This window comes from Physella acuta, unplaced genomic scaffold, assembly GCF_028476545.2.
Source record: "Physella acuta isolate Inbredline_101_S28 unplaced genomic scaffold, ASM2847654v3 ptg000548l, whole genome shotgun sequence".
In the NCBI taxonomy this organism is placed as follows: domain Eukaryota; kingdom Metazoa; phylum Mollusca; class Gastropoda; family Physidae; genus Physella; species Physella acuta.
The window spans coordinates 464316-536404 of NW_026732067.1; the positions used below are offsets into that span (position 1 = coordinate 464316).

Below are 72089 nucleotides of genomic sequence, written 5' to 3' on the forward strand. Positions count from 1 at the left end.
TCCTAACTCTAACTAGAATTTTATACCTATATACTACTTTAATCCAAACCGTAAGAAAAAGACCAAAACCTAAGCATCCACCTTAGCCTAAAACTTCACACAAAACCAAAACCAAAGCTAGACACAACCCTAACCCTAAAACTAGCTCTAACCCTAACCCTAACCCTAACCCTAACCCTAACCTTAACCCTAACACTAGCCCTAACACTAGCCCTAGCCCTAGCCCTAGCCCTAGCCCTAGCCCTAGCCCTAGCCCTAGACCTAGCCCTAGCCCTAGCCCTAGCCCTAGCCCTAGCCCTAGCCCTAGCCCTAGCCCTAGCCCTAGCCCTAGCCCTAGCCCTAGCCCTAGCCCTAGCCCTAGCCCTAAACCTAACCCTAAACCTAGCCCTAACCCTAACCCTAACCCTAACCCTAACTCTAACCCTGTCCAGGGGGGGGGGGGGGTAATGTCCTACTGGGCGGGGGGTAATTGACAGGGGGGTAATTGACAGGGGGGGTAATTACTCTGGGGGGTAATGTCGGGGGGGGGGGAAATATCCGGGGGGTAATTGACAGGGGGGAAATGCCCTGTTCCCAATGAAAATATATTTTAATTATAATTAGAAACTTGTATTGTCTACCTTAGTGTTACAGTGTAGTTGTAAACAACATAACGAGATTTCAACCGCTATTTGGAAATTTTTTATTTTAACATAAGAACTATATAGAACAAGTATGTGATCTTATCGTTTTAATGCATTTAGTCATTAATGATGTAGTCAGTCGACTAACCTGCAAATACATTATTAAATTTGTGTTTAGTGGATCAAAAGTCATTTCAAAAGTGGACATTTCGCAATTTAAATGAATTTTATACAAATACTATCTTTAGTATATAACAATACAGATATTTCGTATGTGGAGATGAAAATAACATGCAGTGCCTAGAATGCTTTTAGAATTCCTACTTTTCATACGCTATCGGTAATATACTTCCTACAACACAATAAAGTATTAAGTCAACTTGTTATGTGCCATATATGCTGTTAAGCCCGATTTCACTTCCGCCTGTTTTGTTTTTTAATTTGCTTCCAAAGCATTTGCCCACCCAAGAACAAACTACAAGGTAGCAGTTATTTAATTTTGGAGTTTTCTCTCCAAGATGAGTTGCTGTCCACACATATCGAGCCTCGGGACTTTTCAGTTTAGCAACCATGAGCTTTACCAACCAGTGTTTCTTCCAGACTTTTTTCTCCGGGGGTGCACTTGAAATTTTCGGGGGCGGCGGACAATAATTTCCGGGGGGCGGATACTGTCAAAAGTATATATTTTCTATATAAATTCCATTTCGTTCGGGGGGGGGGGGGCGGTAGACTTTCTTCGGGGGGCGGTACCCCCCCCCCCCCCCCCCCACCCCCCGAAGAGATGCCTGGAAGAAACTCTGTTACCAACCCGACCACGCTAACCCTCATAAACAATATGAATATACTCTATTAAACAAATTTACAATTAGCTCCTTAAAACTGCATGTGCGTTACAATTTCCAAACAATAATTTTTACAAAATCATTTCTAAATTTGGGATTTAAAACGATGTAGATAAAAAAGTTGCTTGAACTACAGAGAAGAAGAAGTAAATTCTGGAACTCTTCAACCACGTGCGTCATTTCCGTTCCGCTCATGAGCTCTTCCGTGTACACGTAGGAGACGACAAAGTACGCGATGTTGGCGGCTGCAAAGGTCAGCGAGACCGTCATTAGGGTTCGAGTCACTCGAGACTGTCCGGCCGTCCTAGAAGTTGATATTTTTCGCCGTTTGTGCATGGTGATTTTGACTTTAACGCCGATGATGAAACTGCCGACGATGGTGAACGACACTGGTATTATGCAGCTGATGAAGTTTAAGACGAGTGTGTAAAAGAGGTAGATAATATCGATGTTATCGATGAAAAAATCAGATCGGATGTAGAATCCGAAATATTGATCCTCGCTCAAGATTGAATACTGAAATACCACGGTGGTATTGGCGATCAAACACCATGGTAACCAGACAACAAACATAACGACCACTACAATCACTGCCCTGTTGCATGTCATCACGTTTTTAAACTGCAGAGGAAAGACGACTGCGATGAAGCGGTCGACCATGATGGCTACGGGTATGGTGGTAGACACGTAGCTCCCCCACGACGAAATGACTAGGACGGTTCTGTCCAGCAGGAAGCAGACGTAAGAGACCTGCTCCTGGAACATCCAGCCGTAAGCCACGCCCCCAGATTTGGACGGCCCCAGCGCCATCAAGAGGTACAGGACACTGACGTTACCCAGCAGGTACATAGAGTCCGATAATGCCAGAGCCAGGAGAAATACGTTGGAAGATTTTCTCAGCCCGTTCTTGACCAGGATCAGGAGGCTGAAAACGTTGCCTAGCAACCCGACGCTGGCGACGGTAGGGTTGACGATACATGTCATGACCTGGAACAAGGTGACGACCTCTTGGTTGAAACAGGAGTCGAGGAAAGGGTTTTGTGCGCGGTCGTTTACTTGCGGTGACGTACGGTTTTCTTCTAGAGTTTGCGTCAGCCCTGCAGCTTTGTCCCCGCGAACCCATCGTGTCTCCGTGTCATTCGCCATTTCCTAGCGGTCAACCCTCACACGGTCACAAGGTGCCTCTCACCCTAGACGCTTACAGTGTTGTAAGGCTCCAAATGTTTGCAAAAACTAAATTTCCTGTGTCATCGTCTTTTTTAAAAAAAAATTTAATTATCCCACAACCGGACTCACGTCTTCGTTGTCTGAATTCACTGTTTATAATCAGCACGTTTCAGAACAATACTAAATTAGTCTAGATAATTAGCAGATGAATAATTGCACTGATTAGTATTAAAAATATTCAATGATAGAAGCCATCTGTACGTTTTAAGTTTTTATTCTAAAATAAAAATAAAATGTTTTCTACACGTCAGATACCAGTGGTTCAAATACAACAAAGATTTTTGTTTAGGATTGTTTTCACAATTTTTAACCTAATAAAGGTTTTGAGCTTTCCTGTTTCTAAATAGTCTATAGAATTAAAGTTTAGATCTACTGCTTTAAAGCTGACTATATTATATAGTCTTAATTTTTTGTTTAATGAAAATGTTCATATTACAATAATATCTAAATGTAGATTTGTATAAAGTTTAGCAGGACCTAAAATAATTATATACAAGGAAGAAACAAAAAAATCGATAATCAATAATCATGTTAACAATTTCACACGTACTAGCTATAATACACACGTTGTTTGAGATATGGTGAAATGAATAGTATAGTACGAATACTAGTTATTTCCCTTTACAAATAGTAATCTGGAACCCCCCCCCCCCCCTTAATCGAAATAGTTTCCCCTAAATGTAAGGCCAGTGTTTAGCGTATTAGAGCAGCACATTGTTTATTTGTAGGCAGTGTTTTTCTGGCTTTTTTTTCTTCCCTCCCACTGAAGAGATGCCTGAAAGAAACTCTGTTTGTAGGGTTACTGCTTTGACTAAAATCTTTGCGATGTATAAAATACAAAGATGTTATTCAGAGAAGAGACACAGAAACGCCATTGTTCATATCGATACAACCAAATCACATTCGTTGTATTCAAAATGATTATTCAAAACATATGACGGTGCTAATTTAATTGTAGAGTAAAATGTATCGAAATGTCCCACCCTGCAATCGAGTAAATAATATATATGGGGTGCAGTATGCACTTTTTTGTTCTCTTCGATAAAGAGCACACTAATCAATAAAATAAGTAAACAGAAGTGCGATTTTTTTCCCACTGAAGCTTGTAACATACCTTGCGGCAAGATTTACTGTAATGTTGGGTTGTTGTATATTTTTTAAACTTATAACGATTTAGGCCTACTTTATATACAATTTGTGATCATGTACGATAGGTCCCTTAGAGATTCTACTGAACACAGTCCAAACAAGAAAATTTAGCTGGTATGGGCATGTCACAAGATCAAACGGCCTATCCAAAATAATAATTAAAGCAAGGCTCTGTGCCTGGAGGGAGATGAAGGGGAGGCAAAGATGGCGCTGGATGGAGGACACCAAGGATAGGACGGCGCTGGATGGAGGACATCAAGGAGGACATCAAGGATAGGACGGGGCTGGATGGAGGACATCAAGGATAGGACGGGGCTGGATGGAGGACATCAAGGATAGGACGGGGCTGGATGGAGGACATCAAGGCAAAGACGTCGCTGGATGGAGGACATCAAGGATAGGACGGGGCTGGATGGAGGACATCAAGGATAGGACGGGGCTGGATGGAGGACATCAAGGATAGGACGGGGCTGGATGGAGGACATCAAGGCAAAGACGTCGCTGGATGGAGGACATCAAGGATAGGACGGGGCTGGATGGAGGACATCAAGGACGATATCAAGGATAGGACGGGGCTGGATGGAGGACATCAAGGAGGACATCAAGGATAGGACGGGGCTGGATGGAGGACATCAAGGATAGGACGGGGCTGGATGGAGGACATCAAGGATAGGACGGGGCTGGATGGAGGACATCAAGGATAGGACGGGGCTGGATGGAGGACATCAAGGATAGGACGGGGCTGGATGGAGGACATCAAGGATAGGACGGGGCTGGATGGAGGACATCAAGGATAAGACTGGGCTGGATGGAGGACATCAAGGATAGGACGGGGCTGGATGGAGGACATCAAGGATAGGACGGGGCTGGATGGAGGACATCAAGGATAGGACGGGGCTGGATGGAGGACATCAAGGATAGGACGGGGCTGGATGGAGGACATCAAGGATAAGACTGGGCTGGATGGAGGACATCAAGGATAGGACGGGGCTGCCCGTCTAAGAACTAATCAGAGCGGCATAGGTCAGAGATGGATGGCGGAGATTTATAAGGTCAACTGTGGCTTAAGGGTTGATAATGATGATGATGATCACAAGAGATGCAGCTGTTTATCATAGAACTCAGTGATGTCGTTATATGTGTGCTCCACAGTGACGTCGTTATATGTGTGCTCCAAAGTGACGTCGTTATATGTGTGCTCCAAGTTTGCAACTGGCTGTCTCGTCATATTTGAGCTAAACTAAGCTCAATCATGTTAAACTGTATGTAAACGGACTTTGATATAGTCACGTAATACTTAATTAATTGTGTTTGAGGAAACACTAGCCGACATTGCAATTAAGAACGAAGAAAAGGAAAATAAGCTCCGGTTTTAGTCAGTAAATCAAAGCTCTTATCCTAGTCCGTACTTCTTAATTCAGTGATATGCAGATGTTTTCTTTTCCAAATCATACAAACAGGAACACTCGCAATGCTTTTCTTGCAAACTGCTCTGGTCTCCTTTCCCCTAATGTCAGGGTGAAATGTTACAACAAGCAACTTGACATAGACAACACACCTTGACCCAAATTTTGACACCGTGACATTGACAACACACCTTGACCCAAATTTTGACACCTTAAAATTGACAACACACCTTGACCCAAACTTTGACACCCGGAAATTGACAACACACCTTGACCCAAATTTTGACACCCTGAAATTGACAACACACCTTGACCCAAATTTTGACACCGTGACATTGACAACACACCTTGACCCAAATTTTGACACCCTGACATTGACAACACACCCTGACCCAAATTTTGACACATTGACATTGACAACACACCCTGACCCAACTTTTACCAAGCACATAACAAGCAGATTTTAGTGAGTAAAATTTTATTTGTTCTAATATTAAAATATTAAAATGTCGCTCACCGTTTGTATTTACACTTTGGTATTTACATCAACAATTTAAAACAACTTTTCAACATTTTCTTTCAACATATAGCCTATTATATCAACATATTGTGAATCATTTCAACATTTCCTTTTAACATATACCCTATTATATCAGCATTCTGTGAATCATATCAACATTTTCTTAATTTTATGTCACTAACAATAAAATCAAACAGCAGACGTTTTCAAATTCAATATTTTCAAACGGTATATCAGATCCAATTTTTACATCATTTCAATATTTTCGTGCTATAAATCCATTTCCAAATTTTCAAACTGAATATCATGTCAATATTATCGAAATGAATATCATTTCAACCTTTTCAAATGGATATCCAAGTGATTGTCGTTTTACCAATTTCTTTCAAAATTATCTAACAAATTGAAGTTCATTTGAATGTTATATAACAGTCTGTATATCATCGGTCAACAAAGAAAGACATTTAGTCTAAACCTTAACACCTAGACTAGGCTTGGCTTAAAAAACGATGCGTTCATACTAAAATCATCGGGTAGTTTCATGAAAAAAGGACACGAAACTTTTCAATCGATGGAATAATATCTAGAAACGGACTTGTTAAAAGAGATTTTTTTTCTCCATCAAAACATCTGAAAATCTCTTGCAAACAACAAGAGCAGACGAGAGATCAGCCACCGGTCTGATTGTAAACTTTGAATTTGGGTTCGAGGCTAAACACCAACGTCACGAATGCCCATCCAATGCGGGTTGAGGCTCCTGTTTCCGCCATTTTCGACATGCAATGTAACGCACAATTTCCAGGACCAGATGAACTATTTCAAATAGACTAATGACAGACAGGCCGGTCCAGAGGCCTATAGACCCGCCGATGTCGGAAAGAAAATTTGAAAACTGAAAAAGAAAAACAAAAGATTATTTTTTTTCAAAGCCAATCTTTTTATTTATGAAACGTTGAATTAGTTGGATTTGTAACAATTTTTAATAATTAAAATAACGGTATGTGCATTGCTTTATTAAATCAATTTTTTAGCATTAGTGTAAGTTTTAAAAAAAATTATTTCAGTTTGACGAAAACTTAAAAGATAAGTAATAGTTGAGTCTACGTTACAATGGTGGAGTTTAAACTTGGGCATAGTTAGGTTTTCAAGGGCAGAGGTTTTTTTTCCAGTCTAACCCCCCCCCCCCCCCCCTCCCCGAGAACGAAATGTAATTTATATAGAAAACATACTTTTAACAGCCCCTTCCCCATCCACCACAGGAGAGAAAAAAAGTCTGGAAGAAACACTGCTCTGTGGGAGGGGGAGGGGTGGACGGCGAGAGCATAAACGAGCGCCAACTTTTCACTTTATTATCAAGGTAATGACCAACAAACTTTATTTTCAGTGTTAGCTGATAATGTGATCTAACTGAAAACATTTAGGTACAGGACACCGTTGCTCTCACTAGCCCCCTCCTCCCTCCCCATGCCTCTAGTTTGGACCCACCTCATAATTAGGCTGGTCTGTCAGCTCTTCATAATTCAGGTCCTCGAAGTAGACGCTAAGCTTGACCAACTCTTGTCTGAAATAAGGAGAGAAAGTCAACAATGAATCAACACAGTAAACGCTCTATTCAAATGGAACTCGATAGTGAGAGGAAAATATGTTTATAAAAGACATACCACGACTGTTGTTTTAATTAACAAAGTCTCTCTTGTAATTTATTTTTCATTTATCGGAACAAGTTGTGAAATACTTTGACGATAAAAAGTATTTTTTATTTAAAAAAAAAAAGAAGGATTAATTTATCTGCTGTTTTTATTTTTTTAAGGATTGGTGTATACACCTTCCCATAAAATCAGAAAAAAACATAAATAAAATAAATAAAATAAAACAGCCCAAACCCATTTTGGATGTCGGCCTTTTTTATGTCGGCTTTATAGTCTATCAGCTTTATGTTCGCTCTGCCTTTTATGTGTTGGCCTTTTGTCCTCGTCGGTCTTTTGTCCATGTCGGCCTTTTGGGTGTCGGCCTGTTTCCTAAATTCCCAACTAAACCTCTTATCTAAACCTACTAGTTAAACCTACCAATCAAACCTATCAACTAAAACTATTAACTAAACCAACTAACAAACCAAACCTACCAAACAAACCTACCAATTAGAAAGAATTAAACTTACCAACTAAACCTACCAATCAACAATCAAACCTACCGTATCTCAGCATTAGTGGCATTAGTATCATTACAAACAGCTGGTGGGTTTACCCTGCAGATCTCAGGTTTGATGTACTCCTGGGGATGACAGGCTACACAGGTAATGACAGGAAGGAAATGTAATGACAAGCATGAAGTGTATTGACAGGAAGGAAATGACAGGCATAAAATGTAATGACCGGCAACACGGGTTATGACAGGTAGGAAATATAATGTCCGGTAAGCAATGTAATGACAGGCAGAAAATGTAATTGCATGAATTACATATAATGGCAGGCATTACATGTAATGACAGACATTAACTTCAAATTAGGCAGCTTAATGCTAACAACCTAACCTTCATGTTCACTAATGCTAGTAAATGTTCAGTTAACTTAAGTTAGCTTTAGTTAGCTACTTTTCTACACTACACTACAGCATTGGGTAGGTAATGTAAAACACCCGGAAAAGACGTAACCAAGTCAGGCAAAACTTATCATTTGGGTTACTTTTGGAGCATCTTACAGGACATGTGAGTGAGTGGAATTATTCTAGCATTGCTTGCCCTAATAAATACTGTATGGCGGCGTGGTAGGGGTAGTAGAGCGCACGACCTCTCTGCTTCGATCTAACACTGAAGGTTACACACTTTTGGAAAAGTAGCTGACCAAAGAGCTGACCACACTATCCCTTTATGTGCCGCGGTTACAGAAACAGGTGAACTCTACTTCTTCTGAAATACTGATATCCAAGCTCGAACGAAAGATTATTGTACTTAATGGTGACGTCATTTTAATTGTACTTACAAGGAAAGTGTCCGTCGGCCACCGCAATGTGGAGATGGTTTGTTCGTAGCCGATTTCACTGAAAGGAAAAAAAATGTAACACTTGTAAAAAAAATATTTACAAAGTATGCCTCACATATTTTTTATATGCGTTAATTGTGTAGGCCTATTTTAATATAATTCTCTGGATAAGCATGGATGTACTAATCTTACAAGGACTGGTCTGGAAAATACAGTGTTTAATTAAGTCGCTTATCTGCATAATCAAGTTAAACTCAAAACCAACGATTTCCAGATGACGAAAATTGTAAAAAATAAAAAACGCCAAAAAAAAAAAAAAAAAAAAAAAGAATTTCGCAAGACAACTTTTATACAGGGCCTGGCTTCAACATACGTACCATTAAGGACTAACTAACACATGTTAATCTTAACTTACCGGCCATTTGTTGAATTCCCCGCAAGGACACTTTTATACATTCATGTCTTAACTTGCCAATATGCTGTATACTTACCTGTAACGTCTGTTGAAGAGCCTATGACAGTGCAAATAAGAAGGAGGAAGTGGCGCTGGGTGGGTCACACGCTACGAAAGGCTCACCCAAATGTTACACGCCAAGCGCTTGAGTGGAACCCCCAGGGAAAGCGGAAGAGGGGGCGCCCAAGACAGACCTGGAGGCGGAGTCTTCTTGAAGAACTGAAGCCAACAGGGATGTCTTGGGAGATGACAAAATTAATAGCCGGGGATAGGAAGAAATGGATGGAAATGGTGGAGGCCCTATGTTCCATAAGGAGCAAAGAGGACTAAGTCAAGTCAACGTCTGTTAAAAGTGCATGTCGATAACTAACCTGCAAATACTAGCTCACACCTGTATATCGTTCACTCACTTACAAGTACTCTTACATGTGCGTATGTGCGTGTCTTTCACTCACCTGCAAGTACTATTACATGTGCGCATGTGCCTGTCTTTCACTCACCTACAAGTACTCTTACATGTGCGCATGTGCCTGTCTTTCACTCACCTACAAGTACTCTTACATGTGCGCATGTGCGTGCCGTTTACTCACCTACAAGGACTTTTACAGTTACACGTTGTTTCGTCTGACTCCAGCCGACAGCGAACTTGATAAAGACAAATACGTTCTGAAAAACAATTGAAAAAAAACAACTTTTCAGATACATTCGTCTCCGATGACAAAGCAAGAATATCTAATTTTTAAATCTATTTAAATCTAATTAAGTATAGTATTAAATATCATAAACATTTTATTAGAAAATTACTAAATTCAAGACTAAGATGGGAGATAACAAGATTAAATTCTAGCCATTTGTAAACTAGAAGACATCAGCGAAGTATTGTTCAAGACTGCATGTTTCTTGCGTAAGGGTCGACCACGGACTAAGAAGAGTTAGATAATTGTCTTTTAGAGATCGCAAGTTACTGATCGGTGTTTAAAACAAATATTTTAGTTACCTTAATAATGCAGAGAGAAGAGACAGTGTCTGCGTTTTATTTTTTCGGAAGATGTAAGGAAATGAGGACGGTAGGTCGAGTGTTGTTTCGATAAAGTTTTCTTCACATGGACAGGACCTCATTTGGGAAACTAAGCTTGAAGAACTAAATGAAGGAAATGTGGTCTATGTTTTTGAAGACAGTACTGAACAAGAAAATAATCTTTAAAATAAGGTATAGGCGTTTGTATTGGCCTACGTAATATTAAAATTTATAAAACTTAAAAAAAAATAAAAAATGTAGTATAGCATAAACTGGCCCGACCATAGGTCACGCTGAGTAGGTCCATCTCATACTGATGGCTGCTGGTTCTATTACTCAGGAAGAGTTCTCGCGAGTAGTTGAAACTTTTGTCGATATATCAAACAAAATCGATGACAAATGGCACATGGAAAGCGGGATCAATAATACAGTTTTCATGCACAAGAAATGCAATGTAATTTCACCATCAGATGCTTCTGGGTCTAGCGAAATATCAAATCTCCACAAAAAAAAATGTTCCTTTAGAAAGACTGACTAAATGCTCAGCATCTGATCCTTGTGAACAAAACATGGAAACACTTGTTGAAATGGAAATTTCAGATGGGGTCGGCGTGGTCGAGTCGGTAAAGCTAATGGTTGCTTAACCGAAAAGTCTCGAGTTCGAACCCCCGGGCAGATGAGGCTCGTTAGCTGGGGACAGCCACTCTTCTAGGAGAGACAACTCCAAAATTAAACAACTGCTGCCTTGTAGTTTGTTCTTGGTTGGACAAAGGCTATGGAAGCAAATCCAAAAAGAAAAGCAGGCTGAAATCGGAGTCAATGGCCTCAATGGCGCATAATCAGTTGACACGTAACGCTTAATTGTGTTGGGGGCGTGGTCGAGTCGGCAAAAAGCTCATGGCTCATAAATTTGAACAAAGTCTCGATCCCCTTCAACACTAATAATTAAGAACGAAGAAGAAGAAGAAGAAATTTCAGATGAGTCAGATAGCAGCCGCATGCCATTGCACAGGGAATACGAGACTCACACATATGAGTATCATGTGCTGTACAGTGAGAGTTATCAAGTTCCTGTACTGTATTTTAATGTTTTCAAGAAAGATGGTAAATTGTTGTCACTAGAAGATGTATGGAAACTTTGTCCAGTCAGTTATCAGAAATATATGAATGAAAACAAATGGGCCACACTGTCACAACAAGAGCATCCACTCCTGGGACGACCATATTTCCAACTTCATCCCTGCCACACTTCTGACCTGATGGCACAAATAATGACCAACACAAAAACCTATAATATAAAAAACTATTTAGCTACATGGCTGAGCACAGTTGGGCCATTAGTTGGTCTCAGTATATCCCCGGCATATATTACTGATGTTTGATACGTTTTACATTAATTTTGTCCAATGACTATTATAACCATATACAAAAGCTTTAAAATAAAAGTTATAAAATAAAAAATTTTTTTAGATATTACATTAGAAATACCCACATACTGAAGTACACTATGTGGGTATGTCTAGTGTGTACATACAATAATTGTACGACGTACATATGTCACGTTCTATTAATGAAATGGTTGGCCGGTATACATATGATACTGATAGGGATATAAATAGCTGACCTGATTTGTTCTCGCACTGTCCCACGTGATCTTGGAGGTTTTCTTTCCTGGTCGTGTTGAAGTCCACCTCATACTCATAGCAGCGACAGGTGGTTCGGATGTGTTGGTCTTCACACATCTTCTGGCACAGCTGGGGGCAGAGGGCAGGGTTACAGGTAAACCAGGTGAACTAATGCAGGTGGTCTAATGCAGGTGGCTTATTACAGGTGGTCCAAGAAATATAATACAGTTGATCAAATACGAAACTCACATTTCGGGTATACTTGTAGCCATTGTTCCGTAAAAACTCCTCCCCAGGCTCACACGGGGCGTAGGGCGCCCCCATACGGTTGATCTTCACCTGAAAACACACAGACCGTTGTAAAGCACATACACAGACCGTTATAAACCACATACACCGACACATCATCATGTTTTAGAACACAGGGACCAGCGCCTCATATTGTTCATTTCTCCTAATTTTTAAAATCACATTTTACTGTTTCCGTTTATTTTCTCCACTTTAAATTTCCCTCCAGTCTGTTCCTACATCCTCTCAAACCTCGGTTACCGTGACCACCACCCCCCCCCCCCCCACCTCTCTCTCCCTGTTTTTATTACTTGTTTTCTCTGCGTTCTATCTGGTAAACAACAATAATCAATAAATCTTCCATTGAGATCAAAAGGGATGTAACCAACGTATGTTTTATAACGACAATCACAACATTAATTTATCTGATACTGACAATCACAGCATCCATTTTCTCTAGCACGAAAGTAAACAAACCACAATATCGTAAGGCTGAATTCATTTTGTTTCTTATTTTAACGAGTGATAGCAAAGTCTTGGAAGGATTTTTGTGCGACAAGAAACGTTTATGACAAATAATGTTTGGAATGATGAGACACCCCATTAAACATAACGAAAGATTTAGCGTTGAGACACGTGTTTTACCTGTCTTTGACATAACGCACGATTTAGCACCGAGACAGTGACACAGAACTGGATATAACGACTTAGCGTTGAGACCCGTGTCTTACCTGTCTGAGACCCGTGTCTTACCTGTCTGAGACCGATCATCGTGTGCATGCCTGGACTGATTGCTATGTCGTTCTCGTCCTGAAATGGTATCGTCTGCGGCTCGTGGATGATAACTCTGGCACCTCTACTGGACGTGGTCACAGGACTGTAGTCTTCTGTCTCTAGGGACAGGATCAGCTCCAGGCCTGGCATCGTGTGATACACAACATGGTTGTAAGCAGATTGTACGGAGTTTTTTGGGAAATATTGTTCGATACAACAACAACAGCAACAACAACAACAAACAGCCAGTTACCACTTAGAGACCTATACATTACCCGAGCATTGAACGTAAGTAAAACAAAATTCAGAAAATATAAACCATTTAATATACGATTAAAAGCTTTAGTCATATATATAAGTAATTATGTTAAGATTAAGTAATAGTAACTTCATGTTTTTGCTAAACAGTGGCGTCACTTTGTCGTATCGATGTGGTTGGTAACTTTGGGTGCCATCCCCCCACCCCCTCCTATAATATTGCCTTTTCGGTTTAATTCAACCCTTTCCCCTTAAAATTGTATTGATTTAACTGGAAAAAGATGTTTTGACAGTTAATTTTACGATTTTTTGTGTCATGGTGTCACCCCATAAATGGTGTTACCCGGTGCCATACGCAACCCCCGCCTGCACATTGTGACGCCACTGATGCTAATATTGTACCTACCGCTGGCTGCCCCACTTTTCCTGGAAATAAAATCTGGATTTTCTATGGTGTAGCAGTTCCCGTACTGCGGTGATACAATTTGCTTGAAGGCCCTGAAACACGGGAACAAGCGCTGGCTATGAATAATTATCATGGTGGAAGAATGGGCTATGGAGCTTGTATTGAAGGACGCAAACAGAACTAGTTTACCTCGTCATCTAGTATCATGGGTGGACAAGGTAGGGGCTCTATTTGGAAATAACATTTTGGGACTAATGCAGGGCAATAACAAATTTAACATTATTTTGCTTCTCTTTAATTGTGGACAGCCAAGAGAAAGGCAAAGGATCGAGATACATGACGAAGATTTATTGGCCTTGGATAGGGCGACTGGATTACTAAATACTTGTTTAGTTGGTCCTTTGTAATTTTTATATCTCATATATAATGTTCCGTTCTTAATGTTTCTGGATTTATATTTATCTGTACTTGAAACCGCTTAAAGGCACAGTGCTGACCACACTCTCTCTTCATATGCCGAGTTTATAGAAACAAGTGAACTCTACTTCACTTACCCTATAGACCGTTAGGTTTGAAAAGGTAACTACTTTTATTTATCTAGCTATGGACATGAAGGCTTAGCCCACAAACATAAATATTTGTTTCGTTATTCAAATAGTTCACATTAAAAACTAACGGTCGTTTAAAAAAGTCAAGGCTGGCACTAGATACGCCACTAGACCAGTGTTACGCTTGATTAACGCAGCGTTAAGTGACGTGAGCACTTACTTCAACATCTATATATATAATTCTCTTCTTCGAGCCGTTAGAAAACAAGCTGCAAACGCTTTCCCTACCTCCCCACCCCTACATGGTTTTAGTGAGCTGTGTTCACTCTAAATGTTTACAAGCAGAGCCAACGATTTTAAACGTAGGGGGGGGGGGGGGGGAGGGGGGGAGGGGGGGGGGGGGGAGGGGGGGGAGGGGGGGAGGGAAGGAAGGGGGGGGGGGGTTATGGTCCTTAACGAGCTACTTATAGTGTTTTAAAGAAATATTTTCAGTGTCAGCGTTGGTACTGTCGAATTCACAAATTATGAATTATTGAAAATTAGAAACAACTAAATAGCGGCGTATGTTATGCCGCGGGCCGGCTCGTTTATAATATAAGCTGGACTTTTTTTTCTGAACTGAATAATCGCGTATACACGATTCATCATCATCATCTTTTGCCCGTTCGTGCCCAAGAGCCACGTGGCAAATGAAGTAGAGTTCATCTGTTTCAGGGACCTCGTCGGCATATGAAGGGATAATGTGGTCAGGACTATGCTCACTATAATAGATTGAATTCGTAATATTGGAGGCGTGCCCCAAATACCACGCTTTTTACCAGTCAATTTGCCTTTTTTATTTTGGTGTCACACAATTGATATAGAAAACAAATAATGTTTAATTTAAAATTTAGTGAGACAGCTTTCTAATATATATATATATATATATATATATATATATATATATATATATATATATATATATATATATATATATATTAAGGGGGGGGGGGCGCGTTTTTTATACGTTTTGCCTAGGGCACTAAATAACCTAGCGCTGGCACTGTACCCGTGTTGTACTCACGTGTAGCCACACGATCTCCCTGCAAACGAGCACATCCTGAGGAGACCACTCAGTTGGTGACCCAGATCTCGTCTAACCTGTCTGAGGTGACACAATTAAACACATCATTAACACAAATCTCATTAAGGATCATATATTAAACTTAATGAAATTATTAATTCATATGTGGGTCGGATTGTATCAAATTAATCAATGTCTTTTTTTTTGGAATTGACGATCCGCAGACCACGAAAAATGCGTCTAAACCACGGAAAAAAGGCGTGGCTGTGTGGTCTTACTATGCTTAGTCACGTACCCAATATAGCGTAGTCGGACTCAGGAATGCTCTACAGACTCCAGTTAGAGATCTGAACTCAAAACTTTCGGGTAAGCATTCGAGCGCTCTAGCACTCGACTCTGCCGTCCAACATGGGATATTAAGGTGTGGTTGGGTAAAGCTTGGCTGTAATAGACTGGTGTCATGTATGGACCCCAGTAGCGTAGCGAGGGGGGGGGGGCGGGGGACGACGACATATGTCCCCGGGCGCCGACCTTAGGGGGCGCCAAAATGGGTTGGAAAAGTAAATTGAAAGTTGAGGGGGTGAAAAAATCGAAAGTATGAGAGGGGGGGGGGGGGTGCAAATCGAAAAGTTTGTCCCCGGGCGCCGGGAAGGGTCGCTACGCCTTTGATGGACCCCCCCCCCCCATCGTCCCAAATACTACCAAGCGAGGACTTCGCAGGAATGATGCAACTTAAAGTGGCTACAGTATGTTGTACACGTAGGTGAAGTAAAGCTACTTACAGGGGTTGTTTGTTGTACACGTAGGTGAAGTAGAGTTACTTACAGAGGTACAGAGGTCGCTTGTTGTACACGTAGGTGAAGTAGAGCTACTTACAGAGGTACAGAGGTCGCTTGTTATAGACGTAGGTGAAGTAGAGCTACTTACAGAGGTTGTTTGTTGTAGACGTAGGTGAAGTAGAGTTACTTACAGTGGTTGCTTATTGTAGACGTAGGTGAAGTAGAGCTACTTACAGTGGTTGCTTATTGTAGACGTAGGTGAAGTAGAGCTACTTACAGTGGTTGCTTATTGTAGACGTAGGTGAAGTAGAGTTACTTACAGAGGTTGCTTGTTGTACACGTAGGGGAAGTAGAGTTACTTACAATGGCTGCTTGTTGTAGACGTAGGTGAAGTAGAGTTACTTACAGAGGTTGTTTGTTGTACACGTAGGTGAAGTAGTCGTCAAACTCGTACAGGGAGGAGTTTTGACCCTCGCCCTGGTCCCAGCAATACTTGCAGTACTGGTGACACACGGAGAGGTGACACGTGAACAAGGTGACACACAGGTGACACACAGAGGTGACAAACACAGAGGTAACACGAAATAGTGACACATACAAAAGTAACAAGTAAAAAGATAACACGTCACGTAAAAAAGGTAACATGTGATAAAAGGTGACACACAGAGGTGAGACACACACAGTAACACGTGAAAAAGGTAACACACACCGAGGTCATAAGTGGAAAAAATTACACATGAATAAAGTCGCAGACGAAAAAGCCAGTTACATGAAAAAATGTCATGTAAATGTCAAGGTCGTTATGAAAAAGCCTCGTCAACATTTTTATTACATAATTACCGTGATATAAATACTTTGACAAAGTTTTTCGACATTGGTATTAGCAGTTGATCGAATGTTAGCTAATTGATAAGTACCAACAATTTTACTTTAAAAAAGGGCACAAGTTAGTAAAAAACGTATATAGGCTTATATTAAGACATTTCTTTAAAACCTAAATAGAAAACTTTAAATTAGAAAACAATGCAAAAATTATAACTTATTAAAAAAATAACTATGAGCATTCGTTTTTACCGTACAAAGGGCTTGTTCCCTCTCAGCCACCCACTTGAGAAGCCCTGAGTCTTTCAGATCTGGTTCGTCTGTTGTTGTTGCAGTATAATCGTTGTCTTGTGCGAACAAATTTTTGACGGCTTTCGACGCGTTGGCTATCTGTGAACACAAAACTGTCTTAAAACTAGGCATCTAGTGATGAACTGTCTATAAATAAAATATTATCTATTTTAATGTGTGATTATTATGTACTACTTGAGTTTTTAGTTAAAAATGACCCATATCTGATGTTAGTGTTCTATCCATTTTGACCCCTCTCCTTCAAACTGAAGATTTCACAATACTGCATTTTCATTCATGTCATAAAGCTCTCTTAGTTTTAAAGTCGACATTAATATTTTTGTTTAAAAGAAGATAGCTGCAGACAACCAGATTAATCATTCTTGTTATTTTAAATTAAACATATTACCAGAGGCGTAGAGAGGGGGGGGGGAGGCTGGGGGTACATATGTCCTCGAGCGCCGACCCTAGGGGGCGCCAAAATGGGTTGGAAAAACAAATTAAAATCTAATTTTAGCTGCAGTTTCGCATTATAAATATAAAAAATATATTGGGGGGGGGGGGTGCAAATTGAAAGTTTGAGGGGGTGGGGGTGCAAATTGAAAATTGAAAGGTTGTTCCCGAGGGGGGCGCCAAATTAAAAGTTTGTCCTCGGGGCGGGGGGAAAGGTCGCTACGCCTCTGCATATTACTAAATCTCTTTCATTAACAAATGTCTTAACAGATTGTAAAATTGAGGTGGCAGGACAAAGTGCCCATTATGGAGAAGGGCAAGGCAGTAGTCTGAAACAGTACAAATAAGAAGGAGAAAGTGGCGCTGGGTGGGACACGCTGCGATAGTAAACTCTAATGTGACAAGACAGGCGCGTGAGTGGAGCCCACAGGGAAGGTAAAGAGAGAGGGCGTCCAACACAGACCTAGTCTGGGTCTTCTTAAAGAACTGAAGACAACAGGGATGTCTTGGGAGGCTGCAAAGTTAACAGCCTGTGACCTGACAAAATGGCAGGTTATGGAGGAAAGAGGATTTAGTCAAGCGAGTCTAGATTGCTAAATTACGTCGAAAAATCTAATAAAATGAAAGCATGACCATGTTACCCGTTTAAGTTGCTAAATAGACCCTGTTATCTGATACCATTGTTACCCGCGACAAAACTTACCTTAGAGAACACGCAGTCACAGTAGGAAACTGAATTCAGTTGGAGATGTTACCTGAGAAAAATGTCAGCTTACCTTAGAGAACCTCATCATGTTGACGCCACAATTAGTCACGGCTAGAAACGTTACCTGTTGGTGTTACCTGAGAAAAATGTTGGCTTACCTTAGAGAACCTCATCATGTTGACGTTACACACAGTAACGGCTGGAAACTGCAGGCTGCTGAACTTTAAGTTGACCTTGGAATATTTCTGGAACTCGTAGAAGTTGGAGAACAAACTAGAAACAAAAGGAAATGTTCATAAAAACATTTGAAAATAATGACGGGAAATCTTATCTATACCATGATTAAAATAATATATGTGTGTCTTCCAATTCGTAAATACTACATTTTCCTGAATATACATGGAAACTAACTCTAAACGCGTCACCCTAATAGATTGAAAACGACATTTTAAAAATTCATATCTACATGACCTTTTTTCAATAAGCAATCAATCGTGTTTATTTTAAGATAAAGTATCAGTAGTACAGCAGGCATCTGTTGGTCAACATGGCGGTATCTACGTCCATGTATTGCCAGACGATGGAATGGCGGGTTTGAATGGTAGAGCACACAACTGCTAACCCGAAAGTCTCGAGTACTAATCCCGGACTCGAGTTAATTGAACGTCTCTGAGACTACTCAGGTCTGTTTGGTACCTGCTTCACGTTAGGGATAACTAATGCGGAAGTCTTCAGGGTACTGATTACAATATAACTGATGAAATCTGCCACTTACTAAACCGGTTTTCTAAAAAACACAACTGATGAAATCGGACACTTACTAGAAAAGGTTTTTCTAAACTTATGAAATAAATTGGCACTTACTAGAAAAGGTTTTCTAAATAACACAACTGATGAAATAAATTGGCACTTACTAGAAAAGATGGAAAATGGAGGCACCAGCCGCTGCTAAGACTAGAAGTGTCCATAAAGCTTTGACTATTGGATTCTGGGACTTCAAGATAAAAACCATTCCGTTAAAAGACGCCCTTTTAGCGTATTTGTAAAAGATTCTATAAAATTTGTTATGGCTTTTTGTCGGGTCCACTTTGGCGACAGTTCTTGCATCTCTGTTGGCAAATGTCACATCATCTATTTTGTCATCTTTGTTGTCATCTTTGTGAGTGATTCTCTTGACAGCTTTGACTTCTTCTTTTTCATCGTCGATGCGAACTTCTGTGAAGTCTTTCTCTGGTCTGGTTATGTGGTCAAGCATCACTTGGATGTTTTGCTAGATGAGTAGATGAGGGAAAGTGAAGGGTTAAGTGGTAATGGACAGTAGAAAAATGTAGAATTTGGTGGTAGTAGAGGTTTTATTAGTAGGAAGATGTAGAGGTAAATCAGGGACGTATGCCAGTTTTCGCGTTAGGAGTGGCGGTTCGACAAAAGCACCATAAAGGTATATATATATATATATATATATATATATATATATATATATATATATATATATATATATATATATATATATATATATATATATATATAATATGTTGTACGTCACTATTCAATGAGGAGTTATAAAAAATAAGTATTAAGTAGCCTACTCTTTTAAGGAAAAAAAATAGAGAAAGGACAGAAAAAACCACACAATACAAAACAACACATTAAACATAAAAATACAAAATAAAATAATCACAAAACACAACCAAAAACAAATGTCAACAAGAACAAAAAAAACACACACACACAGCCAGTTTTGTGATCTTTTAATAGACTTAATGTTACATTATTCATTATAGGATTTAAGACAATTCAGGGGAAGTTATCGCACTTTTAAATTTAAATCTGTATTTACTTCTAATTATGATTTTAAAACTTAACAAGATAAATAAATGTTTACTATTTAATTTTTACCTACGTATTTCAATTATTTTTTTACAAATATTTTGTCAACAGAATTGGAATTAAATAAATAATAATACATATTTTTATTATTGTAAGTTATGCTAAAATAACTAATAAAGAATGTTGATAAAAACGGAATTATATTGTACACGGGTATTCCATCTAGGCATCTCGTCCCGCTGTGCCCCCTTATATAAAGAAATTATATAGTTTTAACAACGTCCGACCCCCCCCCCCTCCATTTTATTTAATACACATAATCAGTAATTCATATACAAATCTTTCGTTCCATTTTTTTTTTGACGTGACAACAAGTAAGTTAATGTTAAAAAAACTAATTAATATATATTTACCGTTCTTCAATTGTTTATTGCATTAGAAACTGATACAAGCGATACGCTTTATACACAATCTAATTTTTATCATCTCCTAAAGATTTAAATAGCACCAAAAACAAATTCTTAAACAATTCCGAGGAACTCTCTACTTCCGTCCTGTGTGACTCCATTGATGACGGTCAATGATACGACTGTTAAAAATCTAGCATCCAAGTCCCATATATTTTAAACCAGGTGAACGCGATTAAGCCATTACCTCAGCACTTAACGAATGAGTGACCTGGCGAAACTGTGCAGCGAAATCACTGGAGCGTCACTGCAGTAGATTATCATTCACCTTTAGAAGGGCAAGAAATGGCGACATATTTGCCAGACATTGAGGTAAACTCGGTGTTCACGTGGACAGGTCTCAGAACCCGAGCAAATCTTGACAAACACACGTTGTGATGTACAGTTGTTGATTCCTACATGGGGGTGGAGATTTGATGACGTGCTGATTCCTACATGGGGGTGTGGTTTTGATGACCTAAAGATACATTTGTAGATTCCTACATGAGGTGTAGGTTTGATGACGTGTTGATTCCTACATGAGGTGTAGGTTTGATGACGTGTTGATTCCTACATGGGGTGTAGGTTTGATGACGTGCTGATTCCTACATGGGGTGTGGTTTTGATGGCGTGCTGATTCCTACATGGGGTGTGGTTTTGATGACCTAAAGGTACATTTGTTGATTCCTACATGGGGTGTAGGTTTGATGACGTGTTGATTCCTACATGGGGTGTAGGTTTGATGACGTGCTGATTCCTACATGGGGTGTGGTTTTGATGACGTGCTGATTCCTACATGGGGGTGTGGTTTTGATGACCTAAAGGTACATTTGTTGATTCCTACATGGGGTGTAGGTTTGATGACGTGTTGATTCCTACATGAGGTGTAGGTTTGATGACGTGTTGATTCCTACATGGGGTGTAGGTTTGATGACGTGTTGATTCCTACATGAGGTGTAGGTTTGATGACGTGCTGATTCCTACATGGGGTGTGGTTTTGATGACGTGCTGATTCCTACATGGGGTGTGGTTTTGATGGCGTGCTGATTCCTACATGGGGTGTGGTTTTGATGACCTAAAGGTACATTTGTTGATTCCTACATGGGGTGTAGGTTTGATGACGTGTTGATTCCTACATGGGGTGTAGGTTTGATGACGTGCTGATTCCTACATGGGGTGTGGTTTTGATGACGTGCTGATTCCTACATGGGGGTGTGGTTTTGATGGCGTGCTGATTCCTACATGGGGTGTAGGTTTGATGACGTGCTGATTCCTACATGGGGTGTAGGTTTGATGACGTGCTGATTCCTACATGGGGTGTGGTTTTGATGACGTGCTGATTCCTACATGGGGGTGTGGTTTTGATGACGTGCTGATTCCTACATGGGGGTGTGGTTTTGATGACCTAAAGGTACATTTGTAGATTCCTACATGGGGTGTAGGGTGGACGACGTCACGCCCGGCTGGACTCAGCCACTGGTCAGTGTACCACGTGACCCGATCTGGTGTCCCTTGTTTAGACAGGTGTGTGTGGGTAGGAAAGGGGGCGGGGCGGGTGATATATGGGCGTGTCCAGGTACATTGTAAATGTAATATTCCGTATAATCATCCTAAAAAAACAAATGTTCTTTTCGATTTAATGAACAACCGTTTCAACAACAAGCTTCAAGGCAAATTTATTTTTACATTCCCTGACTTATATCAGCTACTCGCGAAAATTAAGTACATCCAATACAAAAGTAAAGATTCCGCTTTAGACCTAGCGATGCACTGGGCAGATGAAGTAGAGTTCATGTTTCTTGACCTCGGCATATGAAGGGAAAGTGTGGTCAGCACTATGCCCAGCCGTCTTTACTTTCCCTAACGAGAGTTAGATACCCATTACAGCTGGGTGGACTCAGGGACGTTCCATTGACTTGAACCAGGATTCGAACTCGAGATTTTCCGGTTATCAGTCTAGCGCTAGACCATGCCGTTCCTTGAGTGTACCCAGTGCTTACTATACTTTTAATTCGAAGCAGAACAGTCCTCTACCACATAAGCCCCTACCGCTCTAGAATCTGTAGACCCAAACTTAAATGTATTTGTGCTCCAATTACGATCTCATTAACCGGCAGTTGTTCATAGTTTCGTTAGATGCCATCATTTCTTTAAATCATATAACTAAATACAAGTCGAAGGAAATATCGCAAGTCGGTTAACCAAGTTGAAATACACTTATAGCATGTGATTTATCAGAGTGTACAAAATAAACCAAATTAAAAAAAAAACCGCCCATTGAGTTTACATTACAAGACACAACAAGCAATAGACGAACGTCAGTGTTAAAATAGAGGGAAATATTTCTTAGAGGAAAATATTTCTTACACATCTCCATACAAATTTACATCGTGATGATTTTTTAATCGTGCGGTTTTGGGGCATTCTTCGCACACAAAAGTTTAAATATAGCTGTCCTTTTCAGATGAATCTGATCCGTGATTTTGGCACTACCCGCCATCTCAGTGATCTAACACTGGTGTCTGTGGGGCCTGGTGTAGGCACCGTTGTCTAACACTGGTGTCTCTATGTGGGGCTTGGTGTAGGCACCGCTGTCTAACACTGGTGTCTCTATGTGGGGCTTGGTGTAGGCACCGTTGTCTAACACTGGTGTCTCTATGTGGTGCCTGGTGTAGGCACCGTTGTGTAGCAGACAGTGGCAGTCTACAGTAGTATATTAGGTCCCTTTTGGAGCGAATTCTTGGCGGAGGAGCTGGTGGGGATGCGCAAAGACATATAGTAAAATACTCGGGAGCAGGATGCGCGGGTGGCGCAATGACATATAGTAAAATACTCCACCAGCTGCCGCAGGGTGGTGGAGCAGGATGCGCGGGTGGCGCAATGACATATAGTAAAATACTACGCCAACTGGGGTTGGCGGAGGTGGAGGTGTGACGTAATCTCCGTTGACATTGTGACGTAATCAGCGATATTATGACGTAATTATTGACCTTGTGACGTCATCATTGACCTAGTTACGTAATTTTTATACATTTTTTAATGAGTTTTAATGAGTTTTTTAAATTTTTAATTAATTTTTATTCAAGAGTTACGTAATTTGATTATTTGTTTACTTTTTAATTAATTTTTATTGACTAGTTACGTAATGTGATTTTAATTACTTTGTTTATATTGTGTAATTTTTTATTGACCTAGTTACGTAATTGGATTTTAATGAGTTTGAATTTAATGTTGTAATTTTAATTAATTTTTATTAACGAGTTACGTAATTTGATTATTTGTTTGATTTTAAATTGTTTACTTTGTTTGTTTACTTGTTGTTTAATTTGTTGGTTTGTTTGAACGTATGTATGTTTTAAATAAAAGACTAACACTATCATGTACTAGAACAGTCTTTGTATACCAGCCTTTAACCAGACATGTAACATCTGTTACGTATCGAGCCGCCCGTGAACTTTCCAGGCGCTGGGCGGTTTTTAATGGGTATTATATCGATCGCAGCCGCTGGCCCAGATGATTAATGGCTTTTTTCCCCGAGCGGTTGACGGGTCATGATGATTTATGTGGGTTCGCGAAGCGATCCCACCGGGGGGGTATGGTAATTAATGCGAAGCCAGCGTTAAGTGTGGGAACACCTGTTACCACTTTCATTGATTTTTCCCCGCTCGGTTACTAGAGTGGGAAGCCATCACGTAACAGCTGGTGCTGTAATTACGCTGAGTAAGGACATTGGTTGTAACTATTCGCTTATAGCGAGGGTCAGCGAAAACAAAATATATTTAAGGGTTGGAATTTTCTTTCAACCACCGTTAAATCAGGTTTGAGACGAAACAAAGTCTCGGTAGGTTCGTGTTTTTTAATTGGCGACAGGGCGACTTGGTGCGTTGGTACGTGAGGTATGCGGGGTAGACATGTTTTTTACAAGTCTGGAAAAGTAATTACGTTTTTGTATGACCGTTCCGATTTTCTTTTGATCTGACCACCATTTGACCACCCTGAGCCAGATAAATTTAACAAATGTTCAATACATAGTCGCTTATAGTAACATAGGTGAGGGGTGTAAGCAGGCGGGTGACGGTGTGAACAGGTGGGTGAAGGGGGAAATATTAACAAATGTTCAATACATACTCGCTTATAGTAACATGGGTGAGGGGTGTAAGCAGACGGGTGACGGTGTGAACAGGTGGGTGAAGGGTGAAAGGTGGGTGCAGGTGGAGAAGGTGGGTGAAGGGGGAACACGAGTAGGAGTAAAGGATATATAGTAAAAGACTCTACCACCTGAGTGAGGTGGGTGAGGAAGCGGATTTTAATTTTAATTTTTTTATTTTATTTTTTCATCATCTATTAACTTTAAGGTTCTATAACTCTATATATTTTAAATACATTTTTTTTGATTCAAACGAGTTTACTTTTCCTAATGTAAGTACAGGTAAAGAGGGATTTCCTATAGATCTGTAATGAAGTAGGCCTTGTTGACTATGACTAGTTGTCCAGGTGTTGACATGATACACTTTTTTGAGATACACGTACACACACACACACACACACACACACACACACACGCGCGCGCGCGCGAAATTCATACTAGGTCGGTAAAGGCGGAGAGAACTTATAGGTATACATTATCATGGCGACAACAAAAGCGACCCTTATTTTTATTTACATGAAAGCGTGTTTTCCAAAAAGTGTCACCAGGCCGTTGCCATTTTCACAGCGGGGTTTATTTTAAGTGCACCTTGTGCACGTTTGTTTACATTTTAAAAGACGTATCACGTGTCTTCCCCACATGTCTTCCCTAATAGAGAAACGAGAGGAAAGACAACTGTTCTAAAATTAGAACAGACTTGTTTACAGCCACGAGTATCGTCCCTTGTGAAAAAAAAAATTGCGCGTCAGAATCCTTAACTAAACAGTCAATTTCTTTAACAAGTTAAAAATAATTTACGAAGACAAGGGTTAACAACATTAGACGCCACCATTTTTGTTTCATGTGACGACAAGGCACAATACACTTTTGTAGTTTATGTCTCAAGTAGAGGGGTGGGATATTTTTTTCTTTGTAAGCGTGTTGTAAACAATAGGTAGAGGAAGCGATTACTAGGTAAGAGGGGAGAGAACGTGACGTACATCGCGATATTTGAAAACATGGCGATGTTTAACCTCAAGCAGATTACCTTCCCATGTTCGCTTTAGTATTACAGTTTTCATCAAACTTCTTTTTGACTTGAACTTCTTTAATTTTTAAGAAAGTTTACTTATACATAATACATTACGTCTAATGACAATTTTTTATTTTTACCACTCAATGTATTTTGTTTTTCTATATCTTACATTGTCATCTTAATTTTTGATCACCTTAGTAAAAATTTGCTTAAGATTATAAACTTCAAGTTTTAAAAAACAACAACGTTATAGTACGTCGTGTCAAATGACACGCCGTTTAAAATGTCTACATTTAAAGTTCACCAAAATAATGACGTAAAAACTAAATATGATATGACATTAGCATACATATCATTCAATCTAATCACTCTAAAGTACAAATCAATAATTTTTATTGATTAAGGGGCTGGGTGAGTTATTTTTATTCGGGTGCGCAGGGAAGGTTTGGAGTTGGTTGGGACAGATTTTATACACGAGTCGGTGACGTTTTCACCGAGTCAGGGTTCGAGGCTAGTCCATGTATGTTTTAGAATTGTTAGTGGTCCAGTCTATAGTAGGGTCGGGGGAGTTTTGTTAACACAGAGTGATGTTGATACATGCATGTTTTAGAATTGTTGGTAGCCGAGTTCATACTAGTGTCGGTGAAGGTTGGGTTTTGAACTCGCACCATTCATGTTTAGGAGTTGGATGCGGTATAGTTTACACTAGGGACAGATGTGTTTTGGTTACACCGAGGGTGGTTTCAAAGTTCGTACATGCATCATTAGAATTGTTAGGGGCCGTGTTCATACTAGGGTCGGTGAAGTTTTCACCGAGGTAGGTTACAAAGTTGGTACATGTATGTTTAGGAATTGTTGTTAGCCGAGTTCATACTAGTGTCGGTGAAGGTTGGTTTTGAACTCGGAACATGCATGTTTTGGAATCGGTAGGTGTAGAGTCCATACTAGGGTCAGGGGAGTTTTTTGTTAACACCGAGGCAGGTTACAAAGTTGGTACATGCATGTTTAGGAATTGTTGTTAGCCGAGTTCATACTAGTGTCGGTGAAGGTTGGTTTTGAACTCGGAACATGCATGTTTTGGAATCGGTAGGTTTAGAGTCCATACTAGGGTCAGGGGAGTTTTTGTTAACACCGAGGCAGGTTGCGAAGTTGGTACATGCATGTTTAGGAATTGTTGGTAGCCGAGTTCATACTAGTGTCGGCGAAGGTTGGTTTTGAACTCGGAACATGCCTGTGGACAGGGGTTGTGTTCATACGACGATCGGTGAAATTTTCACCGAGGTATGTTTTGAAGATGGTACATGCATGTTTTGGGATTGATAGAGGCCGCCTCTATACTAGGGTCGGTGAAATTTTCACCGAGGGTGGTTGCAAAGTTAGTACATGCATGTTTTGGAAGTGTTAGGGGCCGAGTCTATACTACTGTGGTATGGTTTTTGTTTTCACCGAGGCAGGTTTCAAAGTTGTTACAGAGATGTTTTGGAATTGATGGGGAAGAGTTTAAACTAACGTCGGGGGAGTTTGGGTTTCACCGAGGCGTGTTTTAAAGTTGGTACAGGGATGTTTTTGAAGTGATGAGGGAAGAGTTTAAACTAGCGTCGGGGTAGTTTGGGTTTCACCGAGGCGTGTTTCAAAGTTGGTACAGGTATGTTTTGGAAGTGTTAGGGGTCGAGTCTATACTAGAGTAGGAAGGATTTTGTTTTCACCGAGGCAGGTTTCAAACGGGGACCATCCCTGTTTCGGAGTTGGTCGGGGTAGAGCTTACACTAGAGTGGAACGGTCTTTGTTTTCAACAAGACAGGTTTCAAAATTGGTACATGGATGTTTGGTCTAGGGCTGTTTTGGAATCGGTGAGGCAAAGTTAAACTAGGGTCAGGGGAGTTTTCAACGAGGTTGGTTTCGAAATTGGGCCATGGATGTTTCGGAGTTGGATGGAAACGTTGTCACTTGTGACAGTAAACGAAGGCGAATAAAGGTTTGTCTGTTACTTTGTCCTTTGTCTGTCCAAGTAATAGTGTGGGTAGAGGTACGGGGTGTTTATCTATCGGTTGTTTAGGGATGGGGCGATTTGAATTTAATGTTGTAATTTTAATTAATTTTTATTAACGAGTTACGTAATTTGATTATTTGTTTGATTTTAAATTGTTTACTTTGTTTGTTTACTTGTTGTTTAATTTAATTACTTTGTTTATATTGTGTAATTTTTTATTAATGAGTTACGTAATTTGATTATTTGTTTACTTTTTAATTATTTTTATTGACGAGTTACGTAATTGGATTTTATTTATTTTTTATTTTGTTTATTTTTAATTTTATTTTATAATTAGTTTGAATTTAATTTTATTTCTTTGATTTTACATTTTTTAAATTTGTTTATTTCTTTTCTTTGTTGTTTAATTTGTTGGTTTGTTTATTTACTTGTATGTATGTTTAATAGTAAACGGATAGGGGTGTTGGTGGATGAGAGGGGGAGTAATGATGGGGTTTGAGGGTAGGGGTGCGTTAGCGTGTACTTTGTGAATAACATACATTAACAACACCTGTTACTCGCTAATGGCACCCGGCACGTATCGATTCACCAGCAAAGTTTTTCTTTTTGTGAGGGACCGTACACTGTCCGAGTTAATATTGGTAACACCCACTGGACCATCATCAACTTGATAGCCCGCCTAATTAAATTTTGACACCCGTCATTGATTAATGGCGTGTTCACTAAGTACCTCTCCGCGAAGCACTTAGGTCATTATACAACAGCTGTGTAATATTAATCGCACCCATGTATAGGGACCATTCAGCAACACAACGAACGGTTACCGAAAATAGAACATCCATTTAACCACACCTGTTACGTATCGACCGCCCGTGAACCTCCCCGCGCTGCGCGTTTTTAAATGGGTATTATATCGATCGCAGCTCCAGGCCCATCACACCTAATTAAAGTTGGTCACGCCTCGTGGGTTTATGCGTTGTTCGCCGACCCGATCACAGCAGGGTTCCGCGTTTAATCGAAAGAGCTAAGTGGTTAACCACAAAGCCCGCGTTAAGTGTGGGAACATCTGTTACCATGACACGCGCCTCGTAGTGATTAATGGGTTTTATATTGATCCCACCAACGGGCCATCACAGCATGATGTCCCACCTAATTAAATTTTTGTCATGCATCGTGGGTTTTTCCCCGCTCGGTTTGATAGGTCATGATAATTAACGCAAAGCCAGCGTTAAGTGTGGCGACAGATGTTACCAAGCGGGTGGTGGTAAGGTGGTGGTAAGGTGGTGGTAAGGTGGTGGTAAGGTGGTGGTAAGGTGGTGGTAAGGTGGTGGTAAGGTGGTGGTAAGGTGGTGGTAAGGTGGTGGTAAGGTGGTGGTAAGGTAGTAGTGGTAAGGTGGTGGTAAGGTGGTGGTAAATTTGCTTAAGATTATAAACTTCAAGTTTTAAAAATCAACATTTTAATTTTTTAAATTTTTAAATTTTTTAAATTATTATTTTTAAATTTTATTTTTAATTGTTGTTTACTTGTTGTTTAATTTAATTACTTTGTATAATTTATTTGTTTGAAATTCATTTTAATTAGTTTGCTTTTTAATTTCTTTGTTGTACGCCGTTTAAAATAAAAGACTAACACTAGCGTGTACTAGAAAGTGTCATTGTGTATAACATCCATTTAACCACAGCTGTTACTTATTAGTGACAGCTTGTACTTATCGATCCGCCCGTGATCCTCCCCGGCGCTCCCCGTGGTTGCTTAATAGCGGGCTCACTGAAGCGATCACAACAGGTAATTAATCGAAGCCATTAAGTCCCTCTCCGCGTTAAGTGTGGCGACAGCTGGTGCTGTAATTAGTCACGGCTCTCGGCTTTTTTCATTAGACTACAGCTGTACATGAACTATGTTCACATATCGTACGCCAGGTCATTCTTTGATCAAATTAAAAAATTTTGTTTCCACATGTCCTGCGAACCGTCCCTTGGTATGTATGAAAGATTAATGGTTGTAACTATTCGCTTATAGCGAGGGTCAGCGAAAACAAAAATATATTTAAGGGTCGGAATTTTCTTTCAACCACCGTTAAGTCAGGTTTTGAGACGAAACGAAGTCTCGGTAGGTTCGTGTTTTTTAATGGGCGACAGGGCGACTTGGTGCGTTGGTACGTAGGTATGCGTGGGTAGACATGTTTTTTACAAGTCTGGAAAAGTAATTAAGTTTTTTATGACCGTTCCGATTTTCTTTTGATCTGACCACCATTTGACCACACTGAGCCAGATAAATTTAACAATTGTCGCAGCGGGGTTTATTTTAAGTGCACCCCGTGCACGCTTGTTTACATTTTAAAAGACGTGTCGCGTGTCTTCCCCTTACGGCTTCCCTAATAGAGAAACGAGAGGAAAGACAACTGTTCTAAAATTAGAACAGCCTTGTCTACAGACACGAGTATCGTCCCTTGTGAAAAAATTCGCGTCAGAATCCTTAACTAAACAGTCAATTTCTTTAAAAAGTTAAAAAATAATTTAGGAAGACAAGGGTTAACAAAATATATATCTTAGTCTTGCAGCAGATTACCTTCCCATGTTCGCTTTAGTATTACAGTTTTCATCAATCTTCTTTTTGACTTGAACTTCTTTAATTTTTAAGAAAGTTTACTTATACATAATACATTACGTCTAATGACAATTTTTTATTTTTACCACTCAATGTATTTTCTTTTTCTATATCTTACATTGTCATCTTAATTTTTTGATCACCTTAGGTGGTGGTAAGGTGGTAAGGTGGTGGTAAGGTGGTGGTAAGGTGGTGGTAAATTTGCTTAAGATTATAAACTTCAAGTTTTAAAAATCAACACATTACGTCTAAGGACAATTTTTTATTTTTACCACTCAATGTATTTTCTTTTTCTATATCTTACATTGTCATCTTAATTTTTGATCACCTTAGTAAATTTTGCTTAAGATTATAAACTTCGCAGCCTGCCGCAGCCTGGTACAACGACATATAGTAAAATACTCACCCATCTGGGTGAAGTTGGGTGAGCAGGTGGCGCAGCCTGGTACAATGGGATATAGTAAAATACTCACCCACCCTCACCCACCCTCACCCACTAGGTCAATAAAAAATTACACAATATAAACAAAGTAATTAAAATCACATTACGTAACTAGTCAATAAAAATTAATTAAAAAGTAAACAAATAATCAAATTACGTAACTCTTGAATAAAAAATTAATTAAAAATTTAAAAAACTCATTAAAACTCATTAAAAAATGTATAAAAATTACGTAACTAGGTCAATGATGACGTCACAAGGTCAATAATTACGTCATAATATCGCTGATTACGTCACAATGTCAACGGAGATTACGTCACACCTCCACCTCCGCCAACCCCAGTTGGCGTAGTATTTTACTATATGTCATTGCGCCACCCGCGCATCCTGCTCCACCACCCTGCGGCAGCTGGTGGAGTATTTTACTATATGTCATTGCGCCACCCGCGCATCCTGCTCCCGAGTATTTTACTATATGTCTTTGCGCATCCCCACCAGCTCCTCCGCCAAGAATTCGCTCCAAAAGGGACCTAATATACTACTGTCTACACCCCAAGTCTAGCTGCAGCTAGTCCGAGCTTCGGCAGACGACAGCTAATGAAAACAAAACCGTCTCCCGGATTAGCCAATTGTTCATTTTTATCCTTCGTGCTGAAGGACGTACTTGGGCTGTCTTAGAATTGCGTTACATTTTCTAATTTATTTACTGGCACATTTAAATAAAATCAAACTAACTTTTGCTGTTGGTGTGCAAAAAACACAAAGAATAGTATGTATATAATTGATCGTAAAGCACATTGATTTGCTTGCAGTATAAAACAAAAAATGTCGAAGCAAGGACCATATTTAAAAAAAAGAATCGTTTCTGTTATTAGATTGTTATTCGATATTTTTTTTATTGGATGTTATTGTTTTTGGTTTTGTTTTCTAATTTCTCTAAAATGTCCACTGATCTTCGTTTTCGTACAAGACAATGGTGATTTAATTGTGGTGGTTAGGACGTAGTGTATTTTGATCACAGCCGATGATTAATATGTAGATGTGGGTAGTATTTTAGTATTTTATTATACAGTCAAATATGGTAGTATTTTAGTAGGGCTATACAGTCAAATATGGTAGTATTTTAGTAGGGCTATACAGTCGAATATGGTAGTGTTTTAGTTGGGCTATACAGTTGATGGTTTGGGGATGTGTTGACATATGGGACAATACTCTTTATGCTAAAGTATGTGCTGTTATGTCTTGTTTGTTCTCAGGTAGTTGTTGTGTCTAGTTTGACTAGGAAGTACGGCAGGCCTACACACTACACACTCGTGTCGTCAACACTACGGTTCTTGTGTTCACCAAAAACCAACTGGTTGTTTTTTTCCCCACTCCAGTGACCATTTATATTGTCAGTGGTGTCACCCTGCCTGTATCCAATCAGTATTGTTATCGTAGGTTTGATACATGCCTATGTAAGGTGGTTGACTAGAGTTTGTGTTGACGCGATCAAGAGATTATAGGATACTTTACAATTAGCATTCTATCAAGTATCTTTATATAAAATCTCATAGTCAGGTGGTCGATTAGGCCGACGTAACAAAATATCACTAGTTAAACTACGTCCCATGCCCTACTCAGAATCAACTTCTTAAAGGCCCGTGTGATTCACTGTCCGTGTTTCTTTTAACTAACTTTTATTCTCGAGTCCCCAACAAACGGACCTTCGCCTTGCCCTCCCCCACACCCCCATACCCACGCCCCTGGTCTTTTGTCCGCGCGGGTTTTGTTCAGTGTCGAAATGACACGGCTGGCTACACATGACCTTAGGCCAGACCAACACGGACACACCAAATAACCAACACACCGTGTCCATCTCACCACAACATTGTCTCAACTCGGTCATCTCAGTACACTTGTACAGTACACCTTCTTTAATTACATAACTACCCTAATTTAATTAACCAAGCATGTCGGTATTTAATTAAAATGCAGTAGCATATCAAAACCAATTAGCCCAACTTCAAACAAATTTTACTTACCTCATAACTAATTAGCTCCACGATATGCGGCGAGTCCCCATTCGATAAAATTTTCTCAGTCGTGATGTCTACGCTGCGTTTCATAATCATGATCATACTGGGGAACTGGAACGTACGGAAGTTTTACATACGCGTGAAGACGACTTTACATTCTGTGATCTATGCGAGGCTGCCATGGCTGGGCTAGTCCACGTTTCGTCAGAGTTATCCCTCGGTAAATTGGAGTTACTGGACTTGGCCCGTAGGACAATATGTTTGTAACTAGTAAAAAAATAGCAATAATATATAATTTACACTTTGTGTTAAATTTGATTTACAAAAGCTATGTATTCCACACATACTGCATCATTTTGTATTGTGTATCAACACACGGAGTAGGCCAATAATGTAACCATAGACGTGTCTGTCTATTTTAAGGGCACCAGTCATGACCGGTTCCTAAGTTTTGTAGCGTGTGACAATGTTACGGGTTGCTGAGAATAGGTTCACACACCACAGACACAATAGAAATATACTTTACCTGCGGTTAAAAATAGCTGCCTAGTATTTACACCAATCTTCTGCTCAAATTTCAATTAATGAATATCCGTGCGACGTGTGTTTGGGGAGGTATTTTTTTTTTAAATGTTAATTTAAGAAGCCGTATTTGTTTTTCATCACCCCCCCCCCCCCCCAACTAATACATCCACCTCAATGGTAGCTAAGTCTATCTCACAAGAAGCAAAATTTTTTTTATATTGCCTAATGGTCGCAGCCAATATAGTGTAGGCCAACTATAAGTAGTTACCATTTTTTTGGTCTGTTTCTTGACCCCAGCAAATGACGGAACAGTGTAGTCAGCACAAAGCCCAGCAGCCTTTGCTTTTCTTTGCTTGCCGTCAAAAGCAAAATTCGTTCACAAGTGGTTTTAAGATATTAAAAACTAAAAAAAGTACTTTTACTGTTTATTCTGGTAATTTAGCCGGTAAAAAATTGCCTTCTAAGTAAAGTTTTGCAAGTTTTAACTTTTGTTTTTTAAGTTAATATTGGGTGGGGAAGATAGAAAAAATTGTTTGAAGAAATATTTTAAATTTACTTTTAAATTATTTAATTTAATTATACAGCGGCACAAATCCAACTATGCTCCACCGGCTCTGGTTTAGTCTATCTTTTTATAAAAATCTGGCATATGAGTATGCCACTGGTAACTGGATTGTTTATAACGAAAATAGATATCACGTAGTGACAATTTTTCGATTCTGAAAAATTATAAGAAAGACAACTCTCATGATTTGATTTTCAATAATAAAGCTGATTGTTTCCCCTTAAAACAATAGAAAAACTGCTGTATGATAAGTCTGTCTATGCAATGAAAGATTTTAAAAAATTTTTTTTTAGCTATAATAAGATGTGTGTGATGTGATACGTTAAATCTTTTGTTTACTGTGATATATTAAAATATGTTAAGTGTGTACACGAAATGTGTTGCGTTACACAGGTGTTGTGTTACACAGTACAATGTATTAATTCGGTTTTACACAACGAGACAAAAACTCGATATCGATTGAAAACATAATGACGGTCAATATGTAAGCCACAAGCCTGATTCTTGTTGGGGCGGCAATATTTTAGTACACGTAAAACGTCTTGATCAGCTCTCTACATCAGCTGTTGTCACAGGACAGAACAAAAAACAACCGGTATTAAGTTGGTCTTGTTCTAGGTAGCCAGACCTGTGCTAGGTAGCCAGTCGTGTCTTGTGCTAGGTAGCCAGTCGTGTCTTGTGCTAGGTAGCCAGTCGTGTCTTGTGCTAGGTAGCCAGTCCTGTCTTGTGCTAGGTAGCCAGTCGTGTCTTGTGCTAGGTAGCCAGTCGTGTCTTGTGCTAGGTAGCCAGTCGTGTCTTGTGCTAGGTAGCCAGTCGTGTCTTGTGCTAGGTAGCCAGTCCTGTCTTGTGCTAGGTAGCCAGTCGTGTCTTGTGCTAGGTAGCCAGTCCTGTCTTGTGCTAGGTAGCCAGTCCTGTCTTGTGCTAGGTAGCCAGTCCTGTCTTGTGCTAGGTAGCCAGTCGTGTCTTGTGCTAGGTAGCCAGTCCTGTCTTGTGCTAGGTAGCCAGTCCTGTCTTGTGCTAGGTAGCCAGTCCTGTCTTGTGCTAGGTAGCCAGTCCTGTCTTGTGCTAGGTAGCCAGATATGTCTTATGCTAGGTAGCCAGTCATGTATTGTACCTATTCACACCACACAACCACCCCAGTGGTTCACCCCACCCTCCCCCCCCCCCCCCCCCGCCAGTCGTAGACACCCTGACATTGACAACACACCTTGACCAAACTTTTACCAAGCCCATAACGAGCACAATGTGATGATCAAATTTTATTTGTTCTAATATTAAAATATTGAAATGTCGCCCAATGTTTATATTTAAACTTGGGTAATTTTACATCAACAGTGTAAAACAATTTTTCAACATTTTCTATCAACCTATAGTCTATTTTATCAACATTATCAAGATGTGAATAATTTCAACATTGTCTTCATTTCATATCAATATAACGGAGCAAGATACTTTCAATTTCAACATTTTGAAACGGTATATAAAAAATTATCATTTTGTATACCAATTCAAAATTTTCGATCTGTAAATAATTTTTTTAGATTTCCAAACTTAATATTAAGTCAATTTTATCGAAATGAACATATTTCAACATTTTCAAACGACTATCGAAGTGATAATAATATTATTTGGAAATTCTTTATCATTCTGAATATTATTTCAATGTTATTTAATATTCTGTATATCATCTTGTATTTAAGAAAGACATGATAAGGTTTAAACCATAACACCAAGTCTAGGCGTGGCTTAAAAATGAAATGTTCACATTCAAGTCATCGGGTAGTTCCATGAAGAATAGACACGAAACTTTTTATCAGATGGAACAGTACCTAGAAACAAACTTTTATGAACTTGTTAATACAGATTTTTCTCCATCAAAGCTTCTTAAAATCTGCAAACAACAAGAGCAGACGAGAGCTCCGCCACCGGTCTGATTGTAAACTTTGAATTTGGGTTCGAGGCTAAACACCAACGTCACGAATGCCCATCCAATGCGGGTTGAGGCTCCTGTTTCCGCCATTTCCGACATGCAATGTAACGCACAATTTCCAGGACCAGGTGAACGATTTCAAATAGACTAATGACAGACAGTCCAGTCCAGAGGCCTATAGACCCGCCTATGTCGGAAAGAAAATTGGAAAACTGAAAAAAAAAAGATTTTTTTAAAAAAGTTAACGTCTTTTGAAAACTGAAAAAGAAAGAAAAAAAAATGAATTTCGAGGTCATCTTGTGATTTTTTAAACACATTTTTTTTATTTTGTTAAATTTCTGTTGTTCATAAAATACACTTTTCATTTTTATATCTGGTCTATTGATATTGCATTGTGTTCCTTTGTAAAAATCAATTGAATTCAAATATATATATATATATATATATATATATATATATATATACTAGCCGTCCCGGCCAGGCCCTGCTCTGGCTTCTGTGAAAAACCTTTCTGTTAAAGACCATTACCTGTGTGTTTAGTAATCATCATAAACCCGGCATTGCCCACCCAAACCACAACCAACCAAAACCAAAACAACAAAACGCAAACATAACGCTAAAACAATTACAAATACAAACGAAAACAAAAACCTAACAACAAACCCAACCACAACCACAAACACCAATACAAACACAAAGAAAAAACAAACAAAAAAGCAAACGAAAACAAAAACCTAACAACAAACCCAACCACAACCACAAACACCAATACAAACACAAAGAAAAAACAAACGAAAAAGCAAACGAAAACAAACCAAATCCAAACGCAAAACCAACCAAAAACACAAATACAAACCCAAACAAAAAAACACAAACAAAAACGAAAAAAGAAAGAACAAAAACGAACCAAATCAAAACGCAACCACTAACGCAAACCCACCTAAACACAAAGAAAACACTAACGCGAACATAAACGCCCGGGGCGGAATCACCTGTTTTAGCTTAATGAACGACTATAGTACCCCAACTTATTCATAGTCTTTTGCACTCACTTAAACGAACGCGCCTGTTTCAATTTGATGAACAATTATAATACTCCAAGCTTACCCGTAAAATAACTACAACATTTGCACTTGATCAATCCCCGCTAATTATGTAATTATTTTTTTTTCCAACACCAAAACAAAGTAATTAAAAAGTAAATTATTTTCACGGAATGCAATGGTTTTATAAAGTTATAAAGGGAAGTAATTGTGTTTTTCCTAATTTATCAAAGGGAAGTAAGTGCTATAGGACTAAATAAAGACATAATTAGAATTTTTGTAAAAGATGATATTTTTTTTAAAACTTGGGTTTAATGAACATGCCGACAATTATTACTATAATTTGAAAAATGAAAATTATTTCCCAACACTTTCAATAGTAATTTTTTAGCTCATAAATTTAGACAAATGCGCACGATAATTTTCTAACTTTTAAATTCGTACACTTCCAACGACATACAGATTACACACAGAACTGAGCTTTATATATTAGATATATATATATACTAGCCGTCCCGGCCAGGCCCTGCTCTGGCTTCTGTGAAAAACCTTTCCGTTAAAGACCATTACCTGTGTGTTTAGAAATCATCATAAACCCGGCATTGCCCACCCAAACCACAACCAACCAAAACCAAAACAACAAAACGCAAACATAACGCTAACACAATTACAAATACAAACGAAAACAAAAACTTAACAACAAACACAACCACACCCACAAACACCAATACATACACAAATAAAAAACAAACAAAAAAGCAAACGAAAACAAAAACCTAACAACAAACCCAACCACAAACACCAATACCAACAAAAAAAAAATCAACGAAAAAAGCAAACGAAAACAAACCAAATCCAAACGCAAAACCAACCAAAAACACAAATACAAACCCAAACAAAAAAAAACACAAACAAAAACGAAAAAAGAAAGAACAAAAACGAACCAAATTAAAACGCAACCACTAACGCAAACCCACCTAAACACAAAGAAAACACTAACGCGAACATAAACGCCCGGGGCGGAATCACCTGTTTTAGCTTAATGAACGACTATAGTACCCCAACTTATTCACAGTCTTTTGCACTCACTTAAACGAACGCGCCTGTTTCAATTTAATAAACAATTTTAATACTCCAAGCTTATCCGTAAAATACCTACATTTGCACTTGATTAATCCCCGCTAATTATGTAATTATTTTTTTTCCCAACACCAAAACAAAGTAATTAAAAAGTAAATTATTTTCACGGAATGCAATGGTTTTATAAAGTTATAAAGGGAAGTAATTGTGTTTTTCCTAATTTATCAAAGGGAAGTAAGTGCTATAGGACTAAATAAAGACATAATTAGAATTTTTGTAAAAGATGATATTTTTTTTAAAACTTGTGTTTAATGAACATGCCGACAATTATTACTTTAATTTGAAAAATGAAAATTATTTCCCAACACTTTCAATAGTAATTTTTTAGCTCATAAATTTAGACAAATGCGCACGATAATTTTCTAACTTTTAAATTCGTACACTTCCAACGACATACAGATTACATACAGAACTGAGCTTTATATATTAGATATATATATATATATATATATATATATATATATCTATAATATAAGCGGGCTGAGCGTGTGTCAGTCCTTCCTTCCTTCCTTCTGTCATCGCTATAGCTTTTGAAACCATAAAAGTAAACATTCGCACCATGCTGTGCTTTTCAGTGCATCGCAGTGTCTTATTATAAGTATTAGAGTAGGGTTTGTTTATATAGCGGCATAGAGCTATTTTATAATTTCCACTGTTTGTACAATTTTGCATAACGTAAAGAGAATATTAAATATACGCACATTGCTAAAACATATTAAAAGGATCAATGTCAAATATAGTTTTCGTTAATATTCCTAGAAAAAGTGGATACATTTTAATAACATAATAACTGTAGGTTAGAAAAATCTAATTAAACTGTTTAGTAATTTTGCCAAGGGAGGTATTTTAAAAATAAATTGAACTCACGCTAAAAATGTGAATGCAAAATCTGCAAGACGGAATAATTGTTGGAATAATATAATTAGCAAAATGTGAATGCAAATTATGCAGACGTGTAAGAGTACATTATTGTTGGAATATTATAATTAGCATTGATTGATAAAAGGCTATCTTTTATTTATTTTATTCACTGAATGTAATGTTTACTACTTATACTTTTTTATCAACTATTCTCCATTATTATATTAAGTCATCACGTTCATTAGGTGCGCAATGGTTTTAGTCGTAAAAATTTATTGTAAATTTTAAAAAGTACTGAAAAAAATGCATGCATTTATAAAGTGCAATATGGTCGGTAAAACACGGATATTCTAAATACTGCCTTTAATTTATTTTATACACTGAACGTATTGTTTACTAATTATTATTCTATCTTTCGGTTTGCGGACAAGTTAGGGGTTTTATAGCAGAGGCGTAGCAAGGGGTGGGGGGCATATGTCCCCGGGCGCCGACCATAGGGGGCGCCAATGTGGGTTGGAAAAAATTTGCGGGGGGGGGGGGGGGGGGGATGGGGGAAGGGTGGAAATCGAAAGTCGGAGGGTGCAAATCGAAAGTTTGAGGGGGGGGGGGGTGTAAATCAAAAGTTTGAGATGGGGGAATTTTAAATCAAAAGTGGTGCAAATTGAAAGTCTAAGGGGAGGTGCAAATCGAAAGTTTGAGGGGGTAAGGTGGAAATGGAAATTTTGAGGGGAGAGGGTGCAAATCGTAAGTTTAAGGAGGGGGGGGGGGGGGGTCAAATCGAAAGTTTGTCCCCGGGCGCCGGAAAGGGTAGCTACGCCTCTGTTTTATAGTCATTCACTGTGTCAGACGCGTCCGCCGGCGCTCGGAAAGGGCGCGATTTGGCGCTACGGGATAGACTGTGAGCAATATGCCTTTATGATTACATTTAAATTGAGTTTATGTTATGAGTGTTGTGTTTGTTTTTTCGTTTGTGTTTTTTTTTTTGTGTTCGTTTGTGTTGTGTTTAGTTTTGTTCTGTTCCCAACTTGGTACATTTAAAAAAGATTGACCGTGGCGGAGCACGGGATGCAGCTAGTATATATATATTCCTCCTTGAGAGATAAGTTAATTTCTGTTTTGGACACGAAGGCCAACGTGGCAGGTGAATTAGGTGAATTAGAGTTCACCTATGACCTCGGCAAATGGAGTAAAAATGTGGCTAGCACAACGTCCAGACGACTTTGATATTCCTATCGTAGTTCAGGTACCCATTAAGGCTGGGTAGGCTCTCACGCGGAGAGATGTCTGAAAGAAACTCTGGAACCCACCTCATAATTAGGTTGGTCCGTCAGCTCTTCATAATTCAGGTCCGTGAAGTAGACGCTAAGCTTGACCAGCTCTTGTCTGCAATAAGGAGAGAAGTTAAACACAGAGCTCAGTTTACAAGGTACACCTCATGTTTCAAAGCTAACTAAATACCCAAATCATAATCATTACAAAAACACATCATAACCGTGGGACTAAATATTTAATAAAAAAGAGCTTTTACATTTTATTTTTAGTCATCTTAGCTAATTACCAATCAACTCGTATAAAGCACGTACTTTGAAAACACAAATTCAATTTATAATTGTTTTCTAGTAGGAGTGGTTGGTCTAAATGCCATCACCACGGTCAACCCTATCCCTTAAAATCAGCAAAGTAAACACATAAATAAAGCCAGTCATATTAAATACTCTTAAAATACACTACTCAAACTTGAAGTAAATACCCTACGTATCTACTATAACAATCAATTAAACTTCCCTATTACACGGCACACTCTTTACTATAAAACAATAACATTTTAACCAAAAGAAAATCAAAACTGATACCCTTAGATGTTAGTACGCTGTACTCTCCAGAAGTTTCAACATATTATTATTAAATCTACAAGCCACTTTCCAACCAAACCTACCAAACAAACATACCAAGTAAATCTACCTGTTAAACTTACTAAATAAACCTACCGTTTAAACCTACTAACTGAACCTAACAATTAAACCTACCAATCAAACTTACAATTTGAACCTACCAATCAAACCTACCGTATCTCTGCATTGGTAGCGTTTGTATTGTTGCAAACAGCTGGTGGGTTTACGCTGCAGATCTCAGGTTTGATGTACTCCTGGGGATGACAGGCTACACAGGTAATGACAGCTAAGACAGGTGATGACAGGCTACACAGGTAATGACAGCTAAGACAGGTGATGACAGGCTACACAGGTAATGACAGCTAAGACAGGTGATGACAGGCTACACAGGTAATGACAGCTAAGACAGGTGATGACAGGCTACACAGGTAATGACAGCTAAGACAGGTGATGACAGGCTACACAGGTAATGACAGCTAAGACAGGTGATGACAGGCTACACAGGTAATGACAGCTAAGACAGGTGATGACAGGCTACACAGGTAAAGACAGGTAAAGACAGTACCACAAGTAATGACAGGTAACAAGGTAAAGGCATACATTACAGGTAAGGACAGGTAACGCAGGTAATGACAGACATTATAGGTGATGACAGGCATCAAAGATTATGACATGTGTCATAAATTAATAAAATTAATGAAGCATTATGAAGTGTAATTATTGCCCTATGTCATGCAGTAAATTAATTAGGCGTTATGACATTAACTAGGGGTGGATTGGGCCTGTCATCACCTGTCTTAGCTGTCATCACCTGTCTTAGCTGTCATCACCGGGAAATTCCTACTGAAAGATCTCGTAATAGGCCTACTAGTAACTTAATTAAAAAAATGATTCACTATATTTTCTATCCAAGTTGCTTGTATGAAATCATTATCTACCCAGAGATACCAAAAATTCCTGGCGAAGCTCCTAGTCTTCTACACTCAATAGGAAACGATGACGCCTATTTTATTGAACAAAGGAACGACTCAATTTGACTGTAATGGTAACTTTATTTACAGAAAGTAAAAACAGCTAGGCATAGACTGACCACACTATCTCTTTATAAGTTGCGGTCACATAATTAGGGGAAATCTACTTCACCTGCCTATCCCTCCCCTCCCCCGGGTTCGCATGATAAAATTTTATTTACGACGACGCCGTAAGACCATGTATACTCTACCTACAACGAAAGTGTCGGTTGGCCAGCACAATGTAGAGATGGTTTGTTCGTAGCCGATTTCACTGGGAGGATAAGAAAAATTCATTGTTAAACATTTTTCAATTACTACAATAAAGTTTACGCTAGATATGTATAATAAAATGATCATATATTAGCTTAACTGATCTTACAATGATTGGTATTTTTAAAAAGGCAGTATAAATAACATGTGTATTAAAAAGCTTTTCAATGTGCTAAAAAATAAGAAAATAAAACAAATTATGCTCAGTCTTCTTTACTTTCCCTAACGTAAGTCAGGTACCCATCAGAGCTGGGTGGACTCAAGGACGTCCTACAGTACCAGGTCCGGTCCAATATCAGAACTCAAGACGCCACACGCTCTACCACTAGAGATAGCCGCCCCTACCTTTCATACAAGCTGAATTTTTTTTATTGATAAACAACGACATTTTAAAATGTCCAGACTTCAATACATCGTTCAATAAGAACACTCTCTCATTTGTATACGGTTAATTCACCTACAAGGTCTATTACACCTGTATATCTTTAACTCACAATGTCTCTATTACACCTGTCTATCTTTAACTCACAATGTCTCTATTACACCTGTCTATCTTTAACTCACCCTCAAGGTCTAATACACCTGTCTATCTTTAACTCACAAGGTGTCTATTACACCTGTCTATCTTTAACTCACAAGGTGTCTATTACACCTGTCTATCTTTAACTCACAAGGTCTCTATTACACCTGTCTATCTTTAACTCACAAGGTCTCTATTACACCTGTCTATCTTTAACTCACAAGGTCTCTATTACACCTGTCTATCTTTAACTCACAATGTCTCTATTACACCTGTCTATCTTTAACTCACAATGTCTCTATTACACCTGTCTATCTTTAACTCACCCTCAAGGTCTAATACACCTGTCTATCTTTAACTCACAAGGTGTCTATTACACCTGTCTATCTTTAACTCACAAGGTGTCTATTACACCTGTCTATCTTTAACTCACAAGGTCTCTATTACACCTGTCTATCTTTAACTCACAAGGTCTCTATTACACCTGTCTATCTTTAACTCACAAGGTCTCTATTACACCTGTCTATCTTTAACTCACAAGGTCTCTATTACACCTGTCTATCTTTAACTCACAAGGTCTCTATTACACCTGTCTATCTTTAACTCACAAGGTCTCTATTACACCTGTCTATCTTTAACTCACAAGGTCTCTATTACACCTGTCTATCTTTAACTCACAAGGTCTCTATTACACCTGTCTATCTTTAACTCACCTATAAGGTCTATTACACCTGTATATCTTTAACTCACCTACAATGTCTCTATTACACCTGTAGGTCTATATCTTTAACTCACCTACAAGGTATATTACACCTGTATATCTTCCACTCACCTACAAGGACTTTTACAGTTACATGTTGTTTCGTCGGTCTCCAATTGACAACGAACTTGATACAGACAAATTTGTTCTGAAAAATAAATGTTTTTTTTCTCTCAATTATTATATATCCTAGAACGGCTTACTTAGTCCTCTTCACTTCATGTGGACTTCAACCGTTATCTTTCGCTGGATCTCAGCATGAATTATTATACTTCGTGCATAAACTTTCATACAGCCGGATAAAATACAGATTTAGTAGCTATGCCATCTTTTTCCAACCTTCCACACAGAGGCGTAGCGACCCTTCCCGGCGCCGGGGACAAACTTTCGATTTGCACCCCCCCATCGAACTTTTTATTTTCACCCCCCCCCCCCCCACTCAAACTTTCGATTTGCACCCCTCGAACTTTTCATTTGCACCCCCCCCCCTCAAACTTTCAATTTGTTTTTTTCCAACCCATTTTGGCGCCCCCCCCCCTTAGGTCGGCGTCCGGGGACATATCTCCCCCCTCGCTACGCCTCTGCCTCCACAAACACTAATTGTTTATGTTAGTGTATAGCTAGTGTGCTGCAGTGTAGACCTAGTATGCTATAAGGTAGTGTAGAGTTAGTGTGAGGTAGTGTAGAGTTAGTGTGAGGTAGTGTAGAGTTAGTGTAAGGTAGCTAGTGTGTTGTATCGTATAGCTAATGTACTTAAGTCTATAGATAGTGTTTTATAGTGTAGAAATACTGGGGTTTTAGTGATTTTTAAAAGGCGTTATTAAGTAACCAATTAAACTAATAATAAAATAAAAAATTAAAACGTTAGGTCGGTACTTTAAAGAGATGATAGGGATATAAATAGCTGACCTGATTTGTTCTCGCACTGTCCCACGTGATCTTGGAGGTTTTCTTTCCTGGTCGTGTTGAAGTCCACCTCATACTCATAGCAGCGACAGGTGGTTCGGATGTGTTGGTCTTCACACATCTTCTGGCACAGCTGGGGACAGAGGGTAGGGTTACAGGTAAAACAGGTGAATTAGTACAGGTGGTTTAATACAGGTGGTTCGGATGTGTTGGTCTTCACACATCTTCTGGCACAGCTGGGGACAGAGGGTAGGGTTACAGGTAAAACAGATGAATTAGTACAGGTGGTTTAATGCAGGTGGTTTAATACAGGTGGTCTAATATAGGTGGTCTACAGGTGGTCTAATACAGGTGGTCTAATACAGGTGGTCTAATACAAGTGGTCTAATATAGGTGGTCTAATATAGGTGGTCTAATACAGGTGGTCTAATACAGGTGGTATACAGGTGGTCTAATACAGGTGGTCTAATACATGTGGTTCGGATGTGTTGGTCTTCACACATCTTCTGGCACAGCTGGGGGCAGAGGGCTTGGTTAAAGGTAAACCAGGTGAGCTAATACAGGTGGTCTAGTACAGGTGGTCTAATATAGGTGGTCTAATACAGGTGAACTAATACAGGTGGTCTAATATAGGTGGTCTAATACAGGTGAACTAATACAGGTGGTCTAATATAGGTGGTCTAATACAGGTGAACTAATACAGGTGGTCTAATATAGGTGGTCTAATACAGGTGAACTAATACAGGTGGTCTAATATAGGTGGTCTAATACAGATTTTCCAAGAAATATAACACAGATGGTCTAATATTAAACTCACATTTCGGGTATACTTGTAGCCGTTGTTGCGTAAAAACTCCTCCCCGGGCTCACACGGGGCATAAGGCGCCCCCATACGGTTGATCTTCACCTACAATAAAACAGGCCATTAGAAAATACATGCACTGACGCCTCAGTCATGTCCTCCATTTGAGACTCAAAAACGACATAGTGATACGCTTATATGTAACACACCATTAAGAATGATCGCGCACCTTTTTTAACGTAAAAAAATAATCAGTAGTAAGACACCTGTCTTACCTGTCTGAGACACGTGTCTTACCTGTCTGAGACCAGTGACATAAAATTTGATATAATGACTTAGCGTTGAGACACGTGTCTTAACTGTCTGAGACCCGTGTCTTACCTTTCTGAGACCCGTGTCTTACCTGTCTGAGACCCGTGTCTTACCTGTCTGAGACCCGTGTCTTACCTTTCTGAGACCCGTGTCTTACCTGTCTGAGACACCTGTCTTACCTGTCTGAGACCCGTGTCTTACCTGTCTGAGACCCGTGTCTTACCTTTCTGAGACCCGTGTCTTACCTGTCTGAGACCCGTGTCTTACCTGTCTGAGACCCGTGTCTTACCTGTCTGAGACACCTGTCTTACCTGTATGACACCCGTCTCTTACCTGTCTGAGACCCGTGTCTTACCTGTCTGAGACCCGTGTCTTACCTGTCTGAGACCCGTGTCTTACCTGTCTGAGACCCGTGTCTTACCTGTCTGAGACACCTGTCTTACCTGTCTGAGACCCGTGTCTTACCTGTCTGAGACCCGTGTCTTACCTGTCTGAGACCCGTGTCTTACCTGTCTGAGACCCGTGTCTTACCTGTCTGAGACCCGTGTCTTACCTGTCTGAGACACCTGTCTTACCTGTCTGAGACACCTGCCTTACCTGTCTCAGACCCGTGTCTTACCTGTCTGAGACCCGTGTCTTACCTGTCTGAGACATCTGTCTTACCTGTCTGAGACACGTGTCTTACCTGTCTGAGACCCGTGTCTTACCTTTCTGAGACCCGTGTCTTACCTGTCTGAGACCCGTGTCTTACCTTTCTGAGACCCGTGTCTTACCTGTCTGAGACACCTGTCTTACCTGTCTGAGACCCGTGTCTTACCTGTCTGAGACCCGTGTCTTACCTGTCTGAGACCCGTGTCTTACCTGTCTGAGACCCGTGTCTTACCTGTCTGAGACCCGTGTCTTACCTGTCTGAGACACCTGTCTTACCTGTCTGAGACCCGTGTCTTACCTGTCTGAGACACCTGTCTTACCTGTCTGAGACCCGTGTCTTACCTGTCTGAGACACGTGTCTTACCTGTCTGAGACCCGTGTCTTACCTGTCTGAGACCCGTGTCTTACCTGTATGACACCCGTCTCTTACCTGTCTGAGACCCGTGTCTTACCTGTCTGAGACCCGTGTCTTACCTGTCTGAGACCCGTGTCTTACCTGTCTGAGACACCTGTCTTACCTGTCTGAGACCCTTGTCTTACCTGTCTGAGACACCTGTCTTACCTGTCTGAGACCAATCATCGTGTGCATGCCTGGGCTAATGGCTATGTCGTTCTCGTCCTGAAATGGTATCGTCTGCGGCTCGTGGATGATAACTCTGGCACCTTTACTGGACGTGGTCACAGGACTGTAGTCTTCTGTCTCTAGGGACAGGATCAGCTCTAGGCCTGACGTGATGCAGACAATTGAACTTTTATGAACAGGCGTACGTAGGTTTTTGGTTGTAAAAATAAAAAAAAATCAACCCTTTTGTTCATTACCCATAGTTTACTCTTAATTAAGAAAAAATAGGAAAATATAAACAATTAAATACGTGTTAAAAACTATTTATTTTTTACTTTCTCGTATATACGAAGTATAGAGAAAGTCTTGTAATCGTGCAAAAAAAAAATCGAGATTTTTGCAAATCGCGACGTTTTACATCTCACTGATACGGAAAAACATAATTTTGCAATCTTGTCCGTATGTCTGTGTGTGTGTGTGTGTGTGTGTGTGTGTGTCCGTGTGTAAACACGATAACTTGAGTACCGTTACAGCTAGGTTGATGAAATTTCATATATGAGTATTTTATCAAAATCGTAGATCCGTATCAACTTTTGAGCGATTTCCGATAACCGGAAGTGGTACTTTTTCTACTTTGAATTTTTCAAAAGCCTATAACTTGAGTACTATTTCAGATAGATAAATGTAATTTGATATGTAAGTAAAAGATCTAATTCTCTACCTTCTGTCAAATTTTGAGTAATTTCCGTTGACCGGAAGTACTTATTTACGCTATTTCCGATTTCTCAAAAAACGCATGTAAATTTATAAAGTACTAATAATATTGCGCACTATTATACACATCTTTATTTAGCGTTCACTTGGTGTGCATTTCTTTTTTCTACGAGATTATATTCTATTTTTAAAAATTTGAGTATTTAAAATGGATTAAAAAAAATTCATAAAAAACGTTTTAATAACAAGCTTTTATGTAATGATGCACTAAAAAGTAGAAAATAAATTATAGACTACTATTTAAATAACTATAAAGAAAAGCGTGGGTCACTTTAGTATCTATTGGATACCTTTACTAATGTTAAGGAAGACACCCACGCTTTTCTTTATAGTTATTTAAATAGTAGTCTATAATTTATTTTCTACTTTTTAGTGCATCATTACATAAAAGCTTGTTATTAAAACGTTTTTTATGAATTTTTTTTTCAGTACTTTACATGTTTTCTTTACAATAGAGTTACATGACTAAAAACCATTGCGCGCCTACTGAACATCACGTTCAGTAGGCGCGCAATGGTTTTTGAACGCAGCCATTACGTGATGGCGCAGCTATTGAAGGTGATCACGCGTGTGGTGTGGTTGGCAAGACATGCCTACTAATTCGGTCCAAATCTTAATTAATTAATAAAAAATTAATTAGGCATCCAATTAAGTCAAATTTAGTTTCAGATTGCATTGTCTTCATGTCTTGACCCACGTGCCAACTGTGAATCGTATCGGTCAAGTAGAACTGTCCGAATTTTCACTCCTGCGTTTCCGTCTAGACAGACTGACGACAGACTGACGACAGACTGACGAGGAAGTGAGTTAAATAAAAGCTTGTAAAAACCATTGCGCGCCTACTGAACATCACGTTCAGTAGGCGCGCAATGGTTTTTGAACGCAGCCATTACGTGATGGCGCAGCTATTGAAGGTGATGACGCGTGTGGTGTGGTTGGCTAGACATGCCTACTAATTCGGTCCAAATTTTAATTAATTAATAAAAAATTAATTAGGCATCCAATTAAGTCAAATTTAGTTTCAGATTGCATTGTCTTCATGTCTTGACCCACGTGCCAACTGTGAATCGTATCGGTCAAGTAGAACTGTCCGAATTTTCACTCCTGCGTTTCCGTCTAGACTGACGACTGACGACAGACTGACGAGGAAGTGAGTTAAATAAAAGCTTGTAATAAAAATTCATAAAAAACGTTAAAATAACAAGCTTCTATGTAATAATGCACTAAAAAGTAGAAAATAAAGTATAGACTACTATTTAAATAACTATAAAGAAAAGCGTGGGTCACTTTAGTATCTATTGGATACCTTTACTAATGTTAAGGAAGACACCCACGCTTTTCTTTATAGTTATTTAAATAGTAGTCTATACTTTATTTTCTACTTTTTAGTGCATTATTACATAAAAGCTTGTTATTAAAACGTTTTTTATGAATTTTTTTTTCAGTACTTTACATGTTTTATTTACAATAGAGTTACATGACTAAAAACCATTGCGCGCCTACTGAACATCACGTTCAGTAGGCGCGCAATGGTTTTTGAACGCAGCCATTGAAGCTATTGAAGGTGATGACGCGTGTGGTGTGGTTGGCTAGACATGCCTACTAATTCGGTCCAAATTTTAATTAATTCATAAAAAATTAATTAGGCATCCAATTAAGTCAAATTTAGTTTCAGATTGCATTGTCTTCATGTCTTGACCCATGTGCTAACTTTGAATCCTATCGGTCAAGTAGAACTGTCCGAATTTTCACTCCTGCGTTTCCGTCTAGACTGACGACAGACTGACGAGGAAGTGAGTTAAATAAAAGCTTGTAAAAATCATGTCTAGAAGTCTATATCCCGAGTTGCCATCCCCCGTAGTGTTATATTAGAATATTCGAGAAAGTTTAGGGGAGATCACTCCCGGTTTATTTGGTTTAGGTTACAACTTTTTTTCATTACCCATAGTCTACTCTAGGTTAAGAAAAAATAGGAAAATATTAACAAATAAAAACAATTAAATATGCGTTAAAAGGTAATTTTTGTTTTCAAATTTAGATTGTTTAGGTTTAGCTATTAATTGAATGTTTATGTTAACAGTTCTACACACCGCTGGCAGCCCCACTTTTCCTGGAAATAAAATCTGGATTTTCTATGGTGTAGCAGTTCCCATACTGTGGGGAAACAATTTGCTTGAAGGATCTGAAACACAAGAACAAGTGCTGGCTTTGATACTCACGGTGGAAGATTGGTTTTATACAAATGTAAATTATAAAGTAAAGGAAAACCGTAATTCAAATAGCTCACAGTGAAAACAGAAGATCTAGGCCTCCGAGTTACTCTAGACACGAGAAATGCTACAGATTTAAACAGTCTCTTAAAGATTTCAAATCTAGGCTTGCCTTCTGTTTTTCTGAACGGAATTTACAAATAAATAACGTGTCTATTTAAGTTTGAGTACAAACTAAAGGAGGCGCGCCCCAACTACCACGTGACACCCGTGTTGTACTCACGTGTAGCCACAAGATCTCCCAGCAAACGAGCACATCTTGAGGAGACCACTCAGCTGGTGACCCAGGTCTCGTCTCACCTGTCTAAAGCGACACAAATAAACAATCTTAATATCATGGATTTAAAAAAAAAACGCTTGCATTATTAAATCCATTTATTAAAGAGGCTTTTCAAACATCAGTATCATCGAAAATTATTGCAATCCAAAATGTTATTATTCAGCAAATACCTCGAAAGTTTAACCGATCTTAGGGTTTAGGATTTGTGACAAATTGAAAAGGCGAAAGAAGGCAGGGTTGTAACTGGTAGGTTTGGTATAATTCGTGCAGTAATGGTGTCAGAGATTTTGTATAGTGTTCTGACTTAGTAGCTGTGTGCTATAGGGCGGAGCGGATGTTTTAATTTTTTTTACTGTGTAGCTTTGTGTTTTATGAGGAAAAAAAGGGAGGGGAGGGGGTGTTGTGATTGTGTAGCTTAGTTTTATTGACAGCTAAATACAGTAAGGTAGCATACAAATATGTACCTTAAAACATAAAGCAATAGCATACATATTATGTATCTTATAACATAAAGAAACATCTTAATTTTGTTACAATAAATATTATTTCAACGTGGTTTGACTGGGTGTAAAGCTTAAGCATATTGAACCCCCCCCCCCCCCATACGATTTTATAAACTCGACTAACAGACTTAGATGTGTCTTGAACTGTTTACAGAGGTTGTTTTTTGTAGACATAGGTGAAGTAGAGTTACTTACAGAATTTGATTGTTGTACATGTAAGTGAAGTACAGCTAGTTACAGATGTTGCTTGTTGTAGACATAGGTGAAGTAGAGCTAGTTACAGAGGTTGTTTATTGTACACTTAGGTGAAGTAGAGTTACTTACAGAGGTTGTTTATTGTACACTTAGGTGAAGTAGAGTTACTTACAATGGTTGCTTGTTGTAAACGCAGGTGAAGTAGAGCTAGTTACAGAGGTTGTTTATTGTACACTTAGGTGAAGTAGAGTTACTTACAGAGGTTGTTTGTTGTAGACGTAGGTGAAGTAGAGCTACTTACAATGGCTGCTTGTTGTAAACGTAGGTGAAGTAGAGTTACTTACAGAGGTTGTTTGTTGTAGACGTAGGTGAAGTAGAGTTACTTACAGAGGTTGTTTGTTGTAGACGTAGGTGAAGTAGAGTTACTTACAGAGGTTGTTTGTTGTAGACGTAGGTGAAGTAGAGTTACTTACAGAGGTTGTTTGTTGTAGACGTAGGTGAAGTAGAGTTACTTACAGAGGTTGTTTGTTGTAGACGTAGGTGAAGTAGTCGTCAAACTCGTACAAGGAGGAGTTTTGGCCCTCGCCCTGGTCCCAGCAATACTTGCAGTACTGGTGACACACGGAGAGGTGAGACACGGGGGAGGTGAGACGTGAAAAGGTGACACACAGAGAGGTGAAACATGAAAAGGTGACACACGGAGAGGTGAGACATGAAAAGGTGACACTCGGAGAGGTGAGACATGAAAAGGTGACACACGGAGAGGTGAGACATGAAAAGGTGACACTCGGAGAGGTGAGACATGAAAAGGTGACACACGGAGAGGTGAGACATGAAAAGGTGACACACGGGGAGGTGAGACATGAAAAGGTGACATACGTATAGGTGAGACATGTAAATGTGACACACCGAGAGGTGAGGCACGGATAGGTGAGACATGAAAAGGTGAAACGAGGAGAGTTGAGACATGAAAAGGTGACACAGAGAGGTGAGACATGAAAAGGTGACACAGAGAGTTGAGACATGAAAAGGTGACACAGAGAGTTGAGACATAAAAAGGTGACACAGAGAGTTGAGACATGAAAAGGTGACACAGAGAGTTGAGACATGAAAAGGTGACACAGAGAGTTGAGACATGAAAATGTGACACAGAGAGTTGAGACATGAAAAGGTGACACAGAGAGTTGAGACATGAAAAGGTGACACAGAGAGTTGAGACATGAAAAGGTGACACAGAGAATTGAGACATGAAAAGGTGACACAGAGAGGTGAGACATGATAAGGTGACACACCCAGAGTTAACACGTGTAACAGATTTTAAAAAGTGCAAGAAACCATTTACATAAAAAAATTAAAATCGAAAAAAAAGTCTTGTGATTGTTGAGAGTAATTGAACAGCTTCTTCTACGTGTACGATTACATAATGACATATTGACACTTTAACCTGTGTCGTTGTTGAATGTTGGGATGATAGGTAATTGATAAGTGGAAAAATTGTATTTTCCGTAGGATACTTTATTCGCAGCAAAAATTAATAAATGTCCATATTGCTTTGGTTTATTCTTAAATACTTTTAAAGAATAATGATAGGTAATTGATAAGTGGAAAAATTGTATTTTCCGATAGGATACTTTATTCACAGCAAAGTTAATAAATGTCCACATTGTTTTGGTTTATTCTTAAACACTTCAAAACAATTAAAAAGGGCTGAAAATTATTGTAATTTAAAACTACTGTGTTTTACCGTACAAAACGCTTGTTCCCTCTCCGCCACCCACTTGAGAAGCCCTGAGTCTCTGAGATCTGGTTCGTCTGTCGCTGTAGCATTGTAATCATTGTCTTCGTCGAACAGATTTCTTACTGCTTCCGAGGCGTTCGCTCTCTGGGAAGCAAAATATTTCTTACAACTCAACATTTATATTTAGAGTAAACATTAGCTAAGTTTAAATGTGAGCAGTTTTCACCTAGTCATAAAACACATCTCCCCTCCTCTTCCAACTGAAGATTTTACAAAACCGTATTTTAATTATTGAGGGAACGCTCTAGATAGTCTTAAAGTTTATAACAATATAAGACAGAAGCTGAAGGTATTTAAATGTTACTTGTTTAAAATGTGTCCGTTGGAAACGTTCCTGTTGGCGATGTTACCTGAGAAAAATGTTGGCTTACCTTAGAGAACCTCATCATGTTGACGTCACAATTAGTCACGGCTAGAAACGTTACCTGTTGGAGATGTTACCTGAGAAAAATGTTGGCTTACCTTAGAGAACCTCATCATGTTGACGTTACAATTAGTCACGACTAGAAACGTTACCTGTTGATGTTACCTGAGAAAAATGTCAGCTTACCTTAGAGAACCTCATCATGTTGACGTCACAATTAGTCACGGCTAGAAACGTTACCTGTTGATGTTACCTGAGAAAAATGTCAGCTTACCTTAGAGAACCTCATCATGTTGACGTTACAATTAGTCACGGCTAGAAACGTTACCTGTTGGAGAAGTTAGCTGAGAAAATCTCAGCTTACCTTAGAGAACCTCATCATGTTGACGTCACAATTAGTCACGGCTAGAAACGTTACCTGTTGGAGAAGTTAGCTGAGAAAATCTCAGCTTACCTTAGAGAACCTCATCATGTTGACGTTACAATTAGTCACGGCTAGAAACGTTACCTGTTGGAGAAGTTAGCTGAGAAAAATGTTGGCTTACCTTAGAGAACCTCATCATGTTGACGTCACAATTAGTCACGACTAGAAACGTTACCTGTTGATGTTACCTGAGAAAAATGTTGGCTTACCTTCGAGAACCTCATCATGTTGACGTTACAATTAGTCACGGCTAGAAACGTTACCTGTTGAAGATGTTACCTGAGAAAAATGTCGGCTTACCTTCGAGAACCTCATCATGTTGACGTCACAATTAGTCACGACTAGAAACGTTACCTGTTGATGTTACCTGAGAAAAATGTTGGCTTACCTTAGAGAACCTCATCATGTTGACGTCACAATTAGTCACGGCTAGAAACGTTACCTGTTGAAGATGTTACCTGAGAAAAATGTCGGCTTACCTTCGAGAACCTCATCATGTTGACGTCACAATTAGTCACGGCTAGAAACGTTACCTGTTGGAGATGTTACCTGAGAAAAATGTTGGCTTACCTTAGAGAACCTCATCATGTTGACGTCACAATTAGTCACGGCTAGAAACGTTACCTGTTGCAGATGTTACCTGAGAAAAATGTCAGCTTACCTTAGAGAACCTCATCATGTTGACGTCACAATTAGTCACGGCTAGCAACGTTACGTGTTGCAGATGTTACCTGATAAAAATGTCAGCTTACCTTAGAGAACCTCATCATGTTGACGTTACACACAGTAACGGCTGGAAACTGAAGGCTGCTGAACTTTAAGTTGACCTTGGAATATTTCTGGAACTCGTAGAAGCTCGAGAACAAACTAGAACCAAGAAAAAAATGTTTATAAAGAAAATAACGAGAACCATTATCGATTCAGCGATTTGTTTTTATTGTCTCCCGTTTTGTGTAACTAAGTTAGTTGGCTTTAATCTTCATCTTAAAGTCTACAAACCAACTCTCGTAGTCAGTTGATTATGGGTCGTTACAGTAAATTGTAAGCATTTTTCCCATTTCCACTTACTTAAAAACCATATCTATCTTTGACAGGATAAACTATATAGACTGTCAGTAGACCGTGAAGAGTTCCAGCTTAGACACCTGTCCTATGATAGATAAGGAACCCACCGGGGGAAAGATGACTTTAGCGACATATTTAAATAACAATACAGTCTTCTCTATTCGGAGATAAAGGCACATTTATTTTTAACGATCATTTAAATTATGGTTCCCCGGCGATATTTAACTCCACGTAAGGCCAAAACGACATGAGACTGCTTTAAGCAGACGGAATGTCGTGGGCCCAGCTTAGAGGATTCATCCAAAACCGAGGACAGTGGATGGATGTCCCTATACTCCACATGGAGTTCACAAGAACGATGTTGATGGCTTACGACATTAGGGTTATAAAAGTTCATTTTATTTTCTTCAGATTGAAACTAGGTAATTTAAATTTTGTAAAAATAAATAAAAAACTTCCACACAAAAACTAACACACAACTAAGGTTGAAAAAACTTTTCAATAAAACGAGTCACTTCCTTGGACTGAAAAGTCATTCGTAAAAATGTCCCGTGAAGCTTCTATATCGCTTCTGTTTTCTACATTATACAGCAGCCGATGAAATCAATTGGCACTTACTAGAAAAGTTTTTCTAAATAACACAACTGATGACATAGATTGGCACTTACTAGAAAAGTTTTATAAATAACACAACTGATGAAAGAAATTGGCACTTACTAGAAAAGGTTTTCTAAACAACACAGTTGATGAAATCAATTTGCACTTACTAGAAAAGTTTTATAAATAACACAACTGATGAAATAAATTGGCACTTACTAGACAAGTTTTATAAGTAACAAAACTGATGAAATCAATTAGTACTTACTAAAAAAGATGGAAAATAGATGCACCAACCGCTGCTAAGACTAGCAACGTCCATAATGCTTTGACTATTGGTTTATGGGATTCCAAAATGTAAACCATTCCGTTAAAAGACGCCCTTGTTGCGTATTGGCGAAAAATTCTGAAAATTTTTTTAGATTTTGTTTTCGAGTCCACTTTGGCGACAGTGCTTGCATCCCCGTTGATAATTTTCTTGTCATTTTTCTTCTCATCGTTTTGAGTAATTCGCTGTACAGCTTTGACTTCTTCTTCCTCATCATCAGTGTAAATATCTATGAAGTCTTCTTCTGGTCGGGTCATATGGTCTACTGGATGTTTTGCTAAATAGGTGTGGAAATGTCGAGTTAAATGTTAATGGTTTTAAGTAGTAGGAAGATGTAAAATTAGGTAGTAATGGAGGTTTTAATAGCAGGAAGATTTAGACTTAGATATAATAGAGGGTTTAATAGTACCGAGATGTAGAGTTACATATAATGAAGGTTTTAATAGTATCGAGAGTAGAGGAATTAAAGGAAATTAACGATTTACTAAGGGGACGGGATCTGAAAATATAGGCTTAGTTGCTATGACAACGCTCTAGTGATATTATTATGAATTTTAACCAATGTCCGTAGAGCCGGGGACCACATCATGTAGGCCTAGATTGAGTAGCTGCCCTTAGTTTCTTTAATTAATATAATTAATTAATTGGAAATTTACAAAAGCTCTATTTTTTGTGGAGACTTTTTTTCAGGCAGACTTTTGTAGACGTAATTAGTTAAAAAATAAAATACCTGATGAGAAAGCAGACGTTCTTTCAGTTGTTATTTCCTGCTTTTATCCTGTAGGATAATATCAAAGAAAACAGATTCGTTTTGACACATGAATGACTGGTATAAAAAAACTCTCAGATTCTGTACGTACACGTTACTAAACGTATTTAAACTAAAAATAGAATTTTTTAAGATGGGCGTTATACCCTCCCTCGCCCGTTCCCCCTATAAGAGAGTACACCGAATTTTTAAATTAGCTTTTGAATCGGGTACAATTATTGTTGTGCTTAAGTATTTACTTAAATTTGCATAATCTGTAAATCTAATAATAAATACCTGATATATACCTTTTTATTTATGAAATAATTTTTTTTTTTAAATCTTGACATTTACCGTGCCTTAATCGTGTAGCGCATCCGATGATCTAAAGTATATAAAAAGCTTTACGAATTGCACAATATGAATTTATATCCAAAATTTTTATTAGCACCAAAATCAAATTCTTAAACAATTCCGAGCAAAGATTCCGTCGGTGCCGCTTAAAGACAGCTTAAATCCAACAGGTGAACAAGATTAATCCACAACCTCAGCACTCAACGAATTAATGTTCGGGTAAACTCCAATACAAAATCACACGGCTGGTACTGGATTATATTCTCATTCACCTTCAGAAGGGCAAGAAATAATGACAATTTTTTTTTACACAGACGGCAATGGATATTTGAAATAATGACATTTTTTTTTTCACAGACGGTAATGTATACTTGATATTTTCAGGCTGTGGTTCCATACCCCCATACCACCCCCCCTGTAATCTTGGTAAAGACAAGCGCACGCCAGGCTCATTCATGCATGACGGGAGGTTTGAGGCGTCACACCTGGCTGCACTCAGCAAGAATAGCACGTGACGTGACCTCACGTGACTGTTTGAGAGCGACCTCTGTGACAGAAAAAAAATCACAAAAAACGTTTTAATAACAAGCTTTTATGTAATAATGCACTAAAAAGTAGAAAATAAATGATTTTCTTTAAATGTTTAATAATACACTACCATTTAAATAAATATAAGGAAAAGCATGGGTCTCTTCCTAAATATTAGTAAAGGTATCCAATAGATACTAAAGTGACTCACGCTTTTCTTTATAGTTATTTAAATGGTAGTGTATTATTAGATATTTTAAGATATTTAAAGAATATATTCAAAGAAAATTGTTTCTCTCTACTTTTTAGTGCTTTACATAAAAGTTTGTTATTAAAACGTTTTATATGCATCTTTTTTAAATTGAAGTTAACACATTTTTAAATGACTAAAAATGTAATTACATTGAGCATTCAATATTATTGCCAAGTCAGTAGAGACCAATGTATCTGAAAAGTTGGTATGAAGTCGTTGCAAGTGAAGTGAGTTGTAATTGGTTTGCAAGATTTACCACACACACACACAATCAGACGCATACACACACACACACATATATATATATATATATATATATATATATATATATATATATAACTATATATATATATATATATAGTGTAAAGAATCGATAGCTATCTCGGGGTGCCGTCACAGGCCGCTACCCCCGACATATCGTGCCAACAAGTGTAACAACACCCCGAGTACAGCTGGACTTGTCTGTATCCTGTAGGGTTCCAGTCGCGACCTGTTCTGATTTGCTTGGAGCGCGTGACATTAAGTGTCAGCTGTAAATTGGTTCACAAAGAACAGCCACAAAAACCACAATAGGAATATACTTTACGCATGAAACTAGATAGCTGGCGATGTTTTTGTTGAAATTTCGGTCAATTTTATCAGGCGTTAGACTGATGTTTGGATTTCATTGGTGGATACTGCTGAGGTGGTGTGTGCGTGTGAGGGGGGTGGGAGGGAGTGGAGTGTGGGTGAGGGTGAAGGCCTTTTCACAGTCGAGTAGATTTTCAAAATTCAGTGTAAGATACCTGAGATGACATCACCCCAACCCTCTAAATGATACTCTGTCCGAGTGGTTAGCTAGGGTTGTCTTAAGATACCTGAGATGACATCACCCCAACCCTCTAAATGATACTCTGTCCGAGTGGTTAGCTAGGGTTGTCTTAAGATACCTGAGATGACATCACCCCAACCTTCTAACTGATTAAGATACCTGAGATGACATCACCCCAACCCTCTAACTGATTAAGATACCTGAGATGACATCACCCCAACCCTCTAACTGATTAAGATACCTGAGATGACATCACCCCAACCCTCTAACTGATTAAGATACCTGAGATGACATCACCCCAACCCTCTAACTGATTAAGATACCTGAGATGACATCACCCCAACCCTCTAACTGATACTCTGTCCTAGTGGTTAACTAGGGTTGTACACAATAAGGTCATGTTATTTGTGGCGTTAAAGTAGTGTCGGGTGAAAGATAATTACCCTCAACAACAAAAGGTTAACCAAAATGTGATTACTTTGAAATTAAATAATTTGTTGGAATTTTACATCTAGGGGCATGTATTAAAAATGTAGATTTTGGTCAATATGAAATAAAATAAAAATTATGATACTGTAAACCAGCGTGTTTTGTAAGATTTCAGTTTCGTTTGTTACAATGAAAGAGGGTCGAGACAAGAGTAGCATTAAAATTTGTTAAAGAAATGTTTTAAAAACTGACACATTTTTATGTCACAGTTTAGAAACGTGGTAGAGCATCAGAACAAGCAATACAAATCCAACCCGCTAAGTCCAACTTTGCTCCCTAATACCTGATTTAGTCCATGGTTTTATAAAAACCTGGCACATGAGATTGCCAAATATTGCCCAACTTTACCATAACCAAATCACACAGTGATTCTCTCTCTATTAACAGTTACAGGAAACTCAACTCTAAGAAACTGATTCACATAGTAAACATGGTTGTCTCCCTTCGTTATGCGTTAGTAATAAAGAAAAAAATCTGGTATGAAAACAATTCTTTCAATAAACCAAAAATTAAGAAAGCTTGTATTAGACATATTGAAGCTGGTTTCTTCGCCTTACAACATGTTTGTAAAAGACAAAACAAATAAGAAAAAAAAAACTATGATTAGATAATAATCCTTACACTGCACTTAAAAAAAAAGAAATAACATTACTTTTCTAAGTAAATTTTTCTTCATTTTCTTTTTAGTCTGTGTTTTGAGACGGTGTGGTCTGACGAGCTTATTCCGTCTTCTTCGCTCTTAATTTTAGTGTTGGAAGGTATTCTCTTCAACACAATTAAGTATACGTGTTAACTGGTCATGTGCCATTGAGGACATTGACTTCGATTTCAGCCTGCTTTTCTTTTTGGATTTGTTTCCATAGCCTGTGTCCAACCAAGAACAAACTACAAGGCAGCAGTTGTTTGATTTGGGAGTTGTCTCTCTTAGAAGAGTGGCTTTCCTTAGCTAACGAGCCTCATCTGCCCGAGGGTTTGAACTCGAGACTTTTCGGTTTAGCAACCATGAGCTTTACCGGCGGTAGAGCGATAGACTGCTAACCCCGAAAGTCACATGTTCACGTTAGGGGAGTAAAGTAGGTGGATGTATCCCTTCATATGCGGAGGTCAGAGCAACAGATAAACTCTACTTCATTTATACCATGGACCGTCAAGTTCGAAAAGGGAACTTTACTTTTACTTAATTCTGTATTGGAGGATCACCAGCTAGACTAATATCGCAATCGCAGACAAACTATCTGCGCAGTATTCGTCTCCAACTTTACACTTTTCCTAAATATCACAGTAAAGATAATACGAATCATCTAGGGACTGACATTTATTATCCTCATATAAAAATTGGTTGTCACTGTCAATAACATGTTTAAAAAACGAATTTAAAATTTATGATACTGATTCCTTAATGCTCTTAGTATAATAATTCTTTTTCTTAGCTTTAATTAGACGTATCTTATCAGTACAAATTATTTTCTAACCAAGTTTAAAAATCTTAAAGAATACAAAATTCATCTCTCACATAACTTATACCCCCCCCCCCAAACCTTTTTACCTATCACAAAAATATCAGCTATAATCTCCGATTGTGTGTGATTGGAAGGGGGGGGGGGGGTAACGTAACATGTCTTTTGTCTACATTACAAATAAAAACAATCACTGAATGACAACCCAATGTAGTATGGCACTGGATGAGGCCAACATGTGGCACTGAATGACACCAACATGTAGTGTGGCACTGGTTAAAACCAACATGTAGTGGGACATTGCATGACACCAATATTTAGTTTGGAACCGAATGACACCTACATGTCTTGTTTCACACTACACTCATATGGAACACAGCACTTGACAAAAATTATTGAGGCGTGTCTCAATCTAAAATTATTCTTCAATTTTCAAATTAACCACGCCGCTAAACACTTCTCGAGTATTGCAATAGAACTTACTTGTTAGGTAAAAACTAAACAACTAGGAATGTTTAGTACAAAGAAGCAACACATATCAGGCCTTAGTTCGGCACGGTAGGGGTTAAAGAAACAATAATTTCTTGCAGTCTTTTGTCCTAAGTCTGGAGTGGTTAACAGGCACGCTAGAAGAAAGCTTATCGTGTCAAACGTTACAAATGCAATCGTATGCAATCAATTTGTTGTTTCGATAATTTAAACCAAAAAATAAATACTTGAAGTGAATATTTTTATATTGTTTCTATTTTAGATTTCTATGTGTAGAGGGGGAAGCATGTGTTGATTAGAAATTGATGTCGAATGTCTGATTTATGCATGTGGGACCAACTGAAAACAATTTCCCTCAACAGAGTTTTGGAGATGTGTAGTTGCAGCCCTTTGTTCCTCAAGGGCTCAAACAAGTTCAATCCTTTATTTCAGGCATTCTTCTCTCGAGCGGGTCTATCCCCTCGAACGAATAAAGAAAAAAAACATTATTTATGCATACTCATTTTACCAGTATCAACATTCCCCCCCCCCCCCCCTCTCCATGATGTTTCAAGTGACACCATGGAATAAACCCTGATTAGCTTCACACAGCGGGGTGCTGTTGCATAAAGGTGAAGTTTGTCTATTTCGTCGGATTTGTTTGTATACAGAGGCGTAGAGAGGGGGGGGGGGGGCGGCGGTTACATATGTGCCCCGGCGCCGACCTTAGGGGCTGCCAAAATGGGTTGAAAAAACATTAAAAGCTCATTTTAGCTGCAGTTTTGCATTGTAAATATAAAAAAATATATGGGGGGGGGGGGGCGCCAAATTGAATGTATGTCCCCGGGCGCCGTGAAGGGTCGCCACGCCTCTGCTTGTCTATTCTAGGTGTACTTATTGGAGGCCTCTATATTCTGTCTATCTGAACCCCAAACTGAGTAGACTGAAGGTTGGAAAAGTGAGTTGACAACAAAATATAACACAGCTTTTAATAAATTTTCTGCTCGTATGACCAACAATGAACGATTTATATGGTGAATTAAATTCTTATGAACTTTGTGTGAAGTTATTTTAGAATACAAACACACATGGTATTTACGTATACACATACGCGGATTTACACAGATAACTTACACGTGTGGCATATGTATACATTTCCACATAATTCTGAATACTGTTTTTATTGGTGTTTTCTAACTGAAGATAATTAAAAAAGCCAATAAATAATATCAATCAATGTACTGACCACACACGGGCAAGTACACATATTGATCTGATTATTGATGACGTCATCAAACCAAACCACGCTTAGCTTGGCTGGTAATGTGCATAAAAATGTTGTATCCCATCTTCAGGGCTTATTTTCTATAAATAGAACAATGGGTTATTGGCCTTTTTTTTCGCCATTTTAAATGGGACCATCTTGACCTAAGGCATACCCTGTAGTTGTGTAGGGATCGGGGATTTCAGTGTAGGGACTGGGGAATAGCCACTTCTGTTTGTAATTGGGGAATGGCAATTTCTATTTGTAATTAGGGAATGGTCGTTTCTGTTTGCAATTGGGCAATGGCCATTTCTAAATGTAATTGGGGAATGGCCATTTCTGTTTGTAATAGGGGAATTGCCTCTTCTGTTTATATTGGGGAATGGCTATTTCAGTTTGTAAATGGGGAGTGGATATTTCTGATTTTGGTTGGGGAATGGCCATTTTTGGTTGTAATTGGGGATTTATGTTTCCGAATGGGGGTAAACATTTCTTTTTGGATATTGTGGAACGGCAAAATTTGACTTCAGTCTATTTTGGAAAAATAGTCATGACCGGTGGATTGGTACATTTTATTTCACTGTCGACACTTGAACATCATGTCATTTAGGGAATATTTTTCTAATCATTTTTCAACTAAAGCTTATATGTACTATTTCCAATATACCATTCCAAATAGCTTTTTTTTAAAAAAACACAACAATAGTGAGGTCTGAGACATGGTTATATAGAAGGTAAACCTCAGGCCAATCAGACTGGTCTAACCCATTTGACCGATACTAAATGGCGGTACACCTGGTTTATATTTTCGTTGTGCATTTTTTCCCCATCCAAACCTAGACTTACAAAATCACGGGTCACTTCACAAATTAGAACATAAAATAACTTAAACGACAAATCGGAAGTATAATTTGAATTTAGATATTGAACTTTATAATTATGTAAATACACTAATGGAAGTTACAACAAAAAGACATACTGTAACAGTATTGAAAGTATAAGTAACTTCTAGCTAGGCATAATTTCATATTTATGGGTAGGTATTGACGATAAGTTTTTCTTTATTCAGGTTACTTGAAACCTCTGTTTCTAATGACATACGCACAAAGTACGCATCAGGTGATGCGGTTAGTTAACTAGTTAATTTTTGTTTAAATGCATACTCTAATAGTCATGACAAAACACCGTATCTGACGGCCCACCGGCCCGGTGACACAGCGGCCAACTGGGATATTTCCCAGCGGCCCAAACTACCTCTACATCTACCCCATGTACCAAAAGCCGGATGGCCTATTGTGTACACCCCACAAGAACACCTCGCTTCATGTTGAAATAAAACTTTATTACAATACATAGCTGTACAATACTCAGCTTGGGTTTTATTTCTTCATAAAAATGTTAAGCTAACAAAACAATAGATCAATCACAATGTGCATTTCTGTAAGGAAAGGGGTTGCACTAGCCTGAAGCTTTAACGTGGAGCTATAGGCGATTGGCGGCAAAATAAATCCTCTATGATCACGAGAAATGTCTTTTTATTTGTGATGGTATTTTTAGCGTGTTTCAACACAGTGTGTTGTTTTTGTATTTTACATCAAATGTGTTGTTTAGTATGTAACACAAATATATTGTTTGTAGTGTTATATAAAATATGATGTTTATTTTTTTACAACCAATTGTGTAGTGTGTTACACAGAAACAAAATGTTATGGATTAGTTTGTTACACAAGGAGACAGAAATTCGATATCTATCAAAAACACAATGACGGGGTCAATGTAGGTCACTAGTCTGATCGGTTGAACTGCAGTGTTTTAGTAAGTGTGGCACGTCTTTGTTCGCTCTCTACATCGGCTGTGAAGACAGTTGTTGTGCAGGTGAAGACAGTTGTTGTGCAGGTGAAGACAGTTGTTGTGCAGGTGAAGACAGTTGTTGTGCAGGTGAAGACAGTTGTTGTGCAGGTGAAGACAGTTGTTGTGCAGGTGAAGACAGTTGTTATGCAGGTGAAGACAGTTCTGTTGTGCAGGTGAAGACAGTTGTAGTGCAGGTGAAGACAGTTGTTGTGCAGGTGAAGACAGTTGTTATGCAGGTGATGACAGTGATGTTGTGCAGGTGAAGACAGTTGTTGTGCAGGTGAAGACAGTTGTTGTGCAGGTGAAGACAGTTGTTGTGCAGGTGAAGACAGTTGTTGTACAGGTGAAGACAGTTGTTGTGCAGGTGAAGACAGTTGTTGTGCAGATGAAGACAGTTGTTGTACAGGTGAAGACAGTTGTTGTGCAGGTGAAGATAGTTGTTGAGCAGGTAAAGACAGTTGTTGTGCAGGTGAAGACAGTTGTTGTGCAGGTGAAGACAGTTGTTGTCCAGGTGAAGACAGTTGTTGTGCAGGTGAAGACAGTTGTTGTGCAGGTGAAGACAGTTGTTGTGCAGGTGAAGACAGTTGTTGTCCAGGTGAAGACAGTTGTTGTGCAGGTGAAGACAGTTGTTGTGCAGGTGAAGACAGTTGTAGTGCAGGTGAAGACAGTTGTTGTGCAGGTGAAGACAGTGATGTTGTGCAGGTGAAGACAGTTGTTATGCAGGTGATGACAGTGATGTTGTGCAGGTGAAGACAGTTGTTATGCAGGTGAAGACAGTTCTGTTGTGCAGGTGAAGACAGTTGTAGTGCAGGTGAAGACAGTTGTTGTGCAGGTGAAGACAGTTGTAGTGCAGGTGAAGACAGTTGTTGTGCAGGTGAAGACAGTTGTAGTGCAGGTGAAGACAGTTGTTGTGCAGGTGAAGACAGTTGTTGTGCAGGTGAAGACAGTTGTTGTGCAGGTGAAGACAGTTGTTGTCTAGGTGAAGACAGTTGTTATGCAGGTGATGACAGTGATGTTGTGCAGGTGAAGACAGTTGTTGTGCAGGTGAAGTTAGGTTGTTGTGCAGGTGAAGACAGTGATGTTGTGCAGGTGAAGACAGTGATGTTGTGCAGGTGAAGACAGTTTTGTTGTGCAGGTGAAGACAGTGCTGTTGTGCAGGTGAAGACAGTTGTTGTGCAGGTGAAGTTAGGTTGTTGTGCAGGTGAAGACAGTGATGTTGTGCAGGTGAAGACAGTGATGTTGTGCAGGTGAAGACAGTTGTTGTGCAGGTGAAGACAGTGATGTTGTGCAGGTAAAGACAGTTGTTGTGCAGGTGAAGACAAGCTGTGGTGCAGGTGAAGACAGTTGTTGTGCAGGTGAAGACAGTTGTTGTGCAGGTGAAGACAGTGATGTTGTGCAGGTGAAGACAGTTGTTGTGCAGGTGAAGACAGTTGTTGTGCAGGTGAAGACAGGGCTGTTGTTGAGGTGAAGACAGTGCTGTTGTGCAGGTGAAGACAGTGATGTTGTCCAGGTGAAGACAGTTGTTGTGCAGGTGAAGACAGTTGTTGTGCAGGTGAAGACAGTTGTTGTGCAGGTGAAGACAGTTGTTGTGCAGGTGAAGACAGTTGTTGTGCAGGTGAAGACAGTGATGTTGTGCAGGTGAAGACAGTTGTTGTGCAGGTGAAGACAGGGCTGTTGTTGAGGTGAAGACAGTGCTGTTGTTGAGGTGAAGACAGTGATGTTGTCCAGGTGAAGACAGTGCTGTTGTGCAGGTGAAGACAGTTGTTGTGCAGGTGAAGACAAGCTGTGGTGCAGGTGAAGACAGTGCTGTTGTGCAGGTGAAGACAGTGATGTTGTGCTGGTGAAGACAGCGCTGTTGTGCAAGCTAGACAGCCCTGTCTTGTATCACCAAACAGAACGATATAAACATTCAAATCGGCAGCTTTAAATAAGATATCTCTGAAAATCTTATTTCCATTACAACGGCTTACGTGGTAAGGGATTATCATAGGATTATGTTGTCTTTAGATCTTTTCACAGGTCATACATATTACATCAGTCTTCAACCCACATATTACTTAAATTATACTGAGACTGTTTGGCTTTTGAGTACTGGACTCAACGCACTCCATCTTTGAAATCAATTAACAACATACCAGTGTTGTTTGTTTAAGTCACGCTACATTGCACACAGCCAGGATTGCGAAAACAAACAAAACAAATCTAATCTGCTTCAGATAATCTACGTCTTTACTGATACAAGTTTAAATGGGTTCGATTATCGGTTGGTAATGTATGCTGTCAAGTAAAATGATCGTTAAAACAACAGACAGCTGTACATTGAGATAGGTGTGCTCACATAAGAATGTTGATGTCTATTTGGATCACCGTGATGGGATTAGTCGATTGAAACGGTTATTGTTTAGTGAGAAAGGATCAACGGATTGATCAGCGTTAGACAGACAGTCGTATGTCATGTTGAATAGAGTGTGTACATGCCATGTTTAAATCTGTGTACATGTTAGTACAGTGTTCGAGTGTCACGTTGAATACAATGTGTACCTGACATGTTTTGCACTGAGTCATGTCATGTTAAAATTGTGTTTATGTCATGTTGAATACTATATGCTCGTTGTGTTTAATACTATATACTCGTCGTGTTTAATACTATATGCTCGTCGTGTTTAATACTATATGCTCTTTGTATTTAATACTATATGCTCTTTGTATTTAATACTATATGCTCTTTGTATTTAATACTGTATGCTCTTCGTGTTTAATACTATATGCTCTTTGTGTTTAATACTATATGCTCTTTGTATTTAATACTATATGCTCTTTGCATTTAATGCTATATGCTCGTCATGTTTAATGCTATATGCTCGTCACGTTAAATACTATATGCTCGTCATGTTTAATACTATATGCTCGTTGTGTTTAATACTATATGCTCGTTGTGTTTAATACTATATGCTCGTTATGTTTAATACTATATGCTCGTCATGTTTAATACTATATGCTCGTCATGTTTAATACTATATGCTCGTTGTGTTTAATACTATATGCTCGTTGTGTTTAATACTATATGCTCGTTATGTTTAATACTATAAGCTCGTTGTGTTTAATACTATATGCTCGTTGTGTTTAATACTATATGCTCGTCATGTTTAATACTATAATATATGCTCGTCATGTTTAATACTATATGCTCGTCATGTTTAATACTATATGCTCGTCATGTTTAATACTATATGCTCGTCATGTTTAATACTATATGCTCGTTGTGTTTAATACTATATGCTCGTTGTGTTTAATACTATAATATATGCTCGTCATGTTTAATACTATATGCTCGTCATGTTTAATACTATATGCTCGTCATGTTTAATACTATATGCTCGTTGTGTTTAATACTATATGCTAGTTGTGTTTAATACTATATGCTCGTTGTGTTTAATACTATATGCTCGTTGTGTTTAATACTATATGCTCGTTATGTTTAATACTATATGCTCGTCATGTTTAATACTATATGCTCGTTGTGTCTAATACTATAAGCTCGTTGTGTTTAATACTATATTCTCTTTGTATTTAATACTATATGCTCTTTGTGTTTAATACTATATGCTCTTTGTGTTTAATACTATATGCTCTTTGTATTTTATAGAATATGCCCTTTGCATTTAATACTATATGCTCGTCATGTTTAATACTATATGCTCGTCATGTTTAATACTATATGCTCGTTGTGTTTAATACTATATGCTCGTTGTGTTTAATACTATATGCTCGTTGTGTTTAATACTATATGCTCGTTATGTTTAATACTATATGCTCGTCATGTTTAATACTATATGCTCGTTGTGTTTAATACTATATGCTCGTTGTGTCTAATACTATAAGCTCGTTGTGTTTAATACTATATGCTCTTTGTATTTAATACTATATGCTCTTTGTGTTTAATACTATATGCTCTTTGTGTTTAATACTATATGCTCTTTGTATTTTATAGAATATGCCCTTTGCATTTAATACTATATGCTCGTCATGTTGAATACTATATGCTCGTTGTGTTTAATACTATAAGCTCGTTGTGTTTAATACTATAAGCTCGTCATGTTTAATACTATATGCTCGTCATGTTTAATACTATATGCTCGTCATGTTTAATACTATATGCTCGTTGTGTTTAATACTATATGCTCGTTGTGTTTAATACTATAATATATGCTCGTCATGTTTAATACTATATGCTCGTCATGTTTAATACTATATGCTCGTCATGTTTAATACTATATGCTCGTTGTGTTTAATACTATATGCTAGTTGTGTTTAATACTATATGCTCGTTGTGTTTAATACTATATGCTCGTTGTGTTTAATACTATATGCTCGTTGTGTTTAATACTATATGCTCGTCATGTTTAATACTATATGCTCGTTGTGTCTAATACTATAAGCTCGTTGTGTTTAATACTATATTCTCTTTGTATTTAATACTATATGCTCTTTGTGTTTAATACTATATGCTCTTTGTGTTTAATACTATATGCTCTTTGTATTTTATAGAATATGCCCTTTGCATTTAATACTATATGCTCGTCATGTTTAATACTATATGCTCGTCATGTTTAATACTATATGCTCGTTGTGTTTAATACTATATGCTCGTTGTGTTTAATACTATATGCTCGTTGTGTTTAATACTATATGCTCGTTATGTTTAATACTATATGCTCGTCATGTTTAATACTATATGCTCGTTGTGTTTAATACTATATGCTCGTTGTGTCTAATACTATAAGCTCGTTGTGTTTAATACTATATGCTCTTTGTATTTAATACTATATGCTCTTTGTGTTTAATATTATATGCTCTTTGTGTTTAATACTATATGCTCTTTGTATTTTATAGAATATGCCCTTTGCATTTAATACTATATGCTCGTCATGTTGAATACTATATGCTCGTTGTGTTTAATACTATAAGCTCGTTGTGTTTAATACTATAAGCTCGTCATGTTTAATACTATATGCTCGTCATGTTTAATACTATATGCTCGTCATGTTTAATACTATATGCTCGTTGTGTTTAATACTATATGCTCGTTGTGTTTAATACTATAATATATGCTCGTCATGTTTAATACTATATGCTCGTCATGTTTAATACTATATGCTCGTCATGTTTAATACTATATGCTCGTTGTGTTTAATACTATATGCTCTTTGTATTTAATACTATATGCTCTTTGTGTTTAATACTATATGCTCTTTGTGTTTAATACTATATGCTCTTTGTATTTTATAGAATATGCCCTTTGCATTTAATACTATATGCTCGTCATGTTGAATACTATATGCTCGTCATGTTTAATACTATATGCTCGTTGTGTTTAATACTATATGCTCGTTGTGTTTAATACTATATGCTCGTTGTGTTTAATACTATATGCTCGTCATGTTTAATACTATATGCTCGTCATGTTTAATACTATATGCTCGTTGTGTTTAATACTATAAGCTCGTTGTGTTTAATACTATAAGCTCGTTGTGTTTAATACTATATGCTCGTTGTGTTTAATACTATATGCTCGTCGTGTTTACCGCTGTATGTTCATGTCATGTTGCATACAGTTTGTATACAAGACTGTATCATTGAAAGGCTTCTTGTTTCAAATACAACTTCAAGACGGCTTGTTTTATTTGATATTTTGTTTTGCTAGCTTATGTTTACGTCTTAAGAATGTCAGCTTAAAAAATCAAATCACGTACAGTGTGGCTGTTTATCGTCATGCTTTGGTCGATGGGAAAGTTGGGGGGGGGGGGGTGTGATCGGGGGTGGGGGAAGAGTATTTTATTACATGACAATTTTATCATAAAACAGCATAAAGCTAGGTTAGACCCTCTTTGAAATTTAAAACACAAAAACCACTAAATTTAAAAAAAATTATAATTTCTTTTTAAATTTGGAGACAGGAGGATGGTAGTATAGGAGGGGGGGGGGGGGGTAAGGTTTATTATAAGATGTACCTGGTCTTGTTATTAACTTAGAATATATTATCGTCGTGGAACTTCAAATGTTCTACATTGAATGAGACTCTTATAACATGTACACAGCCAGTTTGAATCGAAATCTAAGCACCAATAACTATGACTCAGTTCAACTTTGCAATTCTGATCGGACTTAATACTTCAGTGTAGTCTGGCTTTTAGGTCTTCAGAGGCTGCACATGTTTGTATAAGATTTTATTTCACTACGTGTGTCCTCCTGTTTGTCCTTCAGTCCGTTTGTCGTAAGACTGCTTACTTACACTGTTTTGTCCCACTGCATTCTTGATGGAGATTTCCTCTATTACAATTAAGTATAACATGTCAACATGTCAACTTTAGCCTTCTTTTCTTACTGGATTTACTTCCATAGCATTTCTCTATCTAAGACCAATATGTAAAGCACCAGTTTTTGTTTTGTTTTTGGAGTTTCCTCTTCTAGACGGGCTGCTGTCTCCACTAAACAGGCCTCATCTGCCTGAGTTCCGAAATATTGAAATAACATTTGAAATAGTAAGCTTGGAAATGGACAGGAAAAAAACCAACACAAATTGCTTCCTTTAGAAAAAGCAATGTCGCTTATAAAATCTCTTAAATTTTACCGACCAAAGCTTATATAAAAAGAAGAAATGTTGTTAAATTTTTTATCACAAAGTTAAAAAACAACAACAATATTTGTTTTATTCGCACCGACGGACCTGCACACAATAGACTATTGTTGTCTTGTTTACACTGGCAAGGGCGGTAATCATACAAATACCTTGAGGGGGAGGGGGTTAACTCTCGACAGACTAGTTCTCCGATATTGATGACTCGGCGTCCTCAGACAGCGCCGGTTTTAAACTGCTACTCGTCACGTGACCTGCCTCGATGTCACGTGATCGGCCATGTTGCGCGTTCCCCACAAAATATTACATTGGACAGGTAATTATCGCCAAGGTTGGTAGAGTTGTCATGCATAATTCCGGTACGTTAAGGATTCGCCAGGTGACACCACAGCATGTTTACCTGGTCCAGGTATTGAGCAGACGAACTAGTCACCGGTACGTACCTAGTGCGGGCATGTTGTCTAGGTCGGCATCCAGGTAATACTTTGATTAGTTATTTGATCCGCTTAGGTTACATACATTGTCGTCATTTATTCAGATGTAAGTAAGCGGATATTTTCGAATATTGGTTCTTTTATTACGCACGTATGCATGCACTCACACTTGCACACACACAAACAAACGCATATATATATATATATATATATATATATAATTGTTGCTATAATACAAATACCAGTGACTCCCTTCTGAGAAACTTGTTGGGTGAATAGCTGCTCAGGATTTGGTCTTTGTGATTCATTATGTTCCACTTATGAGTTGTCACTGAAATGTAACTTCGAACCGTTTTTTTTTTTCATTAAATCGAATCGATTTCTCTTCTACCAGAGATATTTATAATTATCAAATAGTAACGAAGCATGATTTAAAAATGTTATTGATTGCTGATTAAAATAATCAATCAGACAATTATCTCACACGCTGGTGAGGCTGGCTTAAAGACATAATCTTAATCTAATATTTTAATCACACCCCCTCTCCTTACCATGTAATAATCTTTAAAAATCACTGCGTTTTACTCCCCCCCCCCCTCCCTTCCCCATCCCAACAAATTAATACTTCATGGTATATTAAAGGGAGAACCATTTCCAGCTGATCTGTCAAAACAATGCATTACTTTATATGTGTATACATATCACGTTACGATGTACACACTACTAACAGTTAAAATTTAGCATGTGCTGATGTATTCATTTTTAGTGGTAGATGATGACATCAATGAACTTAAATTTTCTTTAGAATATTTTAAAGACTGACTGAGGCAAGACGGTCTTGATTTTAGCGAATGATAGTCGAATCCCATGTTCAGCCCGCGAGCTATATCTATATAGCTTTATTCAGCTCATTATTGCCGTCTCGAAGTGTTATAAGACTGTTTCGACAAACTCTGATGACTTAATGACGTGAAATTCAATATGTCGTTTGTTACGTCAATAAGTAAGTTTTCGTTTTTTTTTTAAATTTAGAAAACAAAAGCTAAATTTCTGTCGTATAATTTTATATTTTTAACGTTTTATATTTATTATTACGATTTATTTAAGTTATGTTATTTCTTGCGTAAGGTTCCTACCAACTGGTTAGCAATCGTCTGCTTTCCGTGATGTCACATGATTGGATATCGGTAACACACTGGTCTACAATTGCGGCCTGTGTAATTAAAAACTGGGTCATAATATTAGCCTGCATCTATGTCGTTAAGTCGGCCATGGTTTGGCCATCATCACTGTTGTAAACTTGGCCCGCAATACTTTTAAAAGTTTGGCCATTGTTTTGACCAGTAACATTGTTGTAAACAGGACCATCGTTTGGCGCTCAACACTTTATAAAGTTGGCCAGTTTTGGAAACAACACCTTATAAAGTTGGCCAGTTTTGGCCACAACACCTAAAAAAGTGGACCAGTTTTGGCCACAACACCATATAAAGTGAGCCAGTTTTGGCCACAACACCTTATAAAGTTGGCCAGTTTTGGCCCGATTCATTAGAGACATACACCCCCACAATGAGAATGTGCAGTACCGTTAGCATCAGCCTAAATGTCAACATGACCCAGCTGAGTGATGAAAGCTGTGAGATCGATGATGCGTGTAAGCCTGGCTCAGATAAATTAGAGACTTGGGGCGCGCGGTTATTCATAGACCGTAAGCATAGATTGCTT

General features: G+C 38.5%; 3 protein-coding genes across 3 annotated transcripts; 1 reads left to right on the forward strand and 2 right to left on the reverse strand.

The window, feature by feature from the left end:
* Window positions 1-1513: 1513 nt before the first annotated feature.
* On the reverse strand, window positions 1514-2611 carry LOC131946219 (putative G-protein coupled receptor B0563.6). The gene has a single exon (XM_059306893.1). The coding sequence runs from the start codon at window positions 2609-2611 to the stop codon at window positions 1514-1516; it is 1098 nt and encodes a 365-aa protein (XP_059162876.1).
* Window positions 2612-10483: 7872 nt separating this feature from the next.
* Window positions 10484-11664, forward strand: LOC131946220 (ubiquitin-like-conjugating enzyme ATG10). Its single transcript, XM_059306895.1, has 2 exons — window positions 10484-10753; window positions 11196-11664. The coding sequence occupies exons 1-2, from the start codon at window positions 10534-10536 to the stop codon at window positions 11597-11599; spliced, it is 624 nt and encodes a 207-aa protein (XP_059162878.1). The 5' UTR covers window positions 10484-10533; the 3' UTR covers window positions 11600-11664.
* LOC131946221 (amiloride-sensitive sodium channel subunit alpha-like) lies at window positions 11611-32909 on the reverse strand. The gene is made up of 10 exons (XM_059306896.1): window positions 32730-32909; window positions 19145-19500; window positions 18389-18503; window positions 17033-17170; window positions 16365-16459; window positions 13569-13660; window positions 12884-13047; window positions 12092-12181; window positions 11842-11971; window positions 11611-11627 (listed from the first exon to the last, which is right to left on the reverse strand). The coding sequence occupies exons 1-10, from the start codon at window positions 32823-32825 to the stop codon at window positions 11611-11613; spliced, it is 1293 nt and encodes a 430-aa protein (XP_059162879.1). The 5' UTR covers window positions 32826-32909.
* Between the last annotated feature and the right edge of the window lie 39180 nt (window positions 32910-72089).

Excerpts from the sequence above, each read along its gene's own strand:
- LOC131946221 (XM_059306896.1), bottom strand. The coding sequence starts at position 32,825 with ATGATCATGATTATGAAACGCAGCGTAGACATCACGACTGAGAAAATT. Across the intron at positions 16,460-17,032 it reads GGGAACAAGCCCTTTGTACG|TACTGCAAGTATTGCTGGGA; the intron begins GTAAAAACGAAT and ends GTGTGTCACCAG. Across the intron at positions 13,048-13,568 it reads GAAAAGTGGGGCAGCCAGCG|GCCTGGAGCTGATCCTGTCC; the intron begins GTAGGTACAATA and ends ACACGATGCCAG.
- LOC131946219 (XM_059306893.1), bottom strand. The coding sequence starts at position 2,611 with ATGGCGAATGACACGGAGACACGATGGGTTCGCGGGGACAAAGCTGCA.
- LOC131946220 (XM_059306895.1), top strand. The coding sequence starts at position 10,534 with ATGGCTGCTGGTTCTATTACTCAGGAAGAGTTCTCGCGAGTAGTTGAA. Across the intron at positions 10,754-11,195 it reads TTCCTTTAGAAAGACTGACT|ATGAGTCAGATAGCAGCCGC; the intron begins AAATGCTCAGCA and ends AAGAAATTTCAG.